The sequence below is a fragment of the Mixophyes fleayi genome, chromosome 12 (genome assembly GCF_038048845.1).
Source record: "Mixophyes fleayi isolate aMixFle1 chromosome 12, aMixFle1.hap1, whole genome shotgun sequence".
NCBI lineage: Eukaryota > Metazoa > Chordata > Amphibia > Anura > Limnodynastidae > Mixophyes > Mixophyes fleayi.
In genome coordinates, this window is record NC_134413.1 from 47552381 (window position 1) to 47624469 (window position 72089).

Below are 72089 nucleotides of genomic sequence, written 5' to 3' on the forward strand. Positions count from 1 at the left end.
TGGCTCTTCCTGATTCTCTGAGTTTGTGGAATTTTTTGCTTTGGAATTTTTGCAAATGTGAACAAATTCAGTCACAATCCCAGCAAACTGATTTTGAGTAGAATTTTTTTGAGGTTTCACCCACTTATAGTGCAATCCTCAAGTCTTTTTTTGCCATTTTCCTTCTTTCAATGTATTTTTGTATGTAGAAAACCACATAAATGACAGAAAACATTGAACATTTTCGCTGGCCTCCTTATGCAGTTTCAGAAACACGGGCCTGATTCATTAAGGATCTTAAATGAAGAGGATCCTTATTTCAGTCTCTTGGACAAAACCATGTTACAATGGAAGGGGTGCAAATGTGTGTTCTGTTTTGCACATAAGTTAAACACTAACTGTTTTTTTCATGTAACACACACATATCAACTTTAAATTTCAGTGTACAAATAAGCTATCAAGTTTTTGTGTGTTACATGAAAAAACAGTTAGTGTTTAACCCTTGTGCAAAACAGAACACACATTTGCACCCCTTCCATTGTAACATGGTTTTGTCCAGGAGACTGAAATAAGGATCCTCTTCATTTAAGATCCTTAATGAATCAGGCCCAACATCTGCAGCTTTGCAGGTTGCCTTTTGAGTAACCTGTACCTGCCAGGAACTACCAGTGCTAGATTTCTGTCATGGCAGCTATTCATTCATTCATTAAGAGGCCCAGGAGAAATGACTCTTATAGAAAGAACAACAACATAGTTAACTATTAGCATATTTAGACATAATTATGGAAAGCAATTAGGCTTACAGGTTCTGTGCATTCCTAGAGGTATAACTGAACTCTTGTTGTTTCCATCCCCCCTAATTGATCTGATATGCACACATTCTTTCCTTACTGGAAAATGTTCCACTTTCCTGTCTACGTTCCTTTGAATCAATATAATTGTCATTTGATAGTATAAATACAAGTTTGCAAATGTTCATTTGTCATGAAGACAAGAGTGAAATGAAGCCATGCACAATATATAGAGAAAGACAACAAAAGAAAATCAATGTGTTTTCAATTTATTTTTGCTCAGTATAGCTGTATAACTGTATATCTGTATATACAAGGGGTGTGCACCGGCCACTTTTGGTGTTTTGGGTTCTGATTAGCTTGAGGTTTTGGGTTCTGATTTGTTTTGCCAAAACACCCCACAAAAAAGTTTTGGTTCTGATTTTGGGTTCTGATTTTTTTTAAAAAAAGCATACAAAGTGCTAAAATCCATATTTTTTTTTTTTTTTTCACTCCTACACTATTATTAACCTCAAAAACATTCATTTCCACTAATTTCCAGTCTATTCTGAACACCTCACACCTCACAATATTGTTTTTAGTCCAAAAGGTTGCACCGAGGTAGCTGGATGTCTAAGCTAAGCAACACAAGTGGGCGGCACAAACACGTGGCCCATCTAGGAGTGCCAGTGCAGTGGCAGACAGGATGGCAGTTTGCAAGAATTTGCTAGAAGTGCAATATGGAATTGTCCTTGGGCCCTCCCACCCACCCTGATGTTGTTGAAATAGGACATGCGCACTTTAACAAAGCAATCATTTCAGCGACAGGGCCTACCAAACTACTGTGGCTGAAATGATTGGTTTGTTTGGGCCCCCACACCAAAAAAGCAATTCATCTCTCCCTGTACAAACTAAACTGGCTCTACTGAGGCAAGATGTCGTCCTCATCCTTATCCTCTGATTCCTCGCCCCCTTCAGTGTGTACCAGTGTGAACCTTGCACAACACCGAAATCAGTCTCCACTGCGCTTGACTCAGGCGCATCCCCACTCCTTTGCCTATGTCGTAGGTGGCTGTGTAGGCTTGAATGGCCTTTTGCTGCTCCTCCATCCTCTGCAGCATATAGAGGGTGGAGTTCAAGCACGTCACTACCTCTTGTTTTAGTTGATGGCAGGGCAGGTTCATGCTTTTTTGATGTAGCAGAAACAGTGAACGTAGTTTAATATCTGATACTAATATTTCTGCACTGCGGGAACAGTGAACGTAGTTTAATATCTGATACTAATATTTCTGCACTGCAGGAACAGTGAACGTAGTTTAATATCTGATACTAATATTTCTGCACTGCAGGAACAGTGAATGTAGTTTAATATCTGATACTAATATTTCTGCACTGCAGGAACAGTGAACATAGTTTAATATCTGATACTAATATTTCTGGACTGCCTAGTGAAGTGGAATCTCGACGGGATTTGGTACCGGGGACACAATACCTCCATCAACAGTCTAAATTCCACTGCACAGATGGCGGACACCGGACGCACGTCTAACACCAACATAGCTGTTACGGCCGCAGTTATCCACTTTGCCATAGGATGCCTACTGTCGTACTTCGTGCTCATGGCAAACGACTGTTGGACGGTCAACTCTTTGGTGAAAGACGTAGCGTTCTTACGACTTCCCCTCTGGGAAGATGACCGACTACCAGCAGCAACAGCAGTAGCGACAGTAGTAGGCGTACCGCTGCAGGATCCTCCGGAAGAATCCCGAATTGAAGAGGACTCAGTCATGCCGGTGACATGGCCTGCAGGACTATCTCTGATCATGGAGGAAATTGACGAGGAGGGTGTTGCTGGTGTGGATACAACAGGACCAAGGGATTTAGGTGTCCCATCTAGGAGTGGCACTGCAGTGGCAGACAGGATGGCAGTTTGAAAAACTAGGCCCCAAAGAGCACATAATGCCAAAAAAAGAGTTGCAATATGGAATTGTCCTTGGGCCCTCCCACCCACCCTGATGTACAAACTAAACTGGCTCTACTGAGGCAAGATGTCGTCCTCATCCTCATCCTCTGATTCCTCGCCCCCTTCAGTGTGTACTTGCTCATCCTCACACATTATCAATTCGTCCCCGCTGGACTCCACAACCACAGGTCCCTCTGTAGTCTCTGGAGGCCAGTGCTGTTCTTGATTGAAGAATTGATAATTCATTTTTATGAACATCATTTTTTCAACGTTTTGCGGAAGCAACCTCCTTCGCCGCTCACTGACCAGGTTCCCCGCTGCACTAAAAACTCTTTCCGAGTACACACTGGAGGGGGGACAACTCAGGTAAAATATAGCCAGTTTGTACAGGGGCTTCCAAACAGCCTTTTTTTCCTGCCAGTAAAAATAATGTGGGAAACCACATGAAGGCTAACATAGCGTCACGCTGACCTGCCTCAGACTGATCTTTTTGCTTGCTGTACAGTGACCACCGTTTCCATGCTGACTGATATGTACTCAGGGTGGAGGGAGCTACCGCTTGTTCCACTAGCCCTCTTATGCCGGCTTGATGATCTGCCAAACACAAGAGGGACATGGGATACCAACACTGTCCGCCTGGGGAGCCAGACTGCGGAACTTGCTTCATTGAAAGCGTGACAACGCATCGGCTAACCCATTCTGCACCCCCGGAACATGTCTAGCCCTAAACGAAATATTATGCTGCAGACAGCGCAAAACTAGGTGACGCAGCAGGGATATGGCATAATGTGCCATATATTGATCGACTGAACCACCCCCAAATTATCGCACCAAAATACTATGTGTTTCCCCCGCAACGCAGGTGCCCACAGTTCGATTGCTACCACAATTGGGAACAACTCCAAGACCAACAAGTTCTTGGTAATCCCCAGCCTATGCCACTCCTCTGGCCAGCTGTCCGCGCACCAGTGCCTGTCCAGGTAGGCCCCAAAGCCGCATGCTCTGGAAGCATCCGTGAAAACGTTTATATTTTAGTTCGTTACGGGTGGTGTCGGCCAAATTCGACTGCCGTTGAACTCCCTGAGAAAGATGAGCCATATTTGCAAATCCTCCCTGATCACCTTGGATAGCCGCACGGCCGCATGCGGCCGGCTTCTACCCGCGGTGGCTCTCTGAAGTTTTCTGCAGAAGACCCTACCCATGGGAATCACACGGCAGGCAAAATTGAACCTCCCTAAAAGGGACTGAACCTGCCTTAGTGAACTAGAGCTGGAGCCTAACACCTCTACAATGGACTCGTGCATCTTAAACACCTTATCAGCTGGAAGCCTACATATACCTGCTGCTGTGTTGATCTCAATTCCAAGGAATGAGAGACACGTGGCAGGGCCCTCCGTCTTGTCCGCGGCAATGGGAACGCCTAGCACCCTGAACAAAGTTTCTGTGGAAAACAGCATATCTCGACAACCCGTGGAATCAGGTGGTCTGATAACCAAAAAGTCATCGAGTTAATGTGCGATCCACCGACACCCCGTTCCCACCTGAATGCACCAATGCAAGAAGCCGCTAAACTTCTCGAATAGCGCACAGGATATCGAACAACCCATAGGACGATAGCGATCGATATAGTATCCACCACGATGCCGAAAACCCATGTATTGAAACGACTCCGGGTGAAGGGGCAATAACCTGAAAGCCAACTCGATATCAATCTTAGCTAACAGGGAACCCCTACCACACTCCTGCACCAGTGCTAGCGCAGACTCAAATGACTGATAACTAACCGAGCTCAGAGTGGCGTCTATCGCATCGTTGACGGATTGGCCAGCGGGGTATAACAAATGCTGTATCAGTCTGAATTTCCCGGCTGCCTTCTTGGGAACAACCCCTACCGGGGACAAAATCAGGTTGGGAATGGGAGGAGGCCGGAATGGGCCAATCATACGACCCAAAGCGACCTCCTTCCCTATTTTCTCGTCCAGCACCCCCGGGAGAGCAAGGGCGGACTTCAAATTAACTGGGGCAGCCGTTGAGATGTTGCCCTGAACTGGGAGTCTGAATCCTAGAGAAAACTGTCATGCAGGAGGGAGGCGGTGTCTTTATCCTCAAACCAAGCCAGCCATTTGTCCAGCTCTGCCAAATTAATTGGCGATGGACCCTTGACTCGGCACAGCTGAATTTGCGCTTCTCCCACTACCCCCACTTCCTCGGGCTCTAGCACATTCGGAGGCTGGATGCTGTCCGCAGCATGATGTGCATTGGTGTTTAAATCTGCAGGATGACCCTCGCTGACAGGAGCCTGCATTGAAATCGTAACACCATCCTGTCACGGGCACTAGGAGTCTTTACCCAGGGATCACCAGGTGGTAGGCTTACCAGAGCAACGTAGATGGTAATAGAGTACTCTGGTAGCAGGGTGATCACGGAACAGGCAATGGTAGATGATGAGATGCTCAGGAAAGTCTATGACTAGCAGCACTGGTAATATGGAGGTATTAATACACGAGGAACTGTATGGACAAGGACACGTGAAGGTAGTCAGTGGTCTGCGATAGCAAGTTGTACCACTGCTATAGTGAGGAGGAATGTCCAACAGCAACGAGGAGGTGATGAGAGTCAGCGGTCTGCGGAGAGCAAGTTGTACCGCTGTCTGAGTGAAGGAATGGAATCCAAGTGGAGGTATCCGGGTAGTCAGTGGTCTGCGATAGCAAGTTGTACCACTGCTATGTGAGAGGATACTGGAACAGGTGATACAGGAAACAGGGATCAGTGGTCTGCCTTCAGCAAGTTGTACCACTGAATATATATGTGAGGAGGTGTACGGGGAGAGACTGCAACACAGGATGTACACGGGCACCTTAAACACGATCCACAATAATATGCACAATATATATAAATGACTGAACAGGTCTGCAAATATAGAAAGTCTCTTGAAGAAATCCAGCACAAGATAACACAGTCAATGACGGCAATAGACTCAGCGGATAGCAGACTCCAGAGGAGAACCAACACAGTCCAGCAAGGTATGCAATACACCAGCACAGTCAATGAGAAGTATGCATACCGTGGTTCAGAAGTAGGCAGTCAGATAGGAGTGCAGCGATACCTGAGCGGCAGGAGGCCGGCAGGATGAGAAGTCCCTGGAGGAAGAGTCTAGTAGGTGCAGCGCACAGGTAAGTAGACCAACAGGGACACGAATCCACAGGAATTAGTAGAACGTGGAACTGGACTCATGGAGGACCCAGGAGAATGGAGATGATCTAGCAGAGGAGTAGCTGATGAGATACGAATCCAATGCTGACAGGAGGGTAGAGACCAGCAGGACACAGGAAGGCGTGGAGAGCGGATCAGCAGCGGGTGGACGATAGCGCTGACAGCAGCAGCAGGGCTCTGCGGACACACGGAGGTAACCAGTAGCAACGAACAGGTACCAATAGCGATGGAACACGGGAGAGCAGAGTAGACCAGGAGCTGTTGATCACGAAGAGAAGCAGATGGTAATAATAGCAGCAGTCTCGAGGAAACACGGGAGAGATGAGATGAGGCTGAGGTGCACAGGAGCAGCGGATAGGAGTCACGATGGTGAACACAGGCGAGTTGCAAGCTGGAGGCTGTAGTGCACGGAGGCAGCGGATAGGAATCAGCTAACAGTCACGATGGTGAACACAGGCGAGTTGCAAGCTGGAGACTGTAGTGCACGGAGGCAGCGGATAGGAATCAGCTAACAGTCACGATGATGAACACAGACGAGTTACCAGCTGGAGACTGTAGTGCACGGAGGCAGCGGATAGGAATCAGCTCACCGACTTGATGATGAACAGGTGAGTGGATGTGGAGAGAAGGCTGTAGTGCACGGAGGCAGCGGGTAGGAATGCAAACAGTCACAATGGAATATGATAGCGTTGAAGTGGTATAGAAGACTGTAGTGCACGGAGGCAGCGGATAGGAATCAGCAAACAGTCACAATGAAATATGATAGCGTTGAAGTGGTATAGAAGACTGTAGTGCACGGAGGCAGCGGATAGGAATCAGCAAACAGTCACGATGATACAGTTGATGGTAGAAGTGGTATGGAAACCACAGTAGTAGAAGTGGTTTGGAAACCACAGAGGTAGAAGTGGTTTGGAAACCACAGGAATCAGCAGCGCTGAATACACGAGGAAACATAGGAACACCTTCAGAGACTCATGGGGAATGAGACTCCAAGATCAGGCCACGTGGTGTTGACCACAGGTGCTTAATATAGGGAGTGTTGCCTGATCTGCCAATTGAGTTAAAGGGACATACACTGAAGTATAGGAAAGGGCTGCGCATGCGCAGACCCTCAGGATGGAGGACGGCCACGGTTCCTAAATGTCCGGGAAGAGGCACTCACGGTCCGGTGAGTGACACATCCTTTCGTGGGGAGGGCCGTTTGCGCCCTCCCCGGTCCTTAAAACTGCCTGCCTGAGCTGCCCTCTGCCGTCTGGTTGCTCGGCCTCATCAGCTCAAGCAAGGTGTCTATATCCTTCGACCCTAAGGGCAATCTCTCGCGTCCACTCATACGCCTTCTAAAAAGCTCATCGTATGGCCTCCAAATGAAGGGACCGTCTTTCACATACATCCCGCTAATCAGGTGCATGTAACGCCATACTTCCGCCTATTCACTGGGTCTAGTTTCTAGGTATATAGCTGCGAAAATGCAGAAGGCATTCGCCCATCTTGGGAAGGATCGGTACTTCTCCTCTCCCATGCCTGACTTCTCACCTGCCGCCGCCAATGCCTTCTTATCCTCGCCTGTCAATGCGTACATGTCCACGTACTTCTCTCGCTTAATTCTGTCCCTCATGCTAGGCCTGATCCCGTGCGTTATTTCTAACGTTTCGACCTGCCCCAAGTCGCAGCGGCCTGCCGGCTGTTCAGTGTCTTCTGCCTGGGCTGTCTGCTTACCGCGTTTTCCTAGCAACCGGGACTCTAGCAATCTAATCAATTTCCTAGGTCTATCCTCAGAGTCAGATGACCCGCTGCTAGTGGAGAGGACGGGGGACCCCAACAGCTGTATTTTAGGTGCATTAACGGAAATGGACTCACCCCCGGTAGCAGGATTCCCAGCTCCGGCAGCCGACTCCACCTCCCTTGCTGGCACGACCTGGCCCCCTGAAGACCCCGGTGTCGAGTCCTCGCCGCCTCTGGACGTCCTCTGATCCCGAGACTCAGAACCGGAACGGTCACCAATGTCGATCCTTGGTCCACTATTCGCCGGCTCTGAAATAGACATAGGAGCAGTAAGCTGTGGTCTGGGAAGGTAGTCTAAGCGCCGCCGTGTTGAGCCAAGCCTGCCGCCGCCATGCTGCAGAGCTGGAGTGGAATGATGGGCAGCCCCACCTCCTCACGCCTAGAAGCGACAGGACTTGCGTGTGGTGGCGAACCCCACCCGTAACCCCTAGGGCGAACTAGAGCGTGATGGGACGGGGACCAGATGGCAAACTGGCCCGTGCTAGCATGATGGTAATCAAAGATTAACCCGTCCCCCTCGGGGCTACGAACGCCAAAACCCGGCCCCCTACATGTACTGTCCGCCCCATGATCCCGTCGTTCCCGCCATGACCCCCTTGCAGGTGGTGATAGGGTGTAACGGGGTAGGGGAGGCCTCAAAGGCGATTCCCTTCTCCCAAAACTGTCAGCGATACTGCTATCCAAGGCGACCGTCCCAGAGGAAACCGCTCCCGAGGAGTCCGCGGCGCCGGATACCCTTGTGACGTGGGCCGACTATACCCGCCCATGGACAACCGATGATCTGCGCCATATTGGGACCCCCATGCCGAGCCCCTCCCACTGTGGGGCAGAAAGGGGATAGGTGGGAAGTGTAACTGATGCGGGGCTGGGGGATTGTCAATGCGCGCTCCACCCCCGCGCGATAGGATGGGGGGGGTAATGGGGCATTGTGTAAAAGACATGTGCCCCTGTTACAGGGCTGGTGGCCATAACACCTGCATACACCCCTGCACCGCCCTCTAGAATGAAACTGCCAGGCCCATGCCCCTGGCTGAGACCCACAGTCTCCATGTCAGACCTACTGGTCTCCCTTTCAACCCTCCCCCCTCCCGCTGCACTAGAGGTAGCTGAAACAGCCGGGCGCGATGGCGCCCTTGTTCTGCGCATGTGCGACCCGGCCGCTGAACGGGAGCCCACTGCCCGACCCCTCTGACTGCCGGAGCTCCTGGGCTGATGTACCGCCGATGGGCGGGCAGGGATGGAGAGCCCAGACGCCAGGGGAGCCGCGGGCTGGACCAGGGGGTTGAAATTAGATGGAGGGCCCTGGAGGAAGGCAAGATGGCGGACGGGACGAGCGGGGGAGGGGGACCTGAGGCGCGCCGGCCGGGATGTAATGCGCTTTGGACGGGGCATGGCGGGGGAAGGATGAAGGGAGAGGCAGGGAGCAGGGGAACGATGTAAGGGACAAAAGTAAAGGGGGTGAAAAGTAAAAGGGAGGAAGGAGGCGGAGAGAGAGTGGGGAAAAAACGGAGGAAGCAAAAAAGGGAATAAAAAGTTAAATGCAGGCAAGAAGGACAAGCAGAAGACAGGCAGAGACAAAGAGCAGAAAACTTAAAACAGCAAATGGGAGTACTTATCCGTTTTGCTTTTGCAGGTTCTCCAACTGATCTCGTGCTGTGGAATGAGGCAGCCCAGGAAGTGCAGCCTACTATATCAATCAAGGTCCCTCCCCCAGGAGCTCACATTGGTCGGGCCCAACCCAATGTTAACCCCTTCAGGTTAGTGTTCAGCTTATTACAAACCCTGTCACCCTTTAAGTGCGTTCGTCCCATTAAGCCTCACTTGTCATTAAAATAGCAGTACCTATTTTTTGGTACAGCAGCAACGATAAACGTAGTTTGACTTTGAAATAGCAGTACCTATTTTTGGGTACAGCAGCAACAGTGAACGTAGTTTGACTTTGAAATAGCAGTACCTATTTTTTGGTACAGCAGCAACAGTGAACGTAGTTTATATAAACTATATAACGTATTTTTATATATTGCGGTACTAATATTTCTTGACTGCAGGAACAGTGAACCTATTCATATATTGCAGTAGACATTTTTAGAGACTTTTTTTATAATTTTTTTATATTTTTTTTAATTATTTTTGTATACGTTTTTTTTAATTTTTTTATATATTTTTTTTATTATTTTTGTATAAGTTTTTTATCATTTTTTTTTTATTTTTTTATAACTTTTTAATAATTTTCAAATAACAATGCCCTTAGCAGAACAGACCACAGAGCACAGGCAGCACCACTGGACTCGGCACAGGATCTCAAAGGAAACCACTGAAAACAAAAGCAGGACAGGAGCTCTAACCACAACCTCCCTCACGAGTTTTCGCAGCCAGAATGAAGATGGCGGCCGCGAGTGGTGAATTTATGGCATCCGAGTCTCGCAAGATCCGACGAGAGACTTGGATGTCATAGCCTCGTTTGGGATTTTTTTCACGGTCGGAAGTACCCGAACAGTGCTCGGATCCCGTCGGATCCGCACTGTTCGGGTGGGCTCGGATTAGCGAAATCCGAGCCCGCTCATCACTAAACTATACCTGTGTATATGAGTGTATTTGATTATACTATCCCTCCGGCTTCTTTAGTGCAACATGTGAATCTTTAAAAATGCAGCATGTGAGTCAATTAAAAAACTTAAAATATGTAGATGTCAACATTATTTATGTGCAAATGCACCTACTTGATTACCTATCCCATACAGTTAGGTCCATATATATTTGGACTCTGAGCAGACTATCATCTTAAAGTTGAAGGTGTTCACATCCAAATTGGAGGAAAGGTTTTGGACTTACTACTGTTTAAGATGTAGTCCCCTCTTTCTCAGGGGACCAAAAGTAGTTGGCCATTTGACTCAAAAGCTGTTTTATGGATATATGTGGGTTACACTTGGAATCAACTCCAGGGGGTAAATGTATCAAGCTGCAGGTTTGAAAAGTGGAGATGTTGCCTATAGCAACCAATCAGATTCTAGCTATCATTTTGTAGAATGTACTAAATAAATGATAACTAGCATTTGATTGGTTGCTATAGGCAACGGGCCTGAGTCATTAAAGAGAGCAAAGTATATAAAAGGAGTAACTTTGCACCTGGCCAAAACCATGTTGCATTGCAAGGGCAGGTAAATTTAAAATGTGGGGATAGATTTATATTTGGGATAGGGCATGTCCTAGATTAACTTTAATTTTCAGTGTAAAAATAAAGGTATCAGGTATTTGTGTGCTAGATGAAAAAACAGCCAGCATTTAACTTATGTGCAAAATAATAAACTTCTTTGCACCCCTTACATTTGAACATGGTTTGTCCCGGAGAACATTTAGTCCTTTTTCTTGCCTTACTTTTCTTATTGACCCGGGCCCCACATCTATACTTTTAAAATCGCCAGAAATTTACAGCTTGGTACATTTACCCCCAGACAGGGCCGGACTGGCCATCTGGCACTTCTGGCATTTGCCAGAAGGGCCGATGGCTGTATGGGCCGGTCCGGTCCCTGTGCTTCATGTCCCGCAGCTTTTTCTTCTTCTTTTTTTTTTTTAACTTCCGCGCGGCTGCGCGATGTGACGTCATGACGTCACGCAGCCACCTAGAAGCCGTCAGTCTGTTGAGCGCGCGGGGTTGTTGAGGTGAGTTGGTGTGTCCGGGGGATAATGACAGGTACTGCAAGGTAGGGAAATGAGTAAAAATACACGGAGGAAGTGATTGAAAATGGCTGCAGGGGGAAGGGGGGGTGTGTGACAATGGCTGCAGGGGGAAGGGGGGGTGTGTGACAATGGCTGCAGGGGGAAGGGGGTGTGTGACAATGTCTGCAGGGGGAGGGGGGGTGTGTGACAATGGCTGCAGGGGGAAGGGGGGGTGTGACAATGGCTGCAGGGGGAAGGGGGGGTGTGACAATGTCTGCAGGGGGAGGGGGGTGTGTGACAATGGCTGCAGGGGGAAGGGGGGGGTGACAATGGCTGCATGGGGAAGGGGGGATGTGTGACAATGGCTGCAGGGGGAAGGGGGGGTGTGACAATTGCTACAGGGGGAAGGGGGGGTGTGTGACAATGGCTGCAGGGGGAAGGGGGTGTGTGACAATGTCTGCAGGGGGAAGGGGGGTGTGTGACAATGTCTGCAGGGGGAGGGGGGGTGTGTGACAATGGCTGCAGGGGGAAGGGGGGGTGTGTGACAATGGCTGCAGAGGGAAGGGGGGGTGTGACAATGCCTGCAAGGGGAAGGGGGTGTGTGTGACAATGTCTGCAGGGGGAGGGGTGTGTGTGACAATGGCTGCAGGGGGAAGGGTGGGGTGTGACAATGCCTGCAAGGGGAAGGGGGGGTGTGTGACAATGGCTGCAGGGGGAAGAGGGGGGGCGTGACAATGTCTGCAGGGGGAAGGGGAGTGTGTGACAATGGCTGCAGGGGGAAGAGGGGGGGCGTGACAATGTCTGCAGGGGGAAGGGGGGGTGTGACAATGTCTGCAGGGGGGAGGGGGGTGTGTGATAATGGCTGCAGGGGGAAGGGGGTGTGTGACAATGTCTGCAGGGGGAGGGGGGTGTGTGACAATGGCTGCAGTGGGAAGGGGGGGTGTGTGACAATGGCTGCAGGGGGAAGGGGGGGTGTGACAATGCCTGCAAGGGGAAGGGGGGGTGTGTGACAATGTCTGCAGGGGGAGGGGTGTGTGTGACAATGGCTGCAGGGGGAAGGGTGGGGTGTGACAATGCCTGCAAGGGGAAGGGGGGGTGTGTGACAATGGCTGCAGGGGGAAGAGGGGGGGCGTGACAATGTCTGCAGGGGGAAGGGGAGTGTGTGACAATGGCTGCAGGGGGAAGAGGGGGGGCGTGACAATGTCTGCAGGGGGAAGGGGGGGTGTGACAATGTCTGCAGGGGGGAGGGGGGTGTGTGATAATGGCTGCAGGGGGAAGGGGGTGTGTGACAATGTCTGCAGGGGGAGGGGGGTGTGTGACAATGGCTGCAGTGGGAAGGGGGGTGTGACAATGGCTGCAGGGGGAAGGGGAGTGTGTGACAATGGCTGCAGGGGGAAGAGGGGGGTGTGACAATGTCTGCAGGGGGAAGGGGGGGTGACAATGGCTGCAGGGGGAAGGGGGGGTGTGTGACAATGGCTGCAGGGGGAAGGGGGTGTGTGACAATGTCTGCAGGGGGAGGGGGGGTGTGTAACAATGGCTGCAGGGGGAAGGGGGGTGTGACAATGGCTGCAGGGGGAAGGGGGGTGTGTGACAATGTCTGCAGGGGGAGGGGGGTGTGTGACAATGGCTGCAGGGGGAAGGGGGGGTGTGACAATGGCTGCAGGGGGAAGGGGGGGGTGTGACAATGGCTGCAGGGGGAAGGGGGGTGTGTGTGACAATGGCTGCAGGGGGAAGGCTGGTGTGTGACAATGGCTGCAGGGGGAAGGGGGGGTGTGACAATGGCTGCAGGGGGAAGGGGGGGTGTGTGACAATGGCTGCAGGGGGAGTTGGGGGTGAAATTGTCTGCATGGGGGGCAATGGCTGTAGGAGGGGGAAAATAAAAAATGGCTAATCTGTGTGGGGGACAGTATATGACTATAATGTGTGTGGGGGACAGTATATGGCTATAATGTGTGTGGGGGGACAGTATATGACTATAATGTGTGTGGGGGACAGTATATGACTATATTGTGTGTGGGGGACAGTATATGACTATAATGTGTGCTATTAAGTGAATGTGGGGCTGTTTGGGGAAAATTAGGTATATTAATTAAATTATGAATTATTTAATGCCTGAGATGGTTGTGGGAAATGTTTATTTTTATTAAATATAAATGCTATTTAATTTCTTGCTGGGGTTGTGTGGAGGGAGGGAAAGCGGTTTATTTATTAAATGGGAATACTATTAATTTAATGTTGGGGCTGGTTGTATGGAAATAGGTCTATTTATTAAATGTATATACTATTTAATGTCAGGGCTAGTTGGAGGGAAATAGATGTATTTATCAAATGTGAATACTATCATTTTAATGTTGGGGCTGGAGTAAGGCCTAATTTTAAAACGTGGGAGTTATATTGATTTAACACCGCTGCTGGTTGGCGTTTTCTAAATTTCATGTAACCATTTTGTTTTCCAAATAGGGCCCCCAACATTCCAGGATCCAGACCAGCAGCAACTGATCTAAAGACACCAGCAGCCACAAGTGGAGACAATGACAAGACAGGTAAGAGAGACCAGAACATTCTGCCAACTGTCCTGAATTTGGTGGGTGACTGTCCCGCTTAGTCAGGATTTGGTCTGACTACAAGGACAGTTGGGAGGTATTTACTGCTTCACATTGTACTGCTTGTGAAGGCAGAACTGTGTGCACCTAATAGTAGTGCTCACAGTATTTCCTGTGTATTTGTTGAAAATGTGTCTAATAACCATATTACATCATAGGAGTCCCCCTGTCTTAAGTGCCTAGGGCCCCCCGAGCCTTAATCCAGCTCTGGTTAGCAGGAGAGAGCGGATAGCTAGTCCCAGTTCCTGGATAGGACACAGCATGCAGAGCAAGCCGAGGAGCTCTAAGTCTCATGAGATTTATTAATCTTGTGAGACTAAGTGCTTTCCTGCTCACTCTACAGGAAGTTCCCACCCTGCTGGATGTCAGCAGCATCAGAAGCATAGATAAGTGCAGTGGGCTGGGGGTGTTGTAATGTGTTTCTGGGGAGGGGTGTGGTATGATAGGGAGGGCCTGATAAATGTAATGTTTTCTTATAATGTATGTATCAATGCCCCATGTTGACCACGCCCCCAACATAATGTGGGCACACCCCTGACGGCACACAGTTTTGTCCTGCTCATCAACAGAGATGGGCCTGTATGCTTGAAATGCCAGGGCTAATTTTTAGTCCCAGTCCGGCCCTGCCCCAGACCTTTTGTCTGCTTATTTGAAAGAAATAACCAAGTAATAGCCCACACCTATCCATACTTTAGACCAATATTATTATAACTGTGACTTGAACATGTTTTGGTAAACAACTAAAACAACAATTGTGTCAGTGTCCAAATTTACAATGAAGGTAGTAGGAGAAGGCAGTATACCAGCCCACTTTGCTATTATTCGCTAGCATGAAAATAAACAAAATATAAACAAAATCCATGCCTGTCTGGCTTCTAACTACTGTACAGGAACTCCCTCTCTAAAGTGAGGGACCTAGTGCCCCACACATATACAAAGCAACAGAATTTACTGATCACAAATTGCAGTATCTCTCAGGAGCCATCTGACCACCTCCCCAGGTATTGAGAGACTGATTGAGCTTCCTTGCAGTCTTTTACCAGCACCACGCAGGTGCAGGGCCGGATTAACCCTAGGGCTAACTGGGCTATAGCCCAGGGGCCTCAGGCATCCAGGGGGCCCTTCAAAGTCCTCAGCAGCAGGTCCGGGGCTGGGGGCGCCCCCAGCCCGATCAATGCTGCTGAGCACTGTCAGTGCAGTCATCTATCCCCGGGGCCGCTCAGTAATCTGCTTACTGAGGAGATCTCGCGAGAGTTCGTGAACTCTCGCGAGATCTCCTCAGTAAGGAGCTTACAGCGCGCTGCAGAAGGAGGACTGCACTGACAGGTAAGTGCTTGGGGGGGGCCTCACGGGGGGCGGCGGGTGGCTCACATTCGGGGCCTCACGGGGGAATGGAGGCCCCCTTAGCCCAGGGGCCTCCATTCCCTTAATCCGGCCCTGCGCAGGTGTAACTAGTGATTACCAGCAGATTGTCTTGGTAACATGGAAGACCCGGAATGATCCTTATGAATAAATATCTCGATTTATACCCTAGGGGCCCTTATACCAGCGTTTCCTAATGCTGAAATAAACTGAGAGACTTTTCCCAAACAAAACAATCTCCCTGGGGTTTTAAAACAAAAATGACAGAAATTCGGGACTTATATACCTGCCATTTCTATTTTCCGAATTATTCTGTCATACTATGTCTACAGTAGTCGAAGCTGGCTGGTATATTGCCGTCTCCTACTGCCTTCATTGTAAAATGATCAAATTCCATTCACTAATATTTTCCATACCACCACATTTAAATTTCCACCTCGACCACATTATATATACGTGCTACATACAATTCCTCTTCAGTGGTTGCCATAACTCTGGGTACATATAGTATAGTATAGTATAGTAAACTGCATGTTTGAAAAAGTGCAGATGTTGCCTATAGCAACCAATCAACTTCTAACTGTTATTTTGTAGAATGTACTAAATAAATAAATGATAACTAGGGGCCTGATTCATTATGGATCTTAAATGAAGGGCATCCTTATTTCAGTCTCCTGGACAAAACCATGTTACAATACAAGGGGTGCAAATGAGTGTTCTGTTTTGCACATAAGTTAAATACTGCCTATTTATTCATGTAACACACACATATCAACTTTAAATCTCAGTGTACAAATAAGCTATCAAGTATTTGTGTGTTACATGAAAAAACAGTCAGTATTTAACTTATGTGCAAAACAGAACACTCATTTGCACCCCTTGCATTGTAACATGGTTTTGTCCAGGAGACTGAAATAAGGATCCTCTTCATTTAAGATCCTTAATGAATCAGGCCCTAGAATCTGATTGGTTGCTATAGGCAACATCTCCACTTTTTCAGACCCGCAGTTTAGTAAATATACCCCCAGGTAATATCTAAGGTAGCTCCTCCTCTTCCCTTTGTCTTTAACTGTCTATAAAATAGGTTGGGCAGGTAATGCTTGTTATTTTGATGTAGTGTAAAGGTTTACTTTCTCTGAGGTCCCAGCGATGCACCCGTCTGAGTTGCAAGCTGAAGACTAGGCTGCAGTCCTTCGGGAACAGGTCTGGCATAGCAGATTTGAATTTGGAACCATTTTTCTGGGCCTCTGTGGTCTGCACATGCTCATGCACCCAGGCCCGGCGCTCCCATTAGGCAACCTTAGGCAGTTGCCAAGGGCGCCGGGACCTGCAGGGCGCCGCTGACTAGATTTTCTAATCTAGTCAGCGGTTCAGGAGAGAAGGGCAGCGGCGGCGGGGTGCCGCCGCTGTTTTTCCATCTCACACTGACGTCAGTGATCATGTGATAGTCTGTCCGGCGGCGCCTCTGAGTTCTCCCCTCCCCTCTCAGCATGCATCGCGAGGAGCAGCTAGAGGAAGAAAAGGTAAGTAACATTTAATCAATTATTCTTTTATCTGGTGTGCGGTGAGCGGTGAGCGGGGGATGAGCGGGGGGTGAGCGGGGAGCGAGCAGCGGCGGCGTTATTTTGCCTAGGGCGCCGTGAACCCTAGCACCGGCGCTGCATGCACCGCACCATAGGTCACAGGGTACCACGATGGAGACCAGGCTAGTATGTGGCTTGGAACTGCTCTAAGCATTTTCTGCCTTTTATTTGAATCCTGAGTGAGTCATATGGACCTGGCAACTTTGTCAGACACCAAACATTTGAAAGGTGTGCTCTAAGTTGGGGGAGCTACATTTTGTCATGGCTCTTTAGTGGTCCTGTAGATCCTGTGGAAAATGCATAAAGTTTGTGAAGTCTGTGATAAACCTTTAATAAATGAAGTGGAGGGTGTCTCTTGCAGAATATGTATCTCTCAGACCAAGGGGAAAACTCAACCTCTAGAGCATACTTGCCAACTTCTTCTAGTTGGCATCTGGGAGCTGCCAGGGGAGGTGAGCATGTGGGGGGATGGTGGGGGGGAGGGTTCGGGGGGGGGCGTGGCTTCGAAAATCGATTGTCATTGTGGGGCCAAATGCCGCGATTCCAGGAGAAGCATTTTGGGCTTAATTCTGCCCACTTCACTAGGACGTGGGCAGATGCGGGAGACTGCCATACACTTTCAGGAGTCCGGGAGACCCACCTGGAATCCAGGAGTCTCCCGGACATTCCGGGAAAGTTGGCAAGTATGCCCTAGAGCAATATAAGGAACTTAAAGCATCAACGAGAGAAGCTTTTCTCACTAAAGAAGATTTGTGTGTCATACAGGGGTCCAAAGGAGCAAGATCACAGCCAGAAATTTGGAGGACATTTGTGCAATCAGTGTGCATTGATTTGGATGATTGCTCCTGTGGTGAATCCAGAGAGATTATAGAATCACCAAGGATGTTTAATCTGGACAATATGGTTATTATGCTTAGGTATATTTACACATCTATGGGAATGGATGAGGAACAGGTTTCCACAGAAACTCATAAATCTCTTTTTGAAGAATTTTTCCCTGTACATCAGGTGGTGATGGAAATCATGTATAAAGAATGGGCACAGGTAGACAAGTGGCACTCTAACATGAACAGGTTAGAATGCAGGTATTCTTATAGTTATGAAGAGCCTCAGAAGTGGAGTATACAGTAGTTCCGGTAGTAGACACATCTGTGGCTAGTATGTCATCCAAAATTAATATCCCTATTAAAGATGACGGTTCCCTCAGAAATACCATATATTGGAAGATGGAGAGTTGTTTTAAGAAACTTCATATTTCATCTGGAACCACTTTGAAATCTGGGGTAGCTATGTCTTCAGTGACAAGAGCACTTAGATTATGGAAAGAGACACTTTAAAGAGATGTCCATGAGAAAGATAGCAGATAATATATTGAAATGCATGGAAATTATGCAGAAAGACATAACAATTTGTCTGAAGCATCTTTGGTTTCCATTGCTTTTATAGAAGGACAATGAAATCAGCAGCTTTTGCTAGGAGAGCCCTCTTGGACGGCAGATGGTCATTGAAAAAATAGTCTAGGCAAAATTCCATTGGAAGGATCCCTGCTTTTTGGAGCCAAGTTGGGCACTGGTATACAGAAGTCCTCTTGGAGAAAATTTAACCACAAGTTAGAAGGTCTAAGCATCATTCCTCAACTCATAAGCACTTCAGGGATGTGTAAATGCATAAATCAGGGAGATAATATGGCAGACAAAATATGGCCAGTACATCCAAACAGACTTCTCAGGCTTTTAGGCCCAAAGAAGTTTAAAATCAAAAGACTCCTCAATAACTATTGTCAGGATCAACTTCTATTACCACCAGTAGGGGGGCATAATTGCACAGCATACAGAGAAATGGGCATTGGAAGAAATAGGTTCAAGATACAGTTTTATTAGTATCCCAAATGGAACATATTTATTATCTAGGGCTTTGTCAACCAGAGAAGAATTGGTAGCCTTGCAAAACAGTGTGCAATCTTCTAATGCATTTTTTGTTCCTGCAGGTCAAGAAGGAACAGACTTCTATTTCATACTCTTCCTCATCAGATAGGCAATTTTGTACAGTTCTAGATTTTAAGAAGCTCGATAAGTTTGTTTGTACCGGAGATTTCCACATGGAGTCTGTGAATTCTATCCTTGTGGCCACATTCATAGATCTTCAGAGTGCACTGTCAGTTGCAAGACAACTCAGAATCGATGATACGTTGGTCTTGAATAGGTTTCATTCTGCAGTCCCTAAGACTCCTAAAATCCAAATTCAGCGAGAAGTTGAGTATGAAGTAGAAAGGATACTTGATTCACGGATTTGTCATGGTCATCTTCAGTATCTTATTGATTGGAGGGGTTACGACCCAGAAGAACGAGCCTGGATTAAAGTCACTGATGTTTATGTTCCATGCTTGGACTGTGTCTTCCGTGCAAAATCCTTTTGAAGCCCAAGAGGTGTTCAGGGTCTACCCACAAAAGAGGGGTACTGTCACACCCCAGGTTCTCAGGTCCTGTTTACTTTACTGTCTTTATATGTTTTCCCTGCAGTTCGCAGGTTCTGCTAGTCTCAGATCTCTCTGCAGGATGCTGCCCAGTCTGTCTCCACTCCAGACTTCCCACCAAAAGCAGTGTCTGGGCATCACCATCTTGGATCGAGTCACTTAATCACTCTCAGCTAGTCAGACAGTGACCGCAGCCTCCAATCAGGTGATAGCAGTTAGTATAAAAGGACTTCCTGGAGCCCTAACTTGTTGCCACTGCAATGTTGATTCTTTAGAGACCAACCTGGGTTCAAGCAGTCTGCAGTCTTCTCAGTTATTCCTGCTCAGACAGTGCAGTCTGCATTTCGGTTCCAGTCTAGTTAAGCAATCCGATACAGCTTTCCAGTTCCAATCCTGTCTAGCAATCCAGCTCCAATCTGGTCTAGCAATCCGGTTCCAGTCCAGTCTAGCAATCTGGTTTTTCTCTGGTCCAGCATGCCGTTTCCAGTCAGGTCCAGAAATCCTATTCCTGCCTGGTTTCCTTTGCTAATTCAACCTACTATTCTTGACTACTTGCCAGTCTCCAATGCCATTCATATTCTTTAGTCTCCTGAACTCACAGCAACCACCATCTGTACCAGTCCTTTCGCTTCCATGCAAAGGAACATAATCAAATCAGCCAGCTGTGTGCACATAGTCATCACTTCAGCTCCAGAGACTCAACCCAGTCTGGGTACAGACAAATTCCCAGGCATGACAAGACTGAAGTGTGGATCACATTGTAACAGATGGCAGCCTTGTAGGAAGTTTTAGGGAGTTGTGTAGAATTTCAGGTTTGAGATCTAGGAGAACTACTCACTCATTACCTTGGACCTGTGGTTTCCCGATGTCTTATATTTGATTGCGTAATGCCCATTACGACTACAGTACAAGCACAACCTTAATGTACTGCAGTGGTGCTTCTCTTTTAGACTGAGTTGAGATATCACTAATTGCGTGGGTTTGGAAGAACCTATCATCAACATTTATCATCAACATATTTTTATATAGCACCAGCAAATCCCATAGCGCTTTACAATTGAAATAAAAAAAAGATAAAGGATATACTTGTTGTCTCCTCTCTCCCCGTGGCTGTGTGTCACGGCTCTGAGGGTGTTTTGCAGATCCCTTGCCTCTACTATAGAGGATGGTGGAGGCAGAACACAATAATATACTCAGGATAAGTTCACGGCTTACAAGCATCAATAAAAACACAGGAGAAAGTAGTAGTGCTGCAATGTATTATATTGAATGTTGGTACAATAGGAATGGAAGGAATTAGATATATATATTGGCAAAGATGAATACACGGCAATTCGTTGTAATGCAGACATTAATCACATATGCTACTTCATAGTCGGTAACCCTTGGCAACAGCATGAGACGAGATGATATACAGTTCAACGCAGTGATGATAATCAAGAACACTAGGATCCAATAGAGAACCACACAGCAGATGACTGTGAATAACTGGTACAGCTTACAGTCCAAACAGAGTAGTATATAGAACTTAGCTGATCCGAGAGTAGCGATGACTCAACATAGCAGGTGGTACTGGAAACACTGTGATTCTTATTAAGTAGAACAGCAAGCGTTAAACATCACCCAAGGACTTGGATGAACACTGACATGTGCAGTAGAATGTTGCCTAGAATTCGCAGAGACGTGAGTAGTATCTGAACCATGCGTGGAACTACAGGTAGCAGGATTCGTTGTAACTGCAATGGTAAGTTCGCTGTAGTATGAAGCAAATGAACAGAGACACGTAACTTGAGCCCAGGCATGCTGTTGCACCACCGCTTATAGGCAGCGTCTCTTTCCTCAAGGGGGGGGGGTGTAGTGTTCTCTCTTGCCAGGGGCACTAAAATATCTAGTTACTGCTCTGGGTGGGGTAGTCAGATGACCATCCATGGTTTTGTACAGTTCCATAATGATCTGCAAGGAAGTTGGGTTGCTGGCTATGATACTGCGTTGGAGCAATGTTGATGTATAAGTTCAGCCCTGTTGTCCATTATCTGTGCAATCTGCAATATGCAGGTACAGGGGTTGCAGGGGTCGACCATGCTGCATGCAGTGTCATTGGTGGAGGGTGTTAACCTGCATTCTAGTAGATCTTTTGTTTCAGCCACGTGATCAGGTTCTAGTACCAAAGGTACCTTGGAACAGGTTTGGAACATCCAATATGCTGGTGTCTCCTGAAGACATTGGTGGGGGACTCTCCATTGTGGATGACTGGCTGAGATGATCTCTGGAACTGCAGACATGATACAAGTTAGAAGGTAAGTTTGTATTTACTCTGGTGAAGCGCTTGAAGAAAGAGCAATCTTGGCATCAAAGGAAGCTGGAGACCATTCTAAATCAATACTTAGATAAATCAGTTTGGATAAGCACAAACAAAAAAATCCTGGATATCTGCAGTGGTGTGTTGCCTCAAATCAATGTGAAAGTATCTTGTACTGGAAACAGGTTGAGAGGAAGTCATTGATGTGGGAGCACCAACTACTTCAAAAGTGAGGTTTTGATATTTAAACCAATTTTATAATATTGGAGAATGCAGCAGTAGACTTGTCGAATGTGGGAAGTCTGCGAATGCAGCAGTTATCTTGGAGACCCTTATCTTATGTATTACCAGAAAGAAATAGCTTTTAGCCCCTGGATTACAATTAATTCCATCTTTTCTTTATATCTCTTCAAATGTTCCTTGTTAGATGCTTATATATTGTATATCTTAAATAATATGGAGCAAAAGGCATCCCACTGAAAATAGTGCACAAGCTCCAATTACAATCACTGAGGAAAAGTAAAAATCTACATCTCATTGCCGAAAGTTAAATCTTTTTTTATGTATTCATTTGGAGTATAAAGAATGTTATTCTATCTATCCAGCCTTTGCTTGGTACCTCTCTGTTTGCCATTGTATGTCCATCATAAGGAGAAAAATGTGACCCACTTGCACTTAAAGCAGTATTACGTTCTAATCCATGTTTGTGTATATTAAACCAGGTGCAATTGTTAAAAAACAGGTTCGTGGCCACACAAAGCAGGATTAAATGGTTTATGCTTTGACTTTCTGTAATGGTTTGTGCTTTTAATTGACCTCCATTGTATCTACCTCAAGTATATGTACATTTTTACAGTAGTTTACAGTAGTTTGAGATATTACAAAGTTATTCTCTTTCTCGTACTGTGTCACTATGCCCTTCAGTATTGTTATAAAAATGATTCTGATTAAATTGAAATAATAAAACAAACTATTGTAGGTTAGGACAAGCGAAGGTTGGGTCCATAGAGTAAGTGTCTGTGACAAAATAATTACAATGCCAGTAATGTAGACATTTTGTAAATAGCAATTTACACAGAAAGTGACACACACCAATTCCGGCAACCGCCCTGTGAAGCCCGACTGTAGAAGAAGCCGGTCACTTTGTAGGGTGACAGTTACATTGGTGGTATTAATATTAAGGGGGCAATGTGAGGACCCGCCAGCTCTAATGTTTTTTTTACAAAGCTTTCACATTATAGAGCCGTTGGGTTCTCACATTGCCCCTTAAAATTATGAAACACCAATTTGTTACAGCAATATTTTGTATCTAACGTATGGGAGTATATTTACTAAACTGCGGGTTTGAAGAAGTGGAGATGTTGCCTGTCAAGGAACGGGGTGCAACTGGACTGAGAACTTTTTATTCATCACCCGTTTTTCACGGTTTAATGTACCTTTTAATCCTTGGCCCAGTCTAAATATATGCACCAGAGCATTGGTGTATTATGTGTATTATTATTTCATGTTATTAGGTACATTTTGCCCTTGCTATTACCTGCAATATTGTATGTATTAGAAATATAAAGAATATTGCCATACTATGTGAAAATAACAGGACAACAGAAGTAATTTTGCTTGTGTTAGCTAATGTAATTACCATTTGTCTCAAATGTCCATTGTTATGAGGTGCAGCTTAGATTTGGTTTGTAATCAGAACAATGTCTGATTTAACTAGCTGGCAGCCCAAGTTAATTATCTAGATCAACAGGTAATCTGAGAGGTAATTAGGTTAGACCTTCTAGATGATATACAATGTGCCTCCACAGTAATATACTTGCTGAAATAACATTGGGAAATGTATGTATCAAATAAAATGTAATTTTATCAAAATATATCACTGACTTAGATTGTGTAATGTTGCAGATACCATGTGTCAAATGTCTTGTTGTTTCACGCTTGGCAAGCGTGGAATGTCATTCCTTAATGTTATATTGTAACCCTTTGTTTAGTGTATTCAGCCAAATAGCTAATTGAGTCAACCAATTCCATTGTATAATCAAGGAAACTGAGACTGTATGTCTAATAGCTAAAGTGTCCACTGAGAGACCCCTGCTGTAAGGGGGTGGATTGAGACGTTTGACCCTACTCCTTGTGTTTACAGACAGGAATATAAGGAGAACAGAATGCCAAGAGAGCTATTCTAGCTTGGAGGATCCTGGTATCCTGGTGTACAAGACATCAGCGAAAAGGACTCTGGGCCAGGCATCGTGGTGCCGCTGGAGGAAACCCTACCAGGACAGGGTTTCTGTGAGCCAGTAACCCAGGCTGTGCGACACCGTAACTGTCTAACTAATCGGTAGTGGTAATATTGCGGGAGGATAAGACTCTGAAAGAGACTGAGATTATTATTTTCGAGTGCTGACTGCGAGAGACTGCTGGAGGATACATGCAACCATTAACCCTGTATCTTGTAAACGTCTTGTGATGTTGTGCTGTCGTAATAAAGCCTTATTTTAGATATATTCTGGTCTATATTCTGAGTGAGTTGAATCCCACAGAGGTTAACTGCCATCCGAGCTAAGGGTGATATCCTCACATTGCCTATAGCAACCAATCAGATTCTAGCTGTCATTTATTTAGTACACTCTATAAAATGACAGCTAGAACCTGATTGGTTGCTATAGGCAACATCTCCACTTTTTCAAACCCACAGTTTAGTACCCCCATACCCCCATGGACCTTTTCTGAAGCTATTCTCCCTCAATGTATGACACAATAGTGCATCAATCGAGAAAATATAACAGGTAGGGACAGGATTTTTGTAAGACATTTCTGCAGAAATAGAGTTCCCTCAAGGGTGTTATCCTGGCAGAATCCCGAGTATTCATAGTTGAAGAATTCTTGTCTGATAGGGGAGGGGTGTTTCCACTTTAATGTATCACAATGGGGATTCAGCTTGCTTGAACAATGGAGTTTTCTAGCTAAAAAAGCATTGTGTTCATTTGCTGCTATGTGACATTACTCTAGACCAGTAATAGGCAACTTGAAACCCTACAGCTCCTGTGGAGCTACAATCCCCAAAAGCTGGCAGTACATGCTAGGATGATGTACGTCTGTAATTTTGCAACAGCTAAAGAGTCACTGGTTGCCTAAGCCTGCCCTTAGGAAAAAATATTTACATGCTATTAGTGCAAAAAGTATTTTCACATATGTATCGAGACTGTAAAACACGGGGTACAACCCTTCATCCTCAAAATGAACAAGTATTTTATCCAAAGGGACTGTGGATTATACATTAGTTCATATGAACAGGGGTGTTTTAATAAAAGGGGAAAAATAGCACGTGTCCTATACCTAGTAATTTAATGAGTCAATCTTAAGGTTTCCAAGATTACTACTTCTATTACTAGTAATAAGCTAGGCTCAATACCTTAGTGTCTTGACAGCCTAGGAAGAAAAGAGGCACCTGTCTCTTTAAAAGAGAAAAAAGCTGTATCACTTCTTTAAAATCCTAAATCATTGATTTATAAAACCTAATCAGAACTCCATAAGAACTGTAAAATATATGATCTAATCCTTTACCACATACACCCGCCCAAATTCTAGCTTTCCAAATATGAATATGTGAATTTATAATGAAGGTTTACTTTAAGACCTTTGCAAAATATTAAGATAAAACGCTTGGTAACAATAGCTGGGGTGAACAAAAAACACTTTCAATAATTAAATACATTTCAGGATTTATTTTATATTTTAGGACAACGTTTGCTGTACAATTTACAAAAAAACAAGATAACATTTAAAATTGTGTACAAAAGGCATAGTTTTCTCTTTCTTTATCACAAACAAAAGTATAAACTGATATTACAAAACAGTTGGGGCAGATATTGCAAAGCTCTTTTCAAGTGCAAACAGTTTATACAAATAGGAGCAAAGGACACTACGGGAAGCACTTCCTCATAAATTATTTAAATAGCATATCTACAAAATACCCATAACACTAAACAGCAATACAAATAGAATCATTTATACAAAAAAAAGCAACAGAATTGCTAAAATATAGAAAAAAATATTACAATACTCTTTATTTAAAAAAGTTTAAAATACTTTCCTGGGGATACAAAGTCATTGCAACTATATACAGAACTGATTAACACTACAGTAGATTTTAAATGCTTGTTAAATATCTCTCTATTTTTTTCCCTCTTGAATCAAAGACATTTTTTGTTTCTCAGTCACACAATGAGGTAATATTTGTACATGAAGGTTTAAGTCTGCTGGTTTTCTCTTTTTTTTCTGTTTTCAGAGATGGACTGTCTACCTGCCACAGTGTAATTAGGATGTTATATGACTGTATGGAGACATATGGTTTACATTTGAATGTTTACCACAGACACTGAGCTGTACCTAAACTCTCCACCTCCCTTGCCTTGCTCTCCCTCTGGTTCCCTAGCCAGATCAACATGTTATGCAGCCGTGCCTCCAGATACCGTAACCAAACAGAGCAATAACCTAATCTACCTCTGTCTGTCAATCTCAAGTAAAAGCAAAATAAAATTACAATTTGATCTGTTTTTTGTTTCCCTGTATTCCTGAATTTCTGTCATCGACTGTTTTCATCGATCCTATTTCTCTCATATAAGTGCTACTTATTGTGTTGCACTGACAGATATGAATTATGTTGTGCAAATACCTTTTTTTGACAAAAACTGGAAGAAGTGCATGTTGTATCTGTTTAAACAGGCAAATAAAATGCATACACATTCACTCTTTTACACACACACACACACGCACACTCACTCACGCACTGTTTCTCTCGACCAGGCAGTGATTTATTGAGATATTTAAGTTGTCCACATCATAATACACTCACACTCATCAGTTCTAGCCCAGTCATAGCTACATCTGTAGACTACGTATCAATACATGGAGATTTTTTTGGAATTATTGCATCTCTCCTCTTTTGTGGTGAAGCAACCAATCCAGTAAAACATCAATTACTTGTGCACTCTTAGCTAGTTTGTTTGTATTTTGCTTCCAATATATAAACCTTTTATCGGTCATCTTGAGTTATATTTTTCTTTCTGTTGATAGCCTTCCTTGAGGCACTTTTAGGAGAAAGTCTATTGTACTATAGTAGATTTGTGCCTTCCAATAAAAAAACAACTTGATTGACCCCAAGAAGTAAATCATCTCATTAAGGAAATGTCCCTTCCTCCGTTCCAAGTTTTTGGAGTGATCTTTAGTTCCAACGAAAAATAAAAAAATACACAAAACAAAAAAGGAATGGAAGAAGTTGTCCAAGAGATGGAACAAATCTAATAATTCTGAAGGTGCTATGAGGTTTCCTTAACATTCACTGAATGTATAAGATGTGGAATTATGAGTCTGGAAGAAACAAGAGAAATAAAGGCATTACTTAAAGCAGTGGTTCCCAAACTTTTGCAGTTCGCGGCACCCTTAGAGTCTCCAAATTTTTTCAAGCCACCCCTCCAAAATAATTACTAAGCAGTCCTGTTTTAGAGATAAAAAAATTTGTAATAAGTATTTAGGTCACGACAGAAATACTTATTTAGTTGTATGCAAAAATGCCCCTCTGCATCCAGACACTCTGCCCCCTCTGCATCCAGGCACACTGCCCCCTCTGCAACCAGGCACACTGCCCCCTCTGCAACCAGGCACACTGCCCTCTCTCACGTTGCCCCCTCTGCCCTCTGTCCCCTCCTCTGCCCTCTGCGCTCTCTAACGCTGTCACCATCCTCTGCCCTCTCTCACGCTGTCACCCTCCTCTGCCATCTGCCCTCCTCCTCTGCTCTCTGTCTCCCTCCTCTGCTCTCTGCCCTCCTACTCTGCCATCTGCCCTCCTCCTCTGCTCTCTGTCCCCCTCCTCTGCCATCTGCCCTCCTCCTCTGCTCTCTGTTCCCCTCCTCTGCTCTCCTTCTCTGCCATCTGCCGTCCTCCTCTGCTCTCTGTCCCCCTCTGCTCTCTGCCCTCCTCCTCTGCCATCTGCCCTCCTCTGCTCTGTCCTCCTCCTCTGCCCTCTGTCCCCCTCCTCTGCCATCTGCCCTCCTCCTCTGCTCTCTGTCCCCCTCCTCTGCTCTCTGCCCTCCTTCTCTGCCATCTGCCCTCCTCCCCTGCTCTCTGTCCTCCTCCTCTGCTCTCTGTCCCCCTCCTCTGCCATCTGCCCTCCTCCTCTGCTCTCTGTTCCCCTCCTCTGCTCTCCTTCTCTGCCATCTGCCCTCCTCCTCTGCTCTCTGCTCCCCTCCTCTGCTCTCTGCCCTCCTCCTCTGCCATCTGCCCTCCTCCTCTGCTCTCTGTCCTCCTCCTCTGCCCTCTGTCCCCCTCCTCTGCCATCTGCCCTCCTCCTCTGCTCTCTGTCCCCCTCCTCTGCTCTCCTTCTCTGCCATCTGCCCTCCTCCTCTGCTCTCTGTCCCCCTCCTCTGCTCTCTGCCCTCCTCCTCTGCCATCTGCCCTCCTCCTCTGCTCTCTGTCCTCCTCCTCTGCCCTCTGTCCCCCTCCTCTGCCATCTGCCCTCCTCCTCTGCTCTCTGTCCCCCTCCTCTGCTCTCTGTCCCCCTCCACTGCCCCGCGCCAGGCGCCAGCTATAGAAAAAAAGAAGCAAACAGAAACTTACCAATCCGCGCAGCGCTAGGACCCTGCAGCCTCCTCTCTCGCGCAGCTGTCACTGATGTCGATATTCAGTGACAGCTGCGGGAGAGAGGAGGCTGCAGGGTCCTAGCGCCGTGTGGATTGGTACGTTTCTGTTTGCTTTCTTTTTTCTAGGGCTGGCCCGCGGCACCCCAGTGACAGCGCTGCGGCACCCCTGGGAGCCGCGGCGCACACTTTGGGAACCGCCGACTTAAAGTGTTTACTAAAATTATATTATATAAGATAATAAGCGTTATTTTCAATGTACCTAAGTAAACTTACTAACAAGGTTACGGGCTGGAGTTCATTAGCGATCACTGCTGTTGGCAACCTTAATGTTTACTTGCAATACAGTTGATTTGTGGCATCTATTTTATAGGCTAAACATCTCATGAATACAGGTCTAGCACAAAAATGGTTGCCTCCACTTAGGTAGGGGCGGTACAACTAGGTGACCTAAGATTGTTGCAGAGAGCACAGCACTTTAAGGGGTGCTTAGTACTGAATGTGTAGCATGCTGTCACCCCATTCTTTGTACCTAATGTCCCTGTACTGTCCTAACACTAGGCGCCGGCCAATGGCATGAAGAGGCAGCTGACAGCCTCTTACCTGTGAAGCTGCCAGCTGCTCGTCCTCCAAGTTCGTGATTGGCTGAGAGTGTGGTGCTGGGCTTTGTCATTCCCTGGACAACACTTTCAGTCTGAGGATGCTGACCACCATCAACCCCAAGCTCCTGAGGGGGGACTAGGGGCAGAGCCCCACATAGGGGGGAGCATCCGAGGAGGCGGTGGTGCCTAGGGCACTCCCACCAGCCCTGTCTTTCTTGTGAGGAGGTTATGGTTAGACTTTGGTCAAACCCCCAATGATGACATTATAAGAGAGCTAAAGGTGGATATTCACAGGTGGAACTTTAGGCATAGTTGCCTAATTTCAATATGAATTTGTGTTGCAGCAGTTTGAATTCTAGATGCAGATGTCAATAATTTTTATTAACACAATTTACTGCATACTTTTTATGGTGAAGGCTATGATCAATCTAATGACTGCACAGTATATTGATATTGTACTTACCTCTGCACTCATATTTGAGATCTGAGAAAAACACCATCTCTTGTGAAAAGACAAACAGTCCTAATCTTCCTCCAGCATATGTCTTATCGTAAATTGGTCCTGAGTCAGCCATGATTTTCTTCCCTTCATGCATTACAACACTAAAAAGAATTGAGAAACATAGTATTACATATACTGATTCAGGAGAGCCATAAATCAACATATATTGTGTAAATGGAGGGTCTTACAGTACAACAGTGAGAACAGCTGTGTCTGGTATCCAACTGCCAAACTAATAACTTGCAGCCAGCCAGAAGTTGCAGGTCTCTGAGCTAGTTCTTAGAGACCTACTAGAAAGTAAGTTTCCCTGCCAAAGTCATACTCCACACTTGTCCTCACTGGCACCAAAAGAGTTTATCAGGACACTGCAGTCATATAATCTAGGCAAACTATAGCCATTCTTTATAGATAAGTCATATTAGCTCACAGTGCTTATGTGTATCTATGCTGATTGTCCATGATGAATTCCATGTGTTAACATGTTGCCAGACAAAATATATGGCTAAATGCAATAGAATTAAAACTATAAAATGATTTTGTTGACTCTTGTGGCAAGATGTTCTTACTATTGCCACTTTTCAAAAGTGTTTACACAGTGAGAAAATATAATTAATACTTTAGTGTTCTAATTTTATATTCCAAAAAGGTCAAAGTATAAGTACATCTCCATTAAAAACATGGATATCATTATAACTATAATACGATCATTACAAGTCAGTATTTTCATCCATACCGAATGAAGCCAGTCTTTGGTCTGTGGGTTAAATGCCATCTGTAGGCTGTAAAATCTTTCCATCCTGTCTGACGTGGGTCATGCCACAGGGTACGAACCTGCAAAAAAAAAAAAATCACATACATATTTAAAGACCGTGCGAGTGCACTAATGCAGTGAGATCTTGAGTCTGTGCATTAAGTTCTGCAGTTTTTACTCATTTATTAAAACATTGTCGGTAAAATGTTTGGAGAGCTACATACCTGTCCTGGTGTGTTTCCGGTATGCCACAAAGCGTTACGTAAATGTTCTCCAGGTCCACTTGTTGAGTTCACAACTTTAATGGAGAGACCTGAGTAGCCTTGTGCTTTAGTTGGGGTTGTGTCCCAATAGGTCTGGGTGATTTGTTTCCACATAACCACATAAAATCTGCTACTTGACTGGTAGCCAAACACAAAGCCAGCATAATCATCATCTCTATCAGTGTTGATAAAGAAGGTGCCACTGAAGTCAACTCCGCTAAACTCATCAAAACCTTCAAAGAAAATAAAAGCAAGGTCAGGCCCTATCTGTTCGCTATCTACAATATATATAAGAAAGGTGGAATACAGGTGTATATTGAGTTGAACTTTTAATGGTACTTACCCACTGCAAGGCCAGGGTCACAATTAACGGTTTGTACCAGCTCTTTGCCCTGGTGTCTAACTACCCAGTTGGGATCAATCTGGGATGTTCCTTTAGGATCTAAAGGCACCATTTGGAATTTACGGAAGTCAGTTACACTGATGTCCACATTCTCTGGACAAACATCTTCAGCGTCTGGAATATTGTCATTGTCAAAGTCATATTGACAGACATCGCCACGTCCATCACCTGGAAGAGTTTAAGAGTAATCCTTGAATGTGATTCTTCTCTTTCCCATGCACCATATTCAAACATTGTAATGTTGTCAGTAATAATTTAAAACATGACCTTTTATATACATTACAAAAGTAATTTGTGACTTATCTTACAATTTCCTAACTAAAGCCAGCAATTTTTTGGCTTACCGTTGCTATCAATCTGATCACTGTTAGGCACCAATCTGCAATTATCTTTGTCATCTGGAATGCCATCATTGTCATCATCGTGATCACAAGCGTCACCCTTGCCATCCTTATCGTGATCAGCTTGGTTGGCATTTGGAACGTATGGGCAATTGTCCAGGTTATTCTGATGGCCATCTTCATCTATATCTTCATTGCTGTCACACGTATCTCCAATAAGATCCGAGTCCGAGTCAGTCTGGAAGACAATCAAGAATTGGAAATCATCAGTCATCGGCGTGAAGTGTGCATTGAGCAACGACATGAAGCCAAATGAATTTGGACTCTTCCCACAGACATCTACACAGACAATATAACGAATCACTGTCATGTGCTCTGCTATAACTTATGTGTCGTAACAGATCTGGGCTGCACAAACTTTCTAGGCTTAAGCGAAAGAAAGAGGAATTACATTAAGGGAACTTGTGGTGCTGCTTTTTGATGGCAAGCCATGGTAACTCTGCTAAGAGGTACTCAGCCAAGTAACGTATTAATAAATAAAAATCCCCTGGGTTCTTGGGAGTGGAATTACTAAATCCGGTGTCATACCTATAATACAGTTACTAAAGAGATTTTGTGGGAAATCATTTGTTGAAAGCAAAAAAAAAAAACTGAACTGTGTAATGCTTTGGGATTTATACGCATGTTCAGCTTAAAACTGAACAATAAAGTAAGATTAAAGAGGAAGGGGTTTACAAAAGTAGCTAATCCATGACGTGCAGAATGGCACGGACAGGGTCATCCAAACTATCAATCCTCATGGTCAGCTATGTACCCATGTATGTGGACCCTTCTGGCAGCAGCTCAAGGATGGAGACTTAAGAGTCAACCTGCTAAATCCTTAACAGTCAGAAAGGCATGAAAGCCATAGTGGTGGACATCAAAGTGAAATGGAAATATTGTTCATTGTAAATGCCAAAGATTGGTTTAATTCTGAGGTCCTGGCTTTAACCTGTTAGGTTACACTAAAACTGCTATAATAGATCTAAAAAGATACCTTACCTGCTCTGGGTTGTGTTCCATGGGGCAATTATCGCACTGATCTCCAACGCCATCTTTATCTGAATCTTTCTGGTCTACATTGTATACATACGCGCAATTGTCTTGCTCATTGAGGATCCCTGTAGAATCATAAAATATGTATTATGTTATTGGAATGTAACAACGGTATATTAAAAAATATTCATTAAAAAGGGCATCTACATTAAAATCGCACACATTATTTAGTATACTTGTGACTTCATACCACACGTCAGAAGGTGCAGAAAATATACAACTGTATCTATTTATGGGTTCCGATGGTTCAGCAACCAACACCAGTGTTGGAACTACTATTGGCGCAGCAGGTGCGGTGAACCGGGGACAAGGAGATAATGGAGCCCGCTGCATGGTGAACTAGAGGCAGAATTAGTGAGCTGTGGGCCCCCGTGCAGGGAAGCTGGAGGGATCCGGGGGCCTACAGCTCGTTAATTCCGCCTCTGACCAACACATTTGCCATCATAACATATATGTCTTTTTGGGCAATGTTTGTGCTAAGCCTTTAATGTCTAATAAGTCTTGTAAAAATACACAAACCATCTCCATCGATATCCACAGCACAGGCATCTCCTTCCCCGTTGGCATCTGTGTCGGCTTGGTCTGGGTTGTGGTTGTAAGGGCAGTTGTCACAACGATCACCCACATCATCACGGTCATAGTCGTATTGGGCAGGGTTGTATATAAATTGACAGTTGTCCTGCAGAAGGAAATAATGGTGTAAGGATTTGGCCATTTCATTTTCAAGCAATTGACCCAGTTAATATTTTCTACCTAGTCTCCAAACAGCAAAAATGTTTCTAATTCCATAGACATAACAGCTTGCATGTTTAACTACATGGATGTGATATTTTTAGCACAATCTAATGCCTCTGAAGTTTAGTAGGTCTAGCTGAAAAGTGTCACTTAAACGCCAGAATCTACGTATGGCATTTGACTATGGTAACATCTGCTTGTTTCAAACTTTGTGATCCTGCTGTTTGCAGGAAGCTTGAGGTCAACTTCACTTTCAAAGTTCAGCCTTAGCAAAACACTTCATAGTATAATCCTAGCCAAAAGATTTCACAATTTACTAGACAAATTTCACAACCACATGATATTTTCTGCTTGAAACCCCCCCAGCAGTGTTTACTTTCCAGCTGTTTTGTTTAACTCAATGAGAAGCAAAGAAACCCAATGCCTGTGGTTCTCAAAACATGAATATATCCTTTGTTTTCTTACCCTATCATCTGGGATTCCATCATTATCATCGTCGCTATCACAAGCATCTCCAATTCCATCCTTATCATAATCTTCTTGGCCTGAGTTGGGGAGGTTGGGGCAGTTGTCCTAGAATACAGAATACGGTTATGAATCTGCGCATACATATCTAATTATACTGTGATGCTTTTTATCATGTCTGCTTCCGATTGATAGCAATACTATACATGCTTACTTTTTTACAGTGATAGGTAGCATTAGCAACGCATGTGAGGTTCTCATTTGGCCATCCATCCAAATCGGTGTCTTCTCCACAGATGATGCCATTTCCAGCATATCCTGGCCTGCACTCACAGCGGAACATAGGATCAGTGTAATGGCCAAGGTAGATACATCTTGCGTTCTTGTTGCAGTCGTGTGTTCCATCTGTGCAAGGGTTTCGTGGCTTGCAGACCTAATATGCCAGAATAAAAGGATCAAGATCAGGATATCGAGCATAACATGTGTTAATCTTGTCACAGCTCAAATCTATATTGTACTCTACAGGAGGATAAGATATATTGGTAGTGACAGGCTCAGATTTTCAGCATCATATGCATATTATAGATGAGCAAAGTTGAGACAACATTTTCCGCAAAGCATTTTTTGCTGTGGACCTGCCTATTTTTGCAGTGGTGCAACGTTCCGGGAATACAAACGCAATGCCATTCCGCACTGTATTTGCATATTTGCAGTGTCTGTGGGATTTACAGTCCATGAATAGAACGCAGACACTTGCAGTCGTTTAATTCTGCTGCGTGATGTGTTTGGTGTAGGACTGGGAATAAATTCTGCCTATGAAATGTGCAAACTTTTGTCGCCCAATGAAAATGAGGTTTAGCTCATCTGTAATACATAAAGTCAGAAGTTCACACTTACCTGTTTGTTTGCAGTGGCGTCTTCAATTCTCTTGCCAAAAGGCTGTGTGCCCGTGAATCGTGGAGGGCAAGGGAGGCAATTGTACCCTGGCTCTGTATTCTCACATCTATGTACTCCATTAAGGTTAAAGCAGGCATCAGGTACCTCTTTGCACTATAGGGAAAATATTTAAGACACATGCCCATTTTTAAATATACTTGGCTTATTCTATCAGACACTTATATAATATATTCTTTAGAGCAGTTAAAATGTATCACTAGTGTAGAAGTCGTTTGTGAATGTTTATTGAACTGTTGTAACTCACCTCATCTACATCGGTACATTCAACGCCATTTCCCCTGTAACCTGTAGGGCAAGCACCGCATTTCCAAGAACCATCATCAAAGCTAGTGCATTTAACTCCAGCAAAGCAGGGATTAGACAGACACCCATCTAAAAAGAAGGCACATGTATTTGTTAAAAGTCTGCATAATATTGGCTAACAGTATTTAAATGTATCCTTGTGTGTGCTAACTGTTTACCGATTGGACAGTCCTGCTTGTTACAGATCCGGTTGTCTGCAATATCTCCAAGGCAGTCCTTACCACCATACTGGGGCTTGGGGTTATTGCAAAGACGCTCACGTTTTTGAACACCACCTCCACAGGTTACAGTGCACGTATCCCAGAGTGACCATGGTCCCCACTGACCATTAACTGAAAACAAAATATCAGAGAAAAGGTTAACTATAAGTTCATATTGTCCATATAAGTCATTTCTAAACAGCAGAATATGTGACATAATTAAGCATTTGTGGTAGAAACAAAGAAGAATCTATCAGAACACAGGCCTTTCCATTCGAATGACCTTTAGCAGAACTTCATATTCCACAAACATTGGAAAGTTGACATGATAAATTACTCTTTGTTTGCCTCAAATGTGCGTCATTTGACCTATAAGTCAGGCCATGGAATGTCAAAAATAAAGAGCCACAGAGAAAAGGATGGTAGCATGAAAAGCGTCACAGAGCAAAGAGTGACACTCACTTGGGCAAGGATCTTTCTGGCACGGCTTGTTCTCTCGTCCTTCTCCCACACACGGCCTGCCGTTCAGCTGAGGAACAGGTGAGTTGCAGAGACGGATTCTGGTTATCTGACCACTTCCACATGTCACTGAGCATGAGGACCAAGGAGACCAGTGGCTCCAACCACCATCTTGCTTAACTGGAAAACACAAAATAGGATATAAATGTTATTGTTTCACATCAATCCATCGGTGGAGACATATATCGTGAATGGTTGATCCATAAAAGAATTGTTCTTCGTAGTCATATGTGTGAAACCAACTTTCTGTGTGTTTTAGCTCTAGAGATGTGGTGGCCCCAAAACATAAAGCCTTCAAAGACCTCAAGGAACCTAAGAAGATTAAATTGGGCAGCACGATTCCTGACCATGGCCTTATCTGTGTGGAGTTTGTATGCTCTCCCCGTGTTTGCGTGGGTTTCCTCCGGGTGCTCCGGTTCCCTCCCACACTCCAAAAATATACTGGTAGGTTAATTGGCTGCTATCAAAAAATTGGCCCTATTCTCTCTTTGTCTGTGTGTGTGTGTGTGCGTTAGGGAATTTAGACTGTAAGCTCCAATGGGGCAGGGACTGATGTGAGTGAGTTCTCTGCACAGCGCTGCGGAATTAGTGCCACTATATAAATAACTGATGGTGATGATGATTAGTACTTAGAACTTCACTTGAAATACAACTAAAATGTGCATGTTTGAATGTAAATGTTGAAATAAAGAGTAGGAGGTGTTATAGGCAGACACTACCGCAAACTAAAGCCTTCTACCGCAAATAAAATCTAACGTAAATAACCTGCAAACTTGATAGACATTATATATGTTTTTATGATTAATAAATTTTTAATAATGTTTTAAAACAATAAATCGATTCACTCACATCTCTTGTCACATTCTTGGATATGACACGACCTGGTCTGGACAGAGGACCCTTCGCAGCGGTTATTAAGGCTGTCGCATGATCGACCCCTCTGTTGCACTCCGTGGCCACAGGTCACCGAGCATGGAGTCCAGTCCGACCATGGAGACCAGCCATCGTCAGGAGAATCGCTTGCTGAAAAGAGAAAGAAGAACTTGTATGAAGACAACATTATCCCAAATGCTTCTTGAAAAAACTAACTGCAAACAGCGACTTAGCGATCTTTTTCTAAATAGAAACGGATTTCTCCTTTAGTAAAACTGAGGCTTCAATTGTCATAAATCTAATTGGAAAATTATCTGCTGTAATGGAGATATAACATGGGATTTTGTTCCATTTAAAAGCTCAGTTTTATTAAATGCAGACGTGTCTGCTTCAGAGAATAAAGAAACAGACACATAAATTATTATAATTGGAAAAATGCTTAGTAGAAACATGAATTATTTTGGCTGTAAAAGTTGCGGATCTCCTGACTGGGAGTTCCATACATGCCAGGAAGATAGAAATATGAAGCGCGCAGGACTGAGCAGGTCTAACTATCAATGTTCAGCACTTGCAGCTGTACTACTCTCATAAGAACTATGTTATCTCTGTCCTGAATCAACTTGCTCAGCATTTACAAGATTAATATCTGCATATTTGTCATTATGGCTTTTGAAAATGAGATTTTAGGCCTGAGGCTGCAGATACACCTCCTAAACACACAACAGAAATGCTTAAGGAGGCATGCAATGTATATGAATTACCCATTTAATACATCAGAGGTGCAATGGGATCAAAAGATTTACTTTTCTTGTCTAGTCTAATGGTTAAAGTACATTATTTTTAAGCTTCAGAAGTCCACTTTATTCTGATGAGTCTATTGTGTTACTCCTAAAGCAATTACTCTTTAATGTTGTACTAGAAAATGACATTTGACGTGTTTTAACTAAATGTATCTGTGCATTTTCGAACAACTCTCTAGTCAACTACTTACGCCAACATCTGGGACAGCATTCCCCATCTGGAATGGAGGCATTGGTGCAGGGCATCAGAGGGCAGGACACTTTTCGGCAAACAATTGCTGAATTCTAAATAAACCATATTGGAATCTAGTAAACAACTGTGGCTGACTTTATGTTAGTTGCAATATTACAACATAAAATGACATTTGAATTAACCAATTTGATGGTAAAGTTATGGCGAGAATAGGCAAAAATAAATATTGCAAGAGGCTTATTACCTGGCATGTACACTCAGTGCAGCTGTCAATGGTCCACTCATCCATATTGTTGTATTTGACTCCACTGTGGATACATCCATCAATTGGTCTCACCTTCACCTCGTTAGCAAGAAGCATATTGTCTTGTCTCTAATAAAAGCAAGGACAGAAAGCAAAAATGATATATGGCTTTAAAATGCTTCAATGGTTTTTCTACAAACCAAGTGATGTCTCTAAATTGTACTTACCATTTTCTCTACTGTGTCCTGAAGAGTTACGATCAATCGCTTTAGACCTACAATCTCCAAGTACATATTGTTGATGTCGTCACAGGAAATGCCGCATACATAAGTGGGATCCTTTGTCTTGTGTCCAATGTAATTGGTGCGGATTGCTGGGCGCGAGTCATTTACTGAATTGTCCAAATCGTAATTTGCTGGACAAATGACACAGTGGCAGTGGTTAATAACTTCTTGCAAGCAGAAATGGGAGGTACAATATCATATGACGCTATAATTTTGGCAAAGCTTTAAGTGCATGATAGGACTACTGCTGGTGGTTTTACTTGTGTCTGCATGTAATCGTGAACGGATTATACTTACAACTTGAGCAGCCTTTGTTTCTCAGAATCACATCAATGCTGGTACCAAATATAAAACGCATGTTCTGAAGCACACCCTATTAAGACAGAACCAACAATTAGATTGCAGTAACTCAGTGGTACTATTTAACTAATATATTTACAGGATTTACTGAACGCTCAAGAAAAGCAGGAATATCCCAAAAAAACCATCCACTTCATCTATTTTTTTATATCACTTTTATTGACAATGCTGTAATGCTTTGTTCTATCAGTTTTTTTAGTTTGGCTATTTGAGGTTATTTACACTACTTGAGTTTTCTTTCTATGACTTACCTGGAAATTGTCTTTTACTCCTCCTTTTGCTACTCTTAGTTGAGCACTGCTTGCCAAGTCCCCATTGAGAACGTGATGGATGGGCACATCCAATTCAGCATTTTCCATCTTGTCACAACCCACATAAAGCTGAGCTCGATCTTCCTGTATGAAGAGGGTAATGTTCTTCCAATGGCCAGTGGCCAGCTTAGCTTCTTCAACAGACACTACTTGCTGCTTATCTTCCCCACTCATACTCAAGTCTAAAGTTCCAGCTTCACCATTGGATGTTAGACTAAAGATATGGCCTTTGCCATCTTTCCTTTCAATAGACAAAAGTGCTCCTCTGGTCTTCTTTACTTGACGTAAAGTGGCCAACAAGATAAAGCCCCGTTCAGCTCTAACGGCATCCAACAAATCTTGAAATTTATCTTCTGGAACTGGTGGTATAAGATTGGGCTTTTCAATTCTATAGGCTGGGCTTGATGAATCGGGACCCTTCACTAACAGGACTCCTTGAGGTTTGCGGTTGCCAGGCTTACGGTTGAGTCCGGTTAGCTCAAACAGATCATACACGCTGTTGTCCTCTGCTCCATTCTCTGTGGTGGCAACGAAAAATATGAATGTTAAACGACCAAAAACGAAAGCGAAGGACTTTCAAAAGATTTCATAAGATCTGGAAAATTTATACTGAATAAAATTCAAAATAGTTTTGTTTTAAGACTGTCTTATTCTTATGTCATCTGTTTCCAATACTTGATAGCCAATTCTAAGACCTTGAAACTTGAAAATGCTGCCCACCTACTACACCAAGAGACCAACTCTGATTACATTACCACGATATATATATATATATATATATATATATATATATATATATATATCTATCTATCTATATCCATATATATACACATATCTCTCTCTCTCTCTCTCTCTCTCTCTCTCTCTCTATATATATATATATATATATATATATATAGTAGCATCTGGCTGGTTTGTACAATAATTTCCTATAGTATGGGAAACTGTAATTCACATTTAATTAATACCATAGCAATGCATTACTATTTCCTGCATGAGCTGCATAGCTATAGCTCTCTGGGTCATATTGTAACATATCTTACCTGATGCTTGCTTTGTGTGAGGAACAGCCAGCATTAATAGTAGGAAAATACCCTTCATTATCCCCATTCTGAAGACCAGTGGTGGTTTCTAAACAAAATAGAAATGTATGTCTTAAAGAAATATATTTATAAAACATCAGTATGCAATATATCTTTAACTATTCAAATGCTGAACTAATCAATACAACAGTCCATGGTACATACCAAATTGTAATCAACATCTTGTAACAATGAGGTTTTATTACATTGTGAATTACAAAGTGTCACAGCAGAGCAGGTATGCCGTATGCACTTACACTGGACAAAGTCTAACACACAAAAAAAATTAGTAATGCATTATGTCAGCAACATTTAACGGGACTGTAACCAAATAATCAAACAGCAAGTAGACCATTCTCTACATGTTCAATGACATAGACAGTAGACAACATTCTGGAGCAGATTCTTTGTAAAGATAAAGTAAAAAATAAATTAGGACCACATAGAAAAGTAAGCACATGTAGCATTCAACAGCTCAATAACAACATAAACTATACTATATAGAAGCCAGCATGATTATTGTAACCAGAGGCTATAAAATAGGAAAAGCCAATTATTGTGTTATACAGTATATAGTAAAATGTTAGAAAAAAATGTTCCCCAGTGGCATGCTAAGTTTCATTTTATGTGTAAAAAGGGTCCCCTATGAAATATTAAATATAAAAAAGCTAATTATTGATTGCTAACATAGCATATTACCTAAAATAGCTCCACTATCCGAAAGCTACACCTTAATACAAGACACACAATGCAGTCAGGCTTCTCAAATTTCTTGCAATTTACAGTATGAATAAAAACATATGAATCTCCCTAAACACACACACACACACACACACACACACACACACACACACACACACACACACACACACACATATTAGCAAAAACAGCAAACCACTTCACAGTGTTATATACGGTAGAATAGGCTTCGCTCTAATTAATACCAATGAAATAACTCACTATCAGTGCACCTATGATATAAAATCTTGTCCTCTAAGAGAAATGACTGAAAGCATCTGCACACTGCTTCTGTCTACTGCTAGCTAACAAGTCACCAACTATGCGTTTCTCCAGTACAATAAATTAAGCAGAGACTTATATGTAGCAATAACAATCAAACCACTCTGTCCCCTTACATTCTTCTGCTACAAGTGTAGTTAAGTCCTTCTTGGTGTCTGTGGTAGTAGATTTCTTCTGCCTGGGTTAATGTGAGGCTGCTGTGCGCTCTATATTCCTCTGTGTGCGCTCTCCATGCGTTCTGATTTCTGAGCAGCTCTGCACTCAATATAAAGGAGCCCTTACATTCCTGGAATGTCCCCTGGCCAATCAGAGCCAGACAGGCAGGAAACTGGCTCCTGTTTATTCTATTACCTCACAACATGAGGGAGAGACACAACTATCACATACAAACTGGCTCTGATGCATGCTGTGGAATTTCTAAATTACACAGCTGCATTTTTTTTTTATAATACGAGGATATCCAATAAAGGCATGCAGGGAAAGTAACATAAAAGTGCCCTCAGACTGCATAGCACAGACAGGGCCATCTTAACAACATTATGGGCCCCCGGGCAAAGCAGTGCACCGGGGCCCCTACATATATATATATATATATATATATATATATATATATAGATGTATAGAGATACAGATATAAATATATAGAGATATAGATAGATAGATGTAATTGCTCAGTGACCCTTGAAGGTGTTTTTTTGCAGTTTTTTTCTTTTGCAGGATTATTTATTCTAATTAAGAGCCCTGCCTCTGGCGCCCCCTTGCCCGTGGGGCCTCCGGGCACCTAACTAGCCATCGTGCCCAATGGAAAAGATGGCCCTGAGCACAGAGGGTATTTGACTTTTGGGGATCCACTTCTTTTTACTGTCAATCTGACAATCCAGGTCTTATGTCATCATCATCATCAACATTTAATTCTATAGTGCCAGCAAATTCCATAGAGCTTTACAATTCACAATTATGTGTACCATTTGCAGCATAACTTGCTAAAGAAACATAATTTGTTTTTATTTTGCACATTAAATAATAATATACTGTTCTGAACTATATTCAAAACACGGTGGATCGTGGTAAGCCCGGCAAATGTGGCAGGAGGGCACCCCGCCAGCCCACCTGCGCCGATTTTTTTTTTATTCTGGCACATTAACAACTGATCCTTAAAATAAAATATGTTTGAATTGGAGATATAAAGTTCAGTGCTTTAATATGCACATACAAACACCACAAGAGGTGCAACTATTATTAGCTGGTTTTTTTTAAGAATGTTATGGGTCTCCTGGATTAAAACAACAAAATGATGTATATATTCTTAATACAATATCAGAATTGGGGCTATATTTACTAAACTGTGGGTTTGAAAAAGAGGAGATGTTGCATATAGCAACCAATCAGATTCTAGTTATCATTTATTTAGTACATTCTACAAAATGACAGCTAGAAGCTGACTGGATGCTACAGGCAACATCTCCACTTTACTCCATTTACTAAAACTGCAGTTTTGTAAATAGACCCCTAAGTGTTTAAAACTATTTATTATACATGTGTCAACTGTTTGAACTATACACATACTAAGTGTCTTTAGAGTGATAGGTATTTGCAAAGTATACACATCAAAATTTGATTATTTGAATAATGAAATCATTTGGTTTAATACAATTAACCAAAGTGTTGTGTCAGAAATAAATTTACTACCACGTCTGTAGACTATTGTATGTTGGTTCTTGGGTGATAATTCCCTCAAATGCCACAAGAGGGAGCATGCGATCTGGATAATCTGAAAGATTTTTATTTGTCCATTTGGGATTACTCTGTTTCTATGTCTCCAAAGTAAAAATATTTCAGGAAAAGCAGTAAAATAGATGACATGTACAGTAAATAATGCCCACCTTTAATAAAGAAAAGATGAATTATTTATTCATTTGATTTTTAGAGCCAGAATTGTCCTCTGTGTATTTTGATTGGGAGTCATTTTCATGTCAGAGTTAAAGAATTGATATTGCTCCAAAGTCTGGAATTCCATTCATGTTTTCAGGCTGTGACGTATACAAAGGAAAATGGAAAGAACTTTGGACAGGGAACTGTTCCTATTACCGACCAAACAGCCTACAGGGTGCAACAACTTGGAAACTTTACTCAACTTCAGACACTGTTGTAAAGTATATACTGGGGCATACCTCATTTAGTTTTTGGGCTTGTTCATACACTTGAATATGGAAAATGGATAAAACGCATAAACACTTTGACCTTTGACATGTTTTAGTTATGTTTTTTTAACGTACCTTCCACGAGCTTTTTATGCATTGTGTTTTTACTAATTGAAACACATTTTAATGCATAAGAAATAGTTTGTTCTAAAATTGTAAACACGTTGTTAATATTTTCAAACACAATGGTAGATATGAGCCCATGGGGTATATTTACTAAACTGCGGTTTTGAGAAAGTGGAGATGTTGCCTATAGCAGCCAATCAAATTCTAGCTGTCATATTGTACAATGTTCTAAATAAATGATAACTAGAATCTGATTGGTTGCTATAGCCAACATCTCCACTTTTTCAACCACGCAGTTTAGTAAATATACCGCCAGCATAAGTAGGATGAGAATTCATTGTATTCTTAATTGGATTTTCAAGGTTTTTTTTTACAGCTAAAAAGTGTATTAACAGTGGATAGGTGGGAGCAAGTCCTTGGAGTGATTGGAGTGATCCTTGGAGTGATTCAAACATATGGGAAATTAGTGTATATATTTTTCTTTATGTTTACTTTATGTTCATACATTTTGATGGGATTGTTAATGGGATTTTTACATCCATCAATTTTGAACCTTATTGTTTCTACGCACATTTGAATTTAAAATATACAGGATATAATCTAAGAAAGAAAGAGATAACTACTTAAACTCCAGCAGGCAGGGGCAGAACTGTGCATCTCTGTGCCCCATAGCATAGAGGTCCGGCGATGGAAAGAGGTCTGGTGATGCCTCCCGGGTTCGCCGCTTTACTCTGCTTATTGCCCACTGTGCATGTGCCTCACGGAAGAGAGGCACCTGTCTGTTCTATTCAGAGCAGAGAGGGGGCATTGGGCACAGCTGTGGGAGCAGGGAAGGGGGGAGCGGGGGCCTTAAAAGTGGGACCCAGCCACACCCCCACGATAGTTCCGACACTGTATACAGACATGTTTTTGTTGATGGTATGTCTCTGGGAAACAGTTTCCCTGTTGTTAACGAGTGCGATAAGCACATCATTCACTTAAGTATGGTTTTGTTACTAATCTACTGTGATATAAGCACTTTCTGTATAATTATAGTCATATAGATAAAAAGCAATAAGGAAGAAAAATAATGTTGCAATCATCCTGAAAAACCTTATAACAACTGGTTTCCATACTCTCTGACCTGAACATTCAACTGTTTAGCAGGTATCTTATGTCATGTTCACTAGCGCAGCAATATTTTTATATATCTTACTATGTTTATTGAAGGTGGCAAAATTAAAACCAAATTTTTCGGTTTAAGTGTGCTGGCCAAAAGAGTTACATAATATCATCATAATATAGATTAGTAATATCCCTAGGAAGGCAACGGTGAGAGGGCCCAACTTGCTAGAGTTTGCCCCTACATGTAATCACTAAACCCCACATGTCCACATATAATTACTGACATTGTGCCCTTCAATTGGCATCCATGATATTGTGCCTAACCATCAATGCACTCACTGGGCCTGAGTCATTAAGGAAAATAAAGCAAAAAAATTTGTAACTTTGCACCTTGGTAAAACCATGTTGTATTGGAGTAGGAGGTAAATTTAAAATGTGATAGCAGATTTATAGTTGGGGTAAGGCATGTCCTAGATCAACTTTACATTTCAGTGTAAAAATAAAGCTGTCAAGTATTTGTGTGCTACAACTAATTTGCACCCCTTATATTGTAACATGGTTTGTCCAGGATCAAATTTACTCCTTTTTTGCCTTACTTTTCTTAATAACTCAGGCCCACTGTGTTCTCAAATGCTATTAGTGTACCCCATATGCCATCACTGACCCTGTGACCCCAACATGCAAAAAATGTTCCCACACGTCTTCACTTATTCAACCCATATGCCTATATTGTGCTCCTACAAGCCATTACCAACACTGTGCCCCTATGCCATCTCTGTGCCCCCATGCTATTATGATGCACCTCACATTCCATCATTGGCACTGTGCCCCCACATGCATGATGCTGCGCTCAGTATGACACTGTGCCCACACACTGACAATATATATCATTATGCCATCACTCCACCTCCCACCTGCCCCTACTAATGCTATACAGGCTTGTAAAACCCTCCAGATCCCACCAAGGCAGAAGCCCACATAGAGACTTTTGAGTTCTATGGAGAAACACCAGTGCAGTACACATGGGGGAGTAGAGCATGGGCTACTTTCCTGTCCCTCCTCGATCTACTACCTTGGAAAGATGGCTGTATGCATGCATTGACGTCTCTCCATAGAGATCAATGTTGACTATCAGAGTTGCTGCATCCCATCCATTTAGTGTGGAAATGGAGGAAAAATAGAACTGAATAAATAGATTGCTATCTGTTACCACTTGCAGCAGACAACATTTATAATAGTAGCTCTTGTTACTGACTAGTACATTGACAGGTTATCATGTTGAGTACATCTGGGCGCTGCCTGCTATTCAGTGTGATTATATTTAATTCCGAACTGTTAGCGTTTTTGGGGCATTATACAGAAATAGCTTGAATAGGTTTAAACAATTAATATATGTTATTACAGATTTTTCAATATAAAATTTGTGATTCATTATTACAAAATGCAAGAATGCATTATACAAATGCAGATAAATAAAATGGGACTTTCCACAGACTCATATGACAAACATTCAGGAATTAAGGATTTTCTAAATATGGAATTATAACAGACATCTACAATATAATTATCTGCTATTTCGCTCTATAAACTGCTATGTTTGTGAGATTATATTATATACTTCATTACAGGCAAACTACAGGCAAATCATTTCAAAATTACATTTTATTGAAAAGGGTTTTCAACTCAATATCACAGTATTGTGTACCCAGCAACGATGAACACTTTTCGTTCCAAAGTCCATTGTATCGTTAAACGAGATTTTTAAATTGTACTAAAAAATCTTTTCCAAGGTGGAACAATGTTGTTCCAATTCTGCAGTGTATATGCCCTCTGCAGAATTGGAACATCAATTTAGCGATTAGTATGAAGCAGCAGGGGTGTTTGACATCACCTGTCCCTGAAGGAGCTGGTGTCTGGGGGATCAGAGGTTCCGCAAGGGTTCCTGCAGTGAGAGCAGGCTCCATGTGACCGGCAAACAGCGGCAGTTTAACCGGTTCACGGCTTCCCTATTACCAGTGAGCTCAAGTGGGTTGAACTCCCAGCTAACGATACCTTTCCCCAACCTAGGATGTGTCAGATGTGTTGCCTTTTCTTTCCAGGCTCATCTGGACCACTGGAAGATTAGCAGTTAGGACACCTGCATCTTCTGGATGAGCAATTGGAGACATGTGCGTGACTGGAGTTGCTTGCTGAATAGTTCACCAAGGGTTGTCTTTTACTGGTTTGGGGGAGAGTTGTCTCGGCTGCAGAATTTTCAGGTTGTAATGACCTGGTACAAAACCATGAATGGCTAGAAGCAATGGGGTCAACAGATGTGCTTGGAACAGCAGGTACATGGGCTGTCTGGCAGTTAGAAGACTGAAAAGCGATCATATGTGAAGATAACATTTTTACTGGGAAAAAATTCATAAGGGTTGGGGGGGGTCGGCCCCCGACTGCTGGTGGGATGAAGCCATGTGACCTGCAGACAGCAGCAGTTTAACTGGTTCACAGCTTTCTCATTACCAGTCTGCTCCCAGCCTGTTATGCACGTTTTGTCGCTATCCAATAACGATTGTCGAATCTCGATTTGTGTTTCCAACGCACAAATATTTATTCTCAAAAAGTAGCAGAATAATTCAAGCGAAATAATAGTAAGTACAGCCGTTACTTATCACAGGGGCTCTGGATCCAGTGAACAGTCATTCAGTCCTGAAGTCTGTGGACAAGATGTCTGAACACTACATGAAAAGCTCCAGCTTATATGCAAACAGAAATACAGTGAAACAATGCAGATGGTATGGTTTGCTTCTATTGGTCCAGGCTTCAGGAAGGTCCAGGGGGTTGCAGATCATAGGCTGGTTCAGTCTAAGGAATCCAAAGGTGGGGGTCATCTCTCCAGGGAATGAGCTCTGTTCTTCCCGCCAAAACTCCAATTACAACCAGTCCATTAGCATTTTACAGTCAGCATCATATTAAAGGTTTATTCCCAAACATCAATAACTAGAGTATGCAATGTGCGATCTCTTCGCCAAATGCACCGGACAGCTGCTGATGTAAAGGGGATCAATATGATATTAGACATGACATGTTTCCTTTAACCTGAACAATATGTATCACTAATATGCATATAACTTATAATATTACATATAAACACTACTATATTTTGACATAAATAACTATGTTTTGCGACTACGATTAATATGTACTATTTACAAATGTGTGTGTTTGTGCGAATGTATACAAAAGTGTAAAAACTGTTATTGCCACGTGTTGCGGCTGGATACGCCCTTCCACGCCGTAGCGTGCTCTATGCATAATTTCAGACAAAGACAATCAAGTTTGCTCGATATTAATTTAAATGACTTTATCCAATTTGCTGACTTCGACAAGCCAATGAGTTGATGCTGGGGACGTCGCAGGCCCCACATCCCTGCTCTTTGCCACGGCTGGAGATAGGCCTGGGAGTAATTGCTGGAGAACAGGTGTACTGCTCAGGAGAAATTTGCAGAGTCCCAAACATTTCATCTTATGGTTATGACAGATGAAGACCACAGATCTGTAGGTAAATCATGTATAGTGTGTATAGCGGGTACCCATGAAACGGCATGTGGATCGGAATTTATTTTTTTCTATTGTTGGTAAAATTGCTAAAACTATTGCATCGTTAGAATTTTCCTATAGTGTGTACCCAGCCTTAAGTAGTTGTTGATCAATCAATGCAGATTATCTATTCTTCCTGTAACATCTATGACATAAACAGTATAAATCTGACCTACAGTTGAGAAACATTTTCAAAACTGCATTGAGTGGGAAATTTAACATGTTTCTCGAGCAAAATTTGGCAAAGAATATTTTGACTAGAATTCCCCTATCATTTTTGTTCAGCCTAGATTTCTAATGAGCTCATTTGGCCTCCAATATCAACTCTATCCTGACAAAGCTTAAATCTATCTCTCCTTCCCTAATCTCTTCCCGACCCTTCTCTCTCATGTTTCCAGTTGACTATCAGCCATCTTTTCTTGGATGTCCCAGCTGTTTCTTAAGCTGAACAAGTCTAAGACAGAAATCATTGCCTGCCCCTCCTCTCCCTCGACAATACCACCACTTCCCTGTCCCTCAAATCCACTTCCTGGATGTTATATTTGACTCCTCCCTCTCCTTCACCCCCCCCTTTCGGTCCCTGTCCCAATTCTGCCAGTTCCATGTTCGTAATATCTCCAGTATCAATCGCTCTCTCACTCTGGATGCAGCTAAAACTCTCATCCACTCTCTTGCATTGATTATTTTAACCTTATCCTCTTGACCTTCCTGTCTCTCATCTTTTCCCATTCAATCTGTCCTCAACTCAGCTGCCTGATTTATCTTCGTCTCTCGCCTTTCTACTTCTGTCGCCAATCTCTGCCAGTCGCTACCCTAGCTCCCTGTGTGTTTCAGAATCCAATGTATAGTCCTTACTCTCATTTACAAAGCTCTCAACCACTCTACTCCAATACATATCCAACTACATTTCCACACACTCCGATCTGCCAATGACTGCCACATCACCTCCTCACTAATGGTCTCTTCTCACTCCCACCTTCAGGATTTCTCCTGCTCTGCTCCCAACCTCTGGAATACACTAACCTATCCAATTAGAGTATTCACCAGACTCTAAGCCTTCAAATGTGCCATTAAAAGACATATTTTCTTTCAAGCCTACCAACCCTCTTCCTAACTCTCCCGCCCCTGCACCCTCCATTTCTGCTCCCCTCTTTTGTTTCACTCTCTTTGTGTCTGCCCATACCCTCTATAATGTAAGTTCTTATGAGTAGTGCCCTCTCTCCTAGGGGGTATATTTACTAAACTGCAGGTTTGAAAAAGTGGGGATGTTGCCTATAGCAAGCAATCAGCTTCTAGTGAGCTTTTATTTACTACATGGCCAAAAGTTTTGAGAATGACACAAATATTATTTTTCACAAAGTTTGCTGCCTTAGTTTTTACAATGTCAATTTGCCTATGCTCCAGAATGTCATGAAGATTGATCAGATTGCAATTAATTTCAAAGTCCCTCTTTGTCATGACAATGAACTTTATCCCAAGAACAACATTTCCACTGAATTTCAACCCTGCCACAAAAGGACCAGCTGACATCAGGTCAGTGATTCTCTCGTTAACACAGGTGCGCGAGAGTGTTGACGAGGACAAGACTGGAGATCACTCTGTCATGCTGATTGAGTTGAGAAACCAGACTGGAAGCTTTAAAAGGAGGGTAGTGTTTGAAATCATTGTTCTTCTTCTGTTAACCATGTTTTTCTGCAAGTAAAAACACGTGCACAATAAGGGCTTTACAGGCAAGGATATTACTGCTAGTAATATTGCACCTAGATCAACCATTTATCGGATCATCAAGAACTTCAAGGAGAGAGCTTCAATAGTTGTGAAGAAGGCTCCAGGGTGCCCAAGAACATCCAGCAAGCGCCAGGACCGTCTCCTAAAGTTGATTCAGCTGTGGGATCGGGGCACCACCGGTGCAGAGTTTGCTCAGGAATGGCAGCAGGCAGGTGTGAGTGCATTGGCACTCACAGTGAGGCAAAGACTTTAGGAGGATGGCCTGGTGTCAAGAAGGCCAGCAAAGAAGCCACTTCTCTCCAGGAAAAACATCATGGAAAGACTGATATTCTGCAAAAGGTATAGGGATTGGACTGCCGAGGACAAGTAATTTTCTCTGATGAATACCATTTCAGATTGTTTGGGACATCTGGAAAAACACTTGGCCGGAGAAGGAAAGGTGAGCGCTACCATCAGTCCTGAGTAATGCAAACAGTAAAGCATCCTGAGACAATTCATATGTGGGGTTGCTTCTCAGCCAAGGGAGTGGGCTCACTCACAATTTTGCCTAAGAACACAGCCATGAATAAAGAAGGGTACCAAAATATTCTCCAAGAGCAACTTCTCCCAACTATCCAAGAACAGTTTGGTGACGAACAATGCCTTTTCCAGCATGATGGAGCACCTTGCCATAAGGCAAAAGTGATAACTAAGTGGCTCGAGGATCAAAACATCAAAATTTTCGGCCCATGGCCAGGAAACTCCCCAGACCTTAATCCCATTGAGAACTTGCGGTCAATCCTCAAGAGGCGGGTGGACAAACAAAAACCCAAAAATTCTGGCAAACTCCAAGAACTGATTAGGCAAGAATGGGCGGCCATCAGTCAGTCAGTATAAGGCCCAGAAGTTGATTGACAGCATGCCAAGATCAATTTCAGAGGTCTTCAAAAAGAACTGTAAACACTGCAAATATTGACTCTGCATAAACTTAATGTAATTGTTAATAAAAAGCCTTTGACACTTATGAAATGCTTGTAATTTTACTTCAGTATACCATAGCAACATCTGACAAAAAGGTCTAAAACAACTGAAGCAGCAAACTTTATGAAAACCAATACTTGTACCATTCTCAAAACTTTTGGCCATGACTGTACATTCTACAAAATGACAGCTAAAATCTGATTGATTGCTATAGGCAACACCTCCACTTTTTCAAACTTGCAGTTTAGTAAATATACCCCCTAGTGTTTTCCTTACGGAATTATGTTTTTTTCAGGTTGTAATTATGTAATTATGTAAATATGTTGTTTGTATTTATATAATTTTGCCATTTTTGTACTTATGTTTCTCTGTCATTTTGTGGTATGTTCTCACCCCCTATGCACAGTGCTGCTGAACTTTACAAATATAATAATAATAATAATGATAATAATAATAATAATAATAATAATAATAATAATAATTATGCTCTCACCACACTACAGAGGTGAATGAAAACTCCAAACTCTCCATTTATAGACTAAACATTCCATGGCAAAGAAAAGTACAACTTAAAGATTGTCTAAAAGGCACTCCACACCTCTGTGAAAGGCCTATTCTGAAGCAAAATTCTTTCTTTGCCCATTCATTTTCTAGTCTAGCTTATACAGTATATCATGGTGCAGTCTTTAATAACAGAATATCACAAATCTGACATGCCCATAATATGTTAACTTAATATAGCATACAGAATAATAACACATACTGAAGTTTGCATTCTGATTAAGAGACAGTAGAATTGGTACCATGCAGTGGAACAGACATTAAATACAAGGACGGGGACTTTCAAGGACAAATATTTCCAAGGATAAAACTTCAAGCGTTTCCCTGGAAATTATCAAACTGCTGCCCGCTATGAAGTAGAAGCATTATAATATGCTGTGATCTGTATCCTACATTGTGTGATACAATCCTGGGGACAAGTATAACTTATTAAAACCACGCCAGATATGGTAGTCCATAAAATACAGGCTATGAAGTGTGCCTTGCTTAGGGAGTTAATTTAAGTATTAATGGATGTTTTTTTTGTAAAACGTTTTATAGCTAAGTATAGTAATAAAGATCTATGCAGGAATAAGGCAAATGCTAGTAGCATCCTAGAAGTTCAAGATCACAGACAGTGTGGTATGGACACAGAGGATCTTATTCATTAAGGAACGTAAAGGCTGATATATACTTTATTTTGCATAAAATCAATCTGCACATGCCCCTAACATACGCCAAAGTATTAATCTTTGAGCACAAAGCACCCTTACTCTAGCCTACAACTTCATGGGGATGGGCATAACAGGGTAGGGAATGGGCATATGCTCATAGTCAATGTATAGTAAGGGCGTGCCAAGTTCGTGAGCACGCACTAGTGTCATTTTCAAGATTTGGGCATTTTATTATTAAAAAACCTTTTCTTTTAATGATTTGTCATTAATCACTATGTGACAGGATGGACCTCCTATGCCACCCTGTCTGTTGTGTTGCTGGGGACCAGCTGGGCTTGCCTTGCCACCGTCCCCTTTTCAGTGCCAGAGCCTACCTTATATAAGCTGCCCAGAGTTTTTTCCGTCGGTCAGTGATGTCATACTGACCACCAAAATGTCTTTTTAAAGATGCCTCTTGTTGCCTAGCAACATGACACTTTTGGTAGGCAACGGCCAAGCAGCCACTCTCTGGTCTCACAGGCTGTAAATGAAAAGATAGCCATGCCCATGTGTTTAACCTAAATGAGAACAACCTCCTCTTGTTAATGGATCAGCCTGGTTTGTATTGTGTTCTTGCCAGTGTTTGACACATAGAAAAAGGGGAAGCTTCAGAATTAAAGTGATCATTCGCAGCGGTGTATTACCAGTAGATCCTAATTGTAGTGGTGACATGTTTTGTATCAGTCCTGGTAGGAATAAGCATAAGATTGTTGAGGACGTGAATGTATTCCAGACACTGCTGGTCCCCTGACAAAGCAGCCTTGGGGGGTTTCTGGGCTACATTAAATGCCCCTAAGTCTGTGACTGTCAAGAGATCCTCTGCTGTCTGTATCCGCCACTGGATTGGCCAATTAAGCTGTATAACCCTTCATGACCTGGGTTGCTCTATATATTATTGACCAGAACAAAGTCGCGGTTTTCCAATAGGTTTAATAGTATTTTAACTGTTTTCTTGTAACCTGTTAAATATTCCATTATATTGTATGTGACAGAGAATGTTTCCCTTCAACAGTGATTTTAATTCAGGTGTATTCATATAGTTTATCGTCATGATTGACATCACAGCAAAAAAGGCTTTCCTTGTCTAGTCAATTTATAAATGATGAAATGCTCAAATTTAAACTTGCACCATGGACAGTTTATTAGACTTAATTTGCTAGGTTGTTGCTTGTTGCCATGGGACCATGATAATCAATCCGATCAACAAATGCCCACTATTTCCTGTATTTGCAAACCTGTCAACTGTGCAACATGTTTGATAAATGAATTGCCTTTAGGTGTGCCTTACTTTCAGCAATAGCATTTCCAAGGTAAAATTCTTTAGGTTGGGCTCTTTTGAAAAGCAAAAGGAAAACAATGAAATAAATAAATGCATGCTATTTACCAGGACTAATTGTGATTGTGATGAAAGGAATACTTGCAGTCTGAAATGTGTCCTGAAGGGTTATTCATAGGTTGTGTAACTCTCTTGACGTGTCTGGCATGTTTTATGATACATATGCCATATGCTAGTACCGCCGCTCATTCTGATCCATCCTGTGATTGCAATGAAATTTGTTTCAGTTCCCCATTGAAGACACACATCTGTCAAGAGCCTCTTGGACTCTTTGTGCTTACATAAACAGGAAGATCCATTCCTTCTCTAAGCAAAATGTAGGTAAATCGCAATAGAATGTTTCATTTCTTAATATCTTTGATGATAAATACATGTGACCTGGATAGAATTACACAATGTAACTTTCCATACAGATCAGGCAAAAAAAAAATCGCAGCCTTAGCAATTCTTGCGAGTGTTGTCATATTAGTTTGCTCATGATTTTTTGACCCAGTGACTTCACAATTGCAGTAAAGTAATGGGAAATTGCAAAATGTAAAATGATTAGTTGTACAATTATAGTCAAAACCTACAGCCAAAATGGAAAAAGCAGTAAATTCAGAGCCAGACCATAGTGTAAATTGATTTGATTTGACTGTACGCAGTCCTAAGTGAAAGAGAACAACACAAAAACAAGCAAAAAATAGAAATAATCACTCACTACACAAATACAGCACAAGTGCAAAAATTTAATTTTTACCGAGGCAACAACAATGAAGACAAATTAATATAATACTATTTTAGATTAAAAAAACCCTTCTATGTTAACAGTGAGGTTTGCAGTATATCAATGAATTCTCCAATTCCTTGGATGCATTGTATACATACTAGATGTGTGGATGAAGAAGAAGGCACAATAAACCCCCCAGAACAATCTACCAATTTAACCTCATAGATGGAAGAAAAATCCTTACCGAATACATGAGATTATTTCTGTGGATCAATCACCCTAATTGCTTAATCTGCTCATTATATTTATTGACATCATTCTGTAAGAAAGACATGCAAAGGTATTTCACCTAGACCAGAGAGTTACCTCTATATCAGTGGTCAGGGAACAGGGGTAAATTACCCCAAATGGGGTAAAAATGAAATTCCTGGGGATAATGCTGCCCATTCACATGCTGTCAGTTGGATTGTAGACCCCTTTAAATGTGAAATTGCTGTTGTACCAGAAGAGCCTCTAGGGTTGGCAGAGGCACTTCTTGAGCTTCGAGGCAATAATGAAGCACGTATTACATTTGAAAACAAAGCAGATCTGTCATATTTTTGGATGTCAACAGCTGCAAAGGCATTCAAAATTGCACATGAGGAGGCAGTCAAAAAGTTGCTGCCTTTTGCAACAACCTACCTTTGTGAACAAGGATTTTCCGCCCTAGCGAACATAAAAACAAAGCAGAGAAATTGATTGGACGCTGAAGACTTTATCCATATTGCTCTGACATCAAAATGCCCCAATATTGATGCTCTCGTATCAAAACTGAAACAACATCATTTCTCCAAAACCTGAAGTTTTGAAGATGAAGCTTTCAAAGAAATTTTGAATAGATTCAATAAAATTTTGAATTCCAATAATTAATAATATATGATTTCCTTCCTTTCAAATCAAGGGGGTAACGTCGGCGTATCTAAATATATTTTGGGGTAAAAGGTAAAAAAGTTCCCTGACCCCTGCTCTATATCCTTGACTCCAACCCCACTTGTAGCCCTCATTCACCTTTACCCCGACCAGCTTTCTAAACATTATCGATATGTTTTGGGCCATATCCTAGAGTGGCTATAGCACAATTTTGGAAACAACCAACCTCAATAATGTTATTGCAAAAATTCACTTTTGTTTCCCTATGGAGACACTAGGCACCCCATATTCTATGGCCTCATCCTCCCCCATTGTCAAATGGATGCCATGGCACAAATTCACCACTGATGGAAAGGGCTCCAGGCTTATCCAGTGTCAGGCGCCGTCTCCGCACTGACACTCGGGGCAGGAGACAGACGCCTGCACCTTCCAAGCAACCACGTCCTGTTGCCTAGCAGCAGGGCACTATCTCTGCTCACCTGTCTGCAGCCAGCATGTGTTACCGTGAAAATCTCCCTAACCCTATCAGGAGGCACCTTAGGGTATATAAAGCAGCCTCTGACACATGTCTAGTGCCAGAGTATTTGGTCTTCAGCCTTGCTCCAGCATTTGTTCCTGTGTTGCTGTTACTTGGATTCTGACCCGGCTTGTTCCTGACTTCTCCTTTGGTTCCTGATTCTGGCTTAGACTGATATTTGGTATTGACCCGGCTTCCTGACCATTCTCCTGCTTCTGATTTGTTTATATCCGTTCCTCTGGTTGTGACCCGGCTTGTTGACTACTCTTCCATCCTGCATCCTGGTGGGCTGTCACCGCTGCCTCAATTGTTACCTCGCCAGCTGACTGATACTGAGGGCCGCGACCTGCGCGTCCCTTGCAGCGAAGTCCATACATCCTTGCGGGGGTTCCTGGTGAAAACCAGGGGCGTGTTAGACTCCGCGCCTCAGTACTCAGTAGCGTTAACTGCTGGCAGGTATCATCAATTCCACAGAGTAATTCTGACATCCAGCCTCTGGCAACATCCAACACCCCCTTCCCACAATCTGGCTGATGCACCGTTAACTTCCACTTGAGTTCTCAATACTGTGCTAACCTATGATCTGGTAACCATATACTGCTGTTATGTATCCTGACTAATGTTTCACAAATGGATACAGAGTGCTCCCCACTCTGTACCCACCTCACTTCCCCCTTTTTTTCCTGTATCCCCTCACCCCGTACGTACAAAACATTAATAATAAATATGATTGATGTTAAAAAAAAAGAAAGAAAGACATGCAATCAATTTATCCACAGTGTAATTCTCTCACCGTGAAAAATCCCTCTATATGTTGATATTTTTCTTGAATATATTTGTTGACATCAATTATAGAATTTTTAGGTTTTCCTTTTTTGTTTCCTCAAAGGTTTTTTGGATTTCCCAGTCTCTCAAGACTTTAATTCTAATTTAACACTCACGCTCCTTTATCAATAATGTAGCCTGTCTCTGAACCCTCTCAAGTTCTGCTTATAACTTTGTTATACACATTTGCCTGAAAGTATATCCTTATTCAAGATATGGCCTTATTAATGAACAAATAAATTGCACTTGCTTCTTGTGCATCTATCCATCATTTCATGTGTACAATGATTTTATTAGCTCTTACAGCAGCTTTCTGACACTGGGTAATGCTACTCAGCCCAGTCAATGGCATTTAGAAATATAAGTGGACCTGTATGCAAGTGTAGCCCTGGTACTAGGACCCAGGGGAGAGACTCAGATTGCCTTTGTGTGTAAGTGAACATAGGTGAGGTGACCTTTGGCAGTTGAAGTGAGGAGCCATTGAGAAATCCATTAGAGACACTGCTCAGGTAGTAAGACAGAGAGAAGGGGAGCTGTAGTTGTAGAGCTGCACTGGCTGTTAGGAAAGGAGAGGACTAGTGTAAGCTGGAAAGGAGGACTGGCGGAATGTCAGATACATCTTGTCAGTGCTGACAGTGTTGAGAGAAAGAAATACTAAGAGAGAGAAAACTCATTGTAGGAGCAAAGGAGACTTGAGCTGCCAGTGTCACAAGGGAGACCCAAAGTGCTGACAGTTTCACCAGATCAGTGTGAATCTTACAACACCAGGTCAAGTCAGTATAGTCAAACTAGTGCTTAGTTTGAGTTAGAGATTCTGGACTTTGGCAAAGTGAGAGTGACCTGTGAAGGATTTCAAATATGGTGACAAGAAGGACAAGTGCCAGCATCCTTACTTATGGAGTAACCCTCTGGATTCAGATAAGTGTACCTACAGTAGTTTCATAGACATTTTAGCACACCACTGTGCATTACTTGCCTGCCACTTTACAGAGACATTGCTCCAAATATAGGATATGTAGACACCTGGTAATTAATGAATTGAGGTATTTCAATCAGACCCGTTGCCAGAGGTGTATAAAATCAAGCACCTTGCCATGCAGTCTCCATTTGCAAACATTTGTGAGACAAAATGGATCGTTCTGAAGAACTCAGTGACTTCAAGTGTGGTACTGTGATAGGATGTCACCTTGGCAATAAGATGGTTCATGAAATGTCATCCCTGCTGGATATTGCATGATCAACTGTAAGTGATATTATTAAAAAGTAGAAGCGTTTAGGAACAACTGCAACTCAGCCATGAAGCGGAAGACCACGTAAAATCACAGAGCGGGGTCAACGACTACTAAGGGGCATGGTACACAAAAGTCGACAACACTCTGTTCATTCCATAGCTTAAGAGTTACAAACTTTCACTAATGTAAGCACAAAAACTGTGCAGTGGGAGCTTAATGGAATGGGTTTCCATGGCTGAGAAGCTGCATGCAATGCCAAGCTTCGGATGGAGTGGTGTTGTCACGGGCACTAGGAATCTTTGCCCAGGATATCACCAGATGATGGACTTACCAGAGTAATATAGTTGGTAATATGGTTCTCTGGTAGCAGGGTGACAACGGAACAGGAGAAACAGCAGATGGTGAGAGAATGCTCGAGGAAAGTCTATGACTAGCAGCAACTGGTAATGAGTAGATGAATGTACACGAGGAACCAGATGGACAAGAGAACGTGAGGAAAGTCAGCGGTCTGCGTATAGCAAGTTGTACCACTGCTATAGTGAGGAGGAATGTCCAGGAGTAGCGAGGAGGTAGTGAGAGTCAGCGGTCTGCGTGTAGCAAGTTGTACTGCTGTCTAGGTGAAGGAATGGAATCCAGGTGAAGGTAGGTAACAGGGAAGTCAGTGGTCTGCGTATAGCAAGTTGTACCACTGCTTATGTGAGAGGATACTTGAAACTGGTGTCACAGGGAACAGGAGTCAGTGGTCTGCGTCAGCAAGTTGTACCACTGCTATATATATGTGAGGAGGGGCACGAGGAGATGAATGTAAAGCAGAATATACACGGGGCACACAGAACTTGATCCCACGATGATATCCACAATACAGCGATAACTGACAAGCACTGCTTAAGTATACAAAGTCACAATAACTATCCAGGCAATAGGAAACAAAGTCAATGGTAACAATAGCTTCAGTGGATAGGAGGCTCCGGAGGAGAACACAACTCAGTCCAGATGGATATGCAATACACAAGCACAGTCAATGGAAAGTATGCATACCGCGGTTCAGGAGAGCAGGCTGTCAGAGAGACCTGCAGGGATACCTGAACGGCTGAAGGCCAGCAGGAGGAGAGACCACTGGAGGGTGGAAGCGGTAATCAGGTTGGTGCAGCGCACGGCAGGTAATCCAGAATGAACGAAGCAATACTCAGGAAGCAGTAGTAAGTGGAACTGGAAACATGAAGAACACGGGAGAGTTGAGGCTGTCTGGTATCCAGTAGTAGAGGTGAAGGTAGCGGAGCGCCGACACGATACACCCAGGAGAGTTGAGACGATCAGGAACTCTGTAGTAGTAACGGAGGCAGCGGATAGGAATCAGCTGAGTGCAGGTACGATGAACACAGGAGAGTTGAAGTGAGCAGGAACTCTGTAGTAGTAACGGAGGCAGCGGATAGGAATCAGCTGAGTGCAGACACGATGAACACAGGAGAGTTGAAGTGAACAGGAACTCTGTAGAAGTAACGGAGGCAGCGGATAGGAATCAGCTGAGTGCAGACACGATGAACACAGGAGAGTTGAAGTGAACAGGAACTCTGTAGAAGTAACGGAGGCAGCGGATAGGAATCAGCTGAGTGCAGACACGATGAACACAGGAGAGTTGAAGTGGTCTGGAAACCACAATAGCAGTAAACAGGAATCAGCAGGAGCTGAATACACGAGGAACACAGGAACACCTTCAGAGGCTCATGGGGAATGAGACTCCAAGATCAGGCAACCAGGTGATGATCACAGGTGGTTTAAATAGGGAGGGTTGCCTGATCATCCAATCAATTAAAAGCAACAGGTACTGAAGGTTTGATAAGTGCTGCACATGCGCAGACCCTCAGGATGGCGGACGGCCACGGTTCCTGAATACACGGGAAGTGGCACTCACAGTCCGGTGAGTGACAGGTGTAAAGCACACCGCTACTGGGCTGTGGAGCAATGGAAACGTTTTCTGTGAAGTGACAAATCACGCTTCTCAGTTTGTCAGTCAGATGGGGGAGTCTGGGTTTGGTGGATGCCGGGAGAATGTTACCTGCCTTAGAGCATTATGTCAACTGTGAAGTTTGGTGGAGGAGGGATAATGGTCTGGGGCTGTTTTTCAGGGTTTGGGCTAGGCCCCTTATCTCCAGAGAAGGGCAATCTTAATGCTTCAGCATACCAAGTCATTTTAGACAAAGCTATGGTTCCAACCTTGTGGCAGCAGTTTTTGAAAGGCCCTTTTCTATTCAACCATGTCTGTGCCCCGTGCACAAAGCAAGGACTACAAAGACACGGTTTGATGAGTTTGATGTGGAAGAACTTGACTGGGCCTCACAGAGCCCTGACCTCAACCTGAAATGAAGATTGAGAGCCAGGCCTTCTCGTCCAACATCAGTGCCTGACCTCATACATGCTGTACAGAATGAATGGGCACAAATTCCCACAGAAACACTCCAACATCTTGTGGAAAGCCTTCCAAGAAGAATGGAAGCTGTTATCACTGTAAAAGTGGGACCAACTTCATATTAAAGTATATGTATTTGAATATGTCAAGCATCCAAATACTTTTGTTCATATAGTGTATATATATATATATATATATATATATATATATATATATATATATATATACGACATTTGTTACTCACATTTACTTTACCATCCCGGCATGTGTAACCTGGGTTACTGACTATTAACTGCACAAGTGGTACCAACTATTATTATTGTTTAGAGAGAATTGCATTAAAATTGTTTGCATTTAGATATTGTTAATGTACCTGTGGGTATGATTGGCAAGGTGTTGGACAACATTTTATTTGAGATAGACCCATGAAACCAATTATACCGTTTAGTTGTTATGATTACCATTATATTATTATTATTACTTTATTTGTATTATTAATTACTATTTTATTGTTATTTACACTCTGCATTATCTACAAACTATTTACAGTGTATTTACTTTGACAATTGCTTTTTACTACCAATCCACTGTTACACTGTTTTCCCATTAATAAATGTGCTATGGTGGTTTGTCTTATAAAGTGTTTCCTGTATGTGTGGTATTAGGAGTAAGGTTGGTGCAAGGCATAAGTGGTCTCTCAAGCCAACCCCTGACAGGAAAATTCCTGCTGAGTCCTTCAAGCAACAGTGACAATTTTGGTGGAGGCACTGCACCAGATATACGAAGGTCTGACCACACATACCAATAGTTCCACACATTATCACTATCCCCTTTCTGCTGAGTGAGTGTCCAGAGACACTGCTGAATTCTCAAGAAACCACTCAGAGTCCAGTTATCAGCACAGTCGCCATGATGAAGTTATCTAGGAAAGAAGTATTGTGCTGGTGCGAATCACAGTCCATTGTAACCTTGCACAGTTTGGTGATCCAGGGAAAGCTGTGCAATGTGCAGATAAGGAGATGATGAATATTATAAAGGAGCTGCATGTTGTCCAGTAACCAAAATTTGTATACAGGCATGAAGGAGATCAAGGAACGATCTGTTCCTTTCTGAAAAAAATTAAACCCCTCGACCTGAAGAGAAAATCTTTAAAATGATTGAGAAACAGAGCAAGCAAATAGCACAGCTCTTAGGACTCCAGAAAGAAGAACAGGCCCAGTATTCAAAAGTGGATGGGTCACCCCTCCCCCCCCATCCAGGAGACCTCCTGAGCAGGCAAGATGGAGAGAGGAGAGCAGTAGGATTTCATGTGGATGCTTTGTAAGTGGAAGACTGGGATCACATAGCTCAACAGTGTGTGAAGAATTGGGAATTGAAGGAGTCACCATCTCCACCTCATCGAAAGAACAAGACATTGGTAAATGGGAAAAGGTAGGGTCAGTGAACCCTAAATTGATCCCCTGAAAAAGTTTGATTTCTATGCTAAGAGAAATTCACAATTTAGATGGTGGAAGATGGTCCCAGATGGCTTGGTTAGTCCTGCTCTAAATGTGCCACCTTACCTTATGGGCAATCCTAACTAGTTGTATATAGTGGCTTTCAGGTGTCCGTTTTGTTTGAGAAGTGGTACAGAAGATATGTGCAAGATGTGTCCATACAACCTCTGTCTGGAATAATTGTCTGATGATTAAGCAACCAGAGCGATCCTTACTTGGGGTACATTACAGTTTTTTTGAAGTTCCCAAGAGATGTTGCTGGAGTGGATAACGAGATACAGATTATGGTGTTGGTGTGCCCAGAAGTGGATACTGACTCTTGTGAAGTGGCAGTCATTAAAAGCACAAATACCAACGTATTCAAGAAATAAGCTCAATGGTGCACAACCCACAAAGTTGGGGGAGCTTTGGTTCTTACTTTGCTTCTGTGGCTACTACCATAGATTTGTGTCAAATTAATTGAAGATTACCAAAGCCACTGACAGCTCTGACTTGCAGTTGTCCCCTACCTGGAGGTAAAGGCTAGAGAGAAGGTAAAAGTGATTGATGGAAACCCAGTAGAGCCTGACAGTAGGTTGTCATATCCTCACATGGCAATAAGTCAAGGCTTGTTGTATCAAATGTCCAAAAAAATACATATAGAAGGAATATAGGAGAACAATTTTAGACCTGGGCCATGGTCACATAACTCTAGGGATAGAAACCTCAGATAATTTTGCAGCAGATTTTCTTCCCAGGGATCCATAAAGATGTATCTGACTACTGTACATCCTGCCCTTAGTGTCAGTGTCATGCTCCCAGACCACATTATCAAAGTCTGCTTGTCCCATTAACTTTTTCTGAGGTCCAGTTTGTAAGAATAGCTAAGGATTTGTTCAGAACTCTAATAAAGCCTGCTCAGGGTTTTCAGCATATTTTGTTAATAATGGATTACGCTACCAGATACCCGGCAGCGATATCATTACGCAAATTACATCCACAAATATGTCCAGAAAAACAACTAAGGAACTAGTACATGTGTTTAGCTGAGTGGGAATCTCTTAGAAAATCCTTACTGATCAGGGTGTCAATTTATGTCCAGAATCATGAAAGAGTTTTGCTGCTTGTTTAAGGTTACTCAGCTAAGGACCTCCATGTATCACCCTCAGACTGATGGTTTAGTGAAGAGATTCAACAAAATGAATTCTGACCCGGATTCATTCGACCATTCCTGTCTACTCAGTTGCTACGTTGGTGACTGTCTCTGAGAAACACGACCTGCACACTCTCTTGCAGCGCAGTCTAAACTCCCTTGCGGGGGTACCTGGTGAATAACGGGTGTACGTTAGACTCTGTGATCTCTCTAATTCGTGATTAGATACCTATATTTGAATGCATATAGTATTGCATTGTAGATAACAGGTCTGACCTTTTCTTTGCAGCTGTCTGCAAAACACTCAAATCTACTTTTAGAGGCAGATATGAAGAAAATTACTGAAGCTGGCTTGTACCATGAATGAAAAGATGAGTCAAAAACACTTCAAATTAGTTTTGTTACGTATTGCTGTGGGTAAAACGGTAAGACAGAAAAATATATTTACTAATGTTTCAAATTTCAGTACGTGACTAGAAAATGATGTAGTGTAACCTTTAAAGATGTTGTCATACAGAGCAAATAACTGTGCATGGCCAATCATGTGCCCAGGTGAAAAGTTACTCATTTTTTTGCTTTACTTTCCTTAATGAATCAGGCCCAACTTGTTTTCATGACTGCAGTAATATATTATTTGGGTGGATTGTCTTTTTAAGTGATTTAAAAATAAAGAAGCAGTTATGCAGAAAAAGTGAGTACAATGTCTGTCACTTGGAAAAAAATATAGGGGACATTTAGCAAGCCTACTATTGAGTGGATGGATTTAGTCCCTAAAATTTATAATGTTTGTAGTAGTAGCAAGTTGTGTGCTATTTAGTTAATTACTTGACAAGTTACTAGAAAAATATCTTCCGTCACCTCTGCACATATTGTATTTGAAACTTTCAGAATAGAAGCACACATTACATAAGGAGTCTACATGATCCAAGCAATCAAATTTAAGCTTAACTTGTCTCTAGTTTCCAGATGGAAACTGTGTGCTATATTCCAGGCCTTTGTTACTAAACGTGATAAAAAAAGAAAGTCATATGGATTAAATAAATCTATTGCGCAATAGTTGCAGTGTATTCTTTAAAACCGAGTTGTAAATTACTTAGAGTGTAGCAGTGTTTTACTTGAAGTTATTTAGGATACATTATTACCTTTTTATTTAATGATATACTTCTTGAATATGTGCAGATGTTAAAAGTAACCATACAGTTAAACACTGTGGGCCTGATTCATTAAGGAAAGTAAAGGAAAAAAAAGGAGTAACTTTGCACCTTGGCAAAACCATGTTTCATTGAAGGGGAGGTAAATTTAAAATGTTGGAACAAATTTATAGTTGAGATAGGACATGTCCTAGATCAACTTTAAATGTCAGTGTAAGAATAAAGCTATCAAGTATTTGTGTGCAACATGATAAAACAGACAGTATATATATCTTATGTACAACATAATAAACTAATTTGCACCTCTTGCATTGCAACATGGTTTTGCCAAAGTTTAAAGTTACTTATTTTTTCACATTACTTTCCTTAATAAATCTGGCCCTGTATTTATAGAGCATCACACAACATCATCAAATATTTGTAGTTACTGGAGGTTATTTACAAGGGCAAAATGACCACTCTACAACATCAGTACAGCTGGATGGCATTGGTTTGCAAAGTAGGACAGTCACATTTGTGTAAGATCAAAAGTTTGCACCGGCAGAAGGAAGAAGTAGGAAAGAATTAAGGCATCCACCCTGAAGTACGCAAGAAGCGCTGCAGCGTGCCCATTATGAGGAGCAGTACAGAAACAAGATTTGGAGGAGCAAGAGTATGGTAATGAGATAAATAGAAAAAAAGAGTACACTTCCGTGCCTGTACATTCTCCATGAGCAAAAAGTTTGCAATTCTGCATCAGCTGGAAGAAATCATGGGGAAATTTACTAAACAGTATTTTTTTTGCTGTCGCAAAACACCAATCACAAATCACCTGTGGTTTTCAGGGAACTTGCATGATTTACTGTCTTGTGGTCTAGGCTAAACCTCATGTAAGACAGGAAAACATGTGGTTTTACCACCTACATTATCTTCCATCCAAGACTACTCAACATCACACTTGGTTCATTAAGGGGGGCTTGGAAAAATGATCAAGTCCACACTCCTTGAGAGGCTTGGTCCTATTCAGAGTAATACTGCCCTCCCCCTCCGCCCCGGTTCCCCTGGCTGGTGGGTATTATGATAAATTTGTTCAAATATAGTGTCCGTTCTTGTGTTACTGCAATTGCCGTCATGGCACTTGTACAGCATAGGATCGGTTTCTAATATTAACTAAATAACTAACCAACTTACTAATGTGGGCACTATATATTATTTATAGAACTAACAAGGTAAATATTATTTATTTAACAAGGGGCCAACACCTGTCGTGCAAGTACACAGTTTGAAAGGGTACCCAGAGCATTTCAGCTTGGGACTGGTATCTTCTGGGAAGGGGAAGCATGCTGTTTTTGCAACTTCAGAGCTTGTGTTCACTCTACCATATTGAAAGCCTGTCCAGGTTGTCTTGTGCTGGGACTGTGGAGTGGTGGGTACGCTGCCCTTTTCTAAATATATTCATTTATTTTAGTACACAGGTCACTATACATGGGATATGTTTTATTTCAGGTGATAAGTGTGCCTGCAAATGCTTTTCTGCTGAACTGGTCCTCAGGTGGTAATAAACAGATAGTAGGCTGGACTTTGATATGATGTTTACAGTGCACGTCCTAAAGATCTCTCTACTCATCCTGATGCACTTTCAGTTTACTTCTTCTGAGGGAGGAAAGAAGGCACACGCCTTATTGTACACTAGTGAATTACAGTACATGTGTAGTGCCCCAGAGTATATATATGTGTGTATGGCCCCTTTAAAAAAGGTCTGTGCAAGCTCAGGAAGCAAAGAACCAAGGAGTTTCCCTGCTCCTGCTGCTCATTGGTTCACGCAGCTGCCAGTCAAGGAGGGCAGACTGAGTGTGAGATTACAGCCAAAATCCTGCGAGATTTGGGGTGTGTGTTGGTGCAAGAAACTTCTGTGGAGAGAAAGAAGAAGTGTGATGTGAGGTGGTATGTAAAGTAAACTGAAACAGAAAACAGACAGCAAAAGGCTGGTTGGAGTGCAACAGCAGCTATACTGACAAGTTTTCCTGACAGACAACGGAACAACAAAAATATCAGCAGCCCAGTGTGCTGGGATGATTCTATAAACTATACCCTATAAGAGTGGGACTTTGTACTGTTTGATGCATAACAGTAGTGAGAAACAAGAGTACAGCTCTAAGTAGAGATGGGCGGGTCCGGTTCCCCGAGAACCGAACCCACCCGAACTTTGGGAATCCGAGTACCGAGCTGAGTAGCTCGGTACTCTCCTGCCCGTTCCGAATCGAAATCGAGGCCGAACGACATTGTGACGTCGTCGGATCTCGGGGCTCGGTTCTCGCGATACTTCAACATTATAAATACACGCCTCCACAGCAATCCATCGCCATTTGACAGAGGGAGAGGTCAGGGTGTAGTCACAGGCTGATTAGAGCAGGGACAGAGAATACAATATTGTTCTTGCAATTGCTCTAACCAAAATCGATAGAGAAGAGAGGAGGATAGAGGTTTATTATTTTTTATTAATATTTGGCACTCCCAGTGATTTTGGGGTGTCCCCCATAATTGTGCATAAATATTTCTGGCTGTCAAAAGTCATATCTGTCAGCAGTATCTACCAACTAATTTTTAGCACTCCTCAGTGCTTTTGGGGTGTCCCCCATAATTGTGCATAAATATTTCTGGCTGTCAAAAGTCATATCTGTCAGCAGTATCTACCAACTAATTTTTAGCACTCCTCAGTGCTTTTGTGGTGTCCCCCTATAATTGTGCATAAATATTTCTGGCTGTCAAAAGTCATATCTGTCAGCAGTATCTACAAACTAATTTTTAGCACTCCTCAGTGCTTTTGGGGTGTCCCCCACAATTGTGCATAAATATTTCTGGCTGTCAAAAGTCATATCTGTCAGCAGTATCTACCAACTAATTTTTAGCACTCCTCAGTGCTTTTGGGGTGTCCCCCATAATTGTGCATAAATATTTCTGGCTGTCAAAAGTCATATCTGTCAGCAGTATTTACCAATTCATTTTTAGCACTCCTCAGTGCTTTTGGGGTGTCCCCCATAATTGTGCATAAATATTTCTGGCTGTCAAAAGTCATATCTGTCAGCAGTATCTACCAACTAATTTTTAGCACTCCTCAGTGCTTTTGGGGTGTCCCTCATAATTGTGCATAAATATTTCTGGCTGTCAAAAGTCATATCTGTCAGCAGTATCTACCAACTAATTTTTAGCACTCCTCAGTGCTTTTGGGGTGTCCTCCCTAATTGTGCATAAATATTTCTGGCTTTCAAAAGTCATATCTGTCAGCAGTATCTACCAATTCATTTTTAGCACTCCCCAGTGCTTTTGGGGTGTCCTCCCTAATTGTGCATAAATATTTCTGGCTGTCAAAGTCATATCTGCCAGCAGTATCTACCAACTAATTTTTAGCACTCCTCAGTGCTTTTGGGGTGTCCCCCATAATTGTGCATAAATATTTCTGGCTGTCAAAAGTCATATCTGTCAGCAGTATCTACCAACTCATTTTTAACACTACGGGCTAGATTTACTATCAGGCGTGATGCATGGCGGCTTCAAGCCGCCATGCATCGCGGCGGTTTTCCGGCGGGTTTGCATTGCAAACAGCCGGATTTACTAATGGGCGCATTTCAGCTTCAATTTGAAGCCGCCGGCGATGTAACGGCGGGATGTAATGCTCAAAGCCGCCGGCGGCTTTGAATAGAACATGGCGCTTTTGATTTAAATGACGGCGCTTTTGTGTAAAGGCGGTTTTTTTGAAAATTACACCTGTCTCCTGGCCTGTTACTATTGGCTATTTTCAAACTCAGGAGCTTTGACATCACAAGCCCTATATAAACCACTGGCCTGACACTTTTTTCTTTGATAGGGTTTAGAGGAGTTTTGTGAGAGGAGTTTGGAGGATAGTGGTTTGCTGAGAGTTGGTGAGAGTTGGAGTTTAGTGGATTGGTGGAGCGATATCTGATTGAAGTGTGAGTAGTCCTGTGGTTTTTTCCTGTTTTGTACATTTATTTTCTCATTTATTTTCTGTCTTGTATTTTTTGTATTTGACTTGTCCTTTGTCTGTGTTACTTGTGTGTGACTGTGTGGAGAGTGTGTCTGTAGGTAGTGTAGTTTGTTCTTTGTGTTTGTAAGTCCTTCAGTGTTTTGTGTTTTTCTGTCTTCTGGGCAGGGCCGGATTAAGGGAATGGAGGCCCCTGGGCTAAGGGGCCCTCCATTCCCCGCGAGGCCCCCAATGTGAGCCGTCCGCCGCCCCCCACCCCCCGCGAGGACCCCCCCAAGCACTTACCTGTCAGTGCAGTCCTCCGTCCCGGCGCGCTGTAAGCTCCTTACTGAGGAGATCTCGCGAGAGTTCATGAACTCTCGCGAGATATCCTCAGTAAGCAGACTACAGCGCGCCGGGACGGAGGACTGCACTGACAGTACTCAGCAGCATCGATCGGGCCGGGGGCACCCCCGACCGATCAATAATGCTGCTGAGGAGTTTGAAGGGCCCCCTGGATGCCCGAGGCCCCTGGGCTATAGCCCAGTTATTATTATTATTATTATTATTAATATTTATTTATAAGGCGCTACAAGGCATCCGCAGCGCCGTACAGAGACAAACAAAATCACAATACAATGGGAGACAGCACAGTACAGTAAACACAGCAACTCAGTACGCTCAATGCACAGCTAGAGAGGGCGGGGAAAGGGGAGGGAGGATCCAAAAACGACGGGGCCCAAGAAGGGGGGCGCGGAAGACAGGGAGACCCCCAGGGGGGAGGAGGGAGCGAAAGTGGACGTGGGGTGGAGGACCTTTGAGGAGGAGGGCTAAGTAGCTGGAGAGCAGAGTTAGAAGTGGTGGAAACAGGAGGAGAGATGGCCCTGCTCAGAGGAGCGTACAATCTAAGGGGAGGGGTGGACAGACAGAGAGACGGAGGGGAGAGAGGGAGAGTAGGGGGACAGAGGCAGAAGATAAGGTAGGAAGTTAAGTGGGAGACAGAAAGGCTTTAAGAAAAAGGTGGGTTTTTAGGGCCCGTTTGAAGCTGGACAGATTAGGGGAAGTTCTGATGGAGGGAGGGAGCTTGTTCCAGTGGAGGGGGGCAGCGCGGGCGAAGTCTTGGATACGCGCGTGGGAGGAGGTTATAAGGGGGGAAGAGAGGCGACGGTCAGAGGCAGAACGGAGAGGGCGGGATGGAGCATGAATAGAGAGGAGGGTGGAGATGTAGAGCGCAGTGGAGTTGGCGAGGGCCTTGTAGGTGAGTGTGAGGAGCTTAAAGAGGATTCTGAAGGGGAATGGGAGCCAGTGAAGGGCTAGGTAGAGGGGGGAGACAAAAGAGGAGCGGCGAGAGAGGAAAATAAGCCTAGCTGCAGCGTTAAGGACGGATCGAAGGGGATCGAGATGAGAGTGGGGGGGGCCAGTGAGGAGGAGGTTGCAGTAGTCCAGGCGGGAGATGATCAGAGAGTGGATAAGGCATTTGGTGGCATCTTGGGAGAGGAAGGGCCGGATGCGAGCGATGTTGCGCAGCTGGAAGCGGCAGGATTTAGCAAGAGAGAGGATGTGGGGGCCAAAGGAGAGAGAGGAGTCGAGGATGACACCAAGGCAGCGAAGTTGGGGGACAGGTGAGATAGAGGTGTTGTCGACAGTGATGGAGAGGTCAGAAGGGGATGGGGTATGAGAGGGAGGAAAAACTATGAGCTCAGTTTTGGCAAGGTTAAGTTTGAGGAATCGAGAGGACATCCAGGAGGAGATGGCAGAGAGGCAGGCGGACACCCTAGAGAGGAGGGAGGGAGAGAGATCAGGAGAGGAGAGGTATAGTTGAGTGTCGTCAGCGTAAAGGTGGTAGCTGAAGCCGAAGGAGCTGATGAGTTCACCCAGGGAGGAGGTGTATAGAGAGAAGAGTAAGGGTCCCAGAACAGAGCCCTGAGGGACCCCAACTGGATGGGTGGATGGGGGGGAGAGAGACCCAGAGGTGGTGACAGAGAAGGAACGGTGAGTAAGGTAAGAGGTGAACCAGGACAGGACTGGGCCGGAGAGGCCGAAAGACTGGAGGGTGTGAAGGAGGAGGGGGTGGTCAACGGTGTCAAAGGCTGCAGAGAGGTCAAGGAGGATGAGAAGGGAGAAGTGGCCCCTGGCTTTTGCAGAGAGGAGGTCATTGGTGACTTTAGCCAGGGCAGTTTCAGTGGAGTGAAGGGGGCGGAAACCAGACTGGAGAGGATCAAGGAGGGAGTATTCAGAAAGGTAGGAGGTGAGACGGCTGCAGACGAACCTCTCAAGAATTTTGGAGGCAAAAGGGAGAAGAGATATGGGGCGATAGTTCGAGAGAGAAGTGGGGTCGAGATTAGGTTTCTTAAGAATGGGGGATACGAGAGCATGTTTGAAGGAGGAGGGGAAGATGCCAGTGGAGAGGGAGAGATTAAAGAGGTGAGCGAGGTGGGAGCAGGTGGTGGGGGAAAGGGAGCGAAGAAGGTGGGAGGGGATGGGATCCAGGGGGCAGGTAGTGGGGGGGAGGATAAAATGAGAGAGTGGACTTCCTCGCCGGTGGTGGGACGGAAGGAGTGGAGGGGAAGGTGGTTGGGGGGGGAGGACAGAAGAGTGGGAGGGGTGGAAGAGAGAGTGGAGGAGGAGATTTCAAGTCGGATGGCCTCGATTTTAGAGGAGAAGAAGGAGGCGAAATCAGAGGCAGTCAGGGAGGAGGGGGTGGGGGGAGGGGAGGGGGCCAGGAGAGTGCTGAAGGTGGCAAAGAGGCGGCGGGGGTTAGAGGACTGGGAAGAGATGAGGGATTTAAAGAAAGATTGTTTAGCGAGTGAGAGGGCAGAGCTGTAGGATGAAAGGATGAATTTAAAGAGGAGGAAGTCAGCCAGGGAGCGGGATTTTCTCCAGTGACGTTCGGCGGAACGGGAGCATTTTTGGAGGAAGCGGGTAAATTTGGAGTGCCAGGGTTGGGGTTTGGAGCAGCGGGGGTGGACGGAGTGGGCAGGGGCGACCGCGTCCAGAACGGAGGTGAGGGTGTGATTGTAGAGGGAGACCGCCTGGTTGGGGCAGGCCTGGGAGGAAAGGGGAGAAAGGAGGGTATCGAGAGAGGAGGACAGAGAGGCAGGGTCAAGAGCATCGAGGTTGCGTATGGACAGAGTAGGTTTGGGCAGGGGGGGGGAGCAGGAGAAGAGGAGAGAGAGAAGGAGAGGAGATGGTGGTCGGATAGAGGAAAGGGAGAGATGGAGAAGTCGGAGAGATTACATAGGTAGGAGAAGACAAGATCAAGGGAGTGACCAAGGCAGTGGGTAGAGGAGGAGGTCCATTGGGTGAGACCAAGGGAGGAAGAGAGGGTGAGCAGTTTGCTGGAAGCAGGGTAGGTGGGGTTGTCGATGGGGATATTAAAGTCACTGAGAATGATCGAGGGGAGATCGGAGGAGAGGTAGTGAGGAAGCCAGCTAGCAAAGTTGTCAAGGAAGAGGGAGGTGGGGCCAGGAGGGCGGTAGATGACAGTGACGCGGAGATGGATGGGGTAGAAGAGGCGGATGGAGTGAGCTTCAAAAGAGGAGAAGGAGAGGGAGGGTTCAGGGGGAATGACACGAAAAGTACAGGTGGAGGAGAGGAGGAGGCCAACTCCACCGCCAGGGCGGGCACCAGGCCTGGCGGAGTGGGTGAAGGAGAGGCCACCATAGGAGAGGGCAGCGGGGGAAGTAGTATCAGAATCGGAGAGCCAGGTTTCAGTAACGGCAAGAAGGTTAAAGGAGTTGGATAGAAAGAGGTAGTGGATAGCAGTCAGCTTGTTGCGGACGGATCTGGCATTCCAGAGGGCACAGAAGAAAGGGGGAGAGGAGAGGGGGGAAATGGGGATGAGGTTAGCAAGCTGAGCAGTGCGCGGGGGATGGCGGGGAGGAACGGGAGAGGTAGGGCGGGGGGAGAGTATGGGTATGGAGTGAGAGCGGGGAGGCATAGTAGGGAGAGAGAGTAACAGAACAGTGAGATAGTGGGGACAGTGAAAAACAGGTAAGAACAAAGGCAGGAAGACAATGAAAAGGTGGAAGATAATAACGAATTAGGGCGTGGAGGGCATGGAACAACAGTACAGTGAGATAATAAGGACAATGAAGACAGGTAAGAATGATAGCAGAACAGTAAGATAATAAGGACAGCGGATAACAGGTAAGAATAAGCAGGGAGACAAAAGCAAGATGGAGGACAATAACCAATTAGGGCGTGGAAGGCAAAGAATAATAGAAGGAGAGGTAATAAGGACAATGGAAATAGGCAAGAATAATAACAGGTAAAACTAGTTGCTGGTAAATATAAAATCAGGAAAAACAAGATAAAGGCATATAAATAGTAGAATAATAATAGTTAGACCTCGAGTTAATCCGGCCCTGCTTCTGGGTAAAAATGTCCAGAGATAGGAGGGGAGAACAGGCTGAGGAGAGGGAGATGGAGGTTGAGGGGTCAGAGGAGGGAGAGGGAGAGGTTGAGGAGACAGGACAGGGCAGGTAGACCAAGACAGGGAGGAATGTGCGCTTCTCACATGATGAGAATTGTGTGTTGGTGCACAACATCATTGCCTGCTACGAGGTCATCCTAGGGAACCTGGCAGCCCGGACTCCTCTAAGGCGGCGTCACCAACTGTGGGGGAGAGTCTGTGAGGCCGTGAACGCGGTGGCCCCACTGAAGCGGATAGTGGCACACTTCCGCAAGTGCTTCTCTGATATTAAAAAGAGGCTTAAAGAGAAGATGGCCCAGGAAAGGAGATCTACAAGGCGCACGGGTGGTGGCCCCCCACTTCGTATGGATTACACCACGTACGAGGAGGAGCTGCGCCAGATAATGCCGGCTGAAATTGTAGAGGGCATAAATGTGCAGGACACAGATTCGCCCTCTTTTGGCCAAGTAGTTGGTGAGTTATTTGT

The 72089-nt window shown here is 43.6% G+C and overlaps 1 protein-coding gene across 1 annotated transcript; it reads right to left on the reverse strand.

Annotated features, from left to right (window-relative positions):
• Positions 1-25394: 25394 nt before the first annotated feature.
• Positions 25395-40887, reverse strand: THBS1 (thrombospondin 1). The gene is made up of 22 exons (XM_075192272.1): positions 40739-40887; positions 39564-39651; positions 38461-39038; positions 38147-38222; positions 37793-37980; positions 37566-37694; positions 37320-37413; positions 36305-36478; positions 35399-35575; positions 34895-35068; positions 34678-34805; positions 34374-34526; positions 33691-33909; positions 33477-33584; positions 32796-32955; positions 32223-32341; positions 31185-31419; positions 30781-31008; positions 30399-30670; positions 30157-30254; positions 29385-29524; positions 25395-27054 (listed from the first exon to the last, which is right to left on the reverse strand). The coding sequence occupies exons 2-22, from the start codon at positions 39628-39630 to the stop codon at positions 27047-27049; spliced, it is 3525 nt and encodes a 1174-aa protein (XP_075048373.1). The 5' UTR covers positions 39631-39651; positions 40739-40887; the 3' UTR covers positions 25395-27046.
• Positions 40888-72089: the final 31202 nt, after the last annotated feature.

Bases quoted from the DNA above. Each gene is read 5' to 3' on its own strand.
- THBS1 (XM_075192272.1), bottom strand. From the start codon at position 39,630: ATGGGGATAATGAAGGGTATTTTCCTACTATTAATGCTGGCTGTTCCT. The intron at 37,695-37,792 runs GTAAGTACAATT...TGCTTTTATTAG, and splicing joins AGGACACAGTAGAGAAAATG to AGACAAGACAATATGCTTCT. The intron at 35,069-35,398 runs GTGAGTGTCACT...TTTTGTTTTCAG, and splicing joins CCAGAAAGATCCTTGCCCAA to TTAATGGTCAGTGGGGACCA.